This window comes from Periophthalmus magnuspinnatus, chromosome 8 (genome assembly GCF_009829125.3).
Source record: "Periophthalmus magnuspinnatus isolate fPerMag1 chromosome 8, fPerMag1.2.pri, whole genome shotgun sequence".
NCBI classification, from domain to species: domain Eukaryota; kingdom Metazoa; phylum Chordata; class Actinopteri; order Gobiiformes; family Gobiidae; genus Periophthalmus; species Periophthalmus magnuspinnatus.
In genome coordinates this window covers 15,898,964-15,959,235 of record NC_047133.1, presented here as the reverse complement: position 1 = coordinate 15,959,235, position 60,272 = coordinate 15,898,964, and the positions used below count along the sequence as shown (strand labels likewise).

The 60,272-nt window shown below is 43.5% G+C and overlaps 1 protein-coding gene across 1 annotated transcript; it reads left to right on the top strand.

Annotated features, from left to right (window-relative positions):
* Window positions 1-640: 640 nt before the first annotated feature.
* Window positions 641-59,944, top strand: vat1 (vesicle amine transport 1). The gene is made up of 6 exons (XM_033971458.2): window positions 641-1,265; window positions 15,470-15,677; window positions 37,789-37,959; window positions 42,143-42,232; window positions 46,811-47,052; window positions 53,745-59,944. Exons 1-6 carry the CDS (start codon window positions 840-842, stop codon window positions 54,012-54,014), a joined length of 1,407 nt encoding a protein of 468 aa, XP_033827349.1. The 5' UTR covers window positions 641-839; the 3' UTR covers window positions 54,015-59,944.
* The last annotated feature ends 328 nt before the right edge of the window (window positions 59,945-60,272 follow it).

Sequence of the window (60,272 nt, the reverse complement as noted above, 5' to 3'; positions counted from 1 at the left end):
TAGAGTCTTGTTCAGAGTCTGACAAGGTGGGATTGTACCAGAGTTTTTATACCACTAGAAGATTGGGGGTTAAACATTAGACAAGAAATTTCAAGCAAATCAAATAAGGTGAGTGTTTATAACCCTCCCAGAGTGAGGGTCTCGGAGTGAGGGTCACAGAGTGAGGGTCACACATTACTGAGATGAGAGGGGCTACAGATAACCAAACAGATAACCATGACCAGAACATAGCTGTTATTTTCCCTTATTGTTATATATGGCCACTGCTGCATGATGGGGAACAGAACGTTTTGCACCTTTGTAAGAAGTAAGCAATTTATTACATTTATACATTGTCCACAGTTCACTGCAAACTTGCTTTAAAATGCTTTCACTCTCATTTTTCTTTTTCTTGGCTCCTTTTGAAACTCCCCTCAGTCAGTTTGCTCTGGATCCAGGACCAAACTTAACCCAGAGCAAAACCCGGACTTTAATTAAACCCAAACTCAACAAAATTCGCTTTTTCATTTGATGCTTAAATAAATGAGTCTGCTGATGTTTTTGCAAATCACTGCAGAATCGATACTGGCTGAGGTCTGACCCTCCCTCTACAAAAACGCGCCATTCCGTGGATTTAAGGGCGCTCCTGTCCGGGTTTTGCGTCCAGTCCGTGTCTCGTCCCACTCAGCCTCGCGCACAGTTGACAGTGATCAGCCTCAGTGATCAGCCCACTCTGTCAGGCTCAGAGAAACACGCTCCCGCTCACAGTCCGCCTCACCGTCCACAGCAGCGCACTTTCAACTTTAAACCAGGAGAATCTCGTTTGTTTTTGAGTCTTTTGTCTCGACTCTCGCTGCACCATGTCCGGAGAAGACGCACCTGCCCAACAGCAGAACGCCGCGGACCAGAAACAGGAGACCAAACCCGCGGAGGAGCCAAAGTCCGAGTCTGAAGCCAAAACTGATGCCAAAACTGAAGCGGCCGAAGCAGCACCGACTCCTGCAGCCGCCCCCGACAAGGCCCCGGAGGAGGAGGCGTTCACCTACCGCGCGCTCGTGCTCACGGGGTACGGCGGCTATGATAAAGTCAAGCTGCAGGTGAAGAAGGGGAAACCCGCGCTCAAAGCTGGAGAGATCCAGGTGCGCGTCAAGACGTGCGGACTCAACTTTGCGGATCTCATGGCCAGACAGGGGCTGTACGACCGGATGCCCTCCCCGCCCGTCACCCCCGGGATGGAGTGCGCGGGGGTCGTGGAGGCGGTGGGAGAGGAGGTGACCGACAGAAAAGTAAGAACACAACCCCCTGTACACGAACACCTTGTACACCAAGCACTGAGCCCGTCTGTGAGGGAGGTGATGGAGGTGATGGAGGAGATGGTTCAGAGATGCTACAGTTGTTCATGTGGACATGGGCGTGTCACGCGCTCAGACAGAGCTCAGCGCTGTAAAAACAGGTTCATGGTTTGAAATGTGTTAATTATCTTTAATAATTCAGGCACAGAGATAGTCACAGGGGGTGAGATGATAAATGGTTTGTCTTGAGGTTTATCCCCGTGTCACAGAGGGACACTTGGACACTTGTTGTCGCACAGGGACACTTGGACACTTGTTGTCTCAGTGGAGCCTCATGGCACAGACCGTGGTGTGTTTAAGGACCATGTGGTTTGTCTGAAATGTATCCATCGTGCTGAAGGGTGTTCTTGGTTTGTTTAGTTGATCACAAAGGGAAACAGGCGTCGCCCTCTGCTCTGTTTTTACTGTGGCGCTTTTACGCACAGCGCGGAACAACTTGGATTAGTTCAGATGAAGAAGTTGCCAACGTAAAGTGTCTTTTCTGTTTGTGCGTAACGGAACAGCGTGTTGTAAGTTTGGATCTATAGAAGAAACGCATAAATATGTGGGATCCACCCTGAGCGTCTCAGAGCGCTGTTTGATGTGCGCTGCGTCAAGGCGCAGGGAGCGGTGCGCGAGGAGACCGGAAATCTAACCCCCGACCCTCAGAGTTAAAGCGTCAGGATCCAGTTTGAAACCATCTAAGACCGCGTTAGTCCGGATTAAACGGTGCTCTAAACGGCACTCACGGATGTCTCTTATGTAACTGTCTCCATGGAGACGCTGTGGATGAAACGCGCACAGATCAATGACTCCCGCCTTTGGGAAATGGCTCTGATCGAGTTTATTTTGAAGGTCCGCGCTCGGCGGCTCTGTGTCGGTGCGTGACGCTTCACTCCGGTGACAAAGCGGAGTTACCGTCGCCTTTTGTTACCGGGAGACAGCGCTGCTCGTGCGCAGGCGGAGGGCGAGGCGCGCGCTCTGACCGCGCTGAGGCGCGTCTTTGTGTCGGGTTTGGTCATGTTCATAAAATGTTGAAACAAAAGCCACAAGCTCTTTGGACAAAGTGAAACCAGTACAGACCATTAAACACCACACTGTTGGTTGACCAATGCTGTGGTCACTGCTGTGGTCACTCTGCTGTTTGTCCATCTCCTCCATGATGAGTCACGCACGAGGCGCTGTCTGATGGCGGCATCTCCATGACAACGCCTCTAATGGCACTAATGCTGCACATGACTCACGCTCGATCACTATGGTCACACTTTAATCTGTCTCTGGTCACCTCTGATCACGTGATCCGTCTGTGAGAGTGGCTCGTGCTGGGAGTGGCTCTCCTCTTTCCTTAGGTGATCAGATCTGATGAGTGATCAATACTCAGGGGTCGGTCAGCAGCAGACCCAGGGTCCTGCTCTTTGCTTTGGTGCTCGTTTCTATAAAGTGTCACTCTGCCAGTCCAGACTGTGTGGAGAGGTGAGGTCAGGCAGCACTCCGCTGTCACCAGCCGCTCTCCCACGTCGCCTCCAGACGAGCCATAAAACCCAGGGCCAATCTCCCTAATGGAGGCCGGTCGGAGATGTTTAATGGAGGCAGGTCTCAGATGTTTTGGCAGCAGTCTCAGAGCCGATGTGCTGACCTGATGGCAGAGGCTTTTCTCTCTATGCTGCCCGGCGCACATTCACATCAATAAGTCATGGGCGTGTCTAATGCCCGATACTCCGCTGCAGACGATGAGTGCCTCTTAATTAGAGAAAGTATAAGTATAAGAACATAAACAGCAGGAGCTCAGATCTGACTCATATTAATTTCATCAAACTGACGTCTCAATGAAGCTCCACTAATGGACTGGAGCGTGTGTGGACTCCTACAGAGAACAAAGAGTCTACGGTCAAAGGAAACTCTCAGCCAAAAGACGTCCATCATGTGTGGTCAGGCGCGTTATATGGAGAGAGTGACCAGTGTGTATGAGGAGTGTGGGGACGGGGTATTTATGCTGAAACAATAGTAATGTTGCATTTGATTAGTAAATGAGACAAAGTGAGACATTTGCTTTAGTCTGACACTTCCACTGGAGCCTGTGCCTTGGGGACAACCAGACTCCAGCGAAAAACAAGTGATTTTTGAGTTTAGGAGCAATCTGCAAGTCCTGTCCAAGGAACGAAACTCAAGCCGCTGCTGTTTGACCCAGTCCACTTGTTCTGCAGCTCTGACATAAGCACAGGGCCGTTTGTTATTGCATTTTCATTATGGGCAACTGCCAAAAACAGTGTTAGCTCTTCGCTCTTTGTAAATGAAACGGCTCATTATGTTGTTATGAAATACTGGAGTAAGCCCATGCTAACAGGTGATGTAATGGTTAGCGTCTGCTTAGTACTTCTTAAGCGTTTTAAGGTTTTACAATGACGACTTGTAAAAACTTGAAACTTTTTCTGTGAGGATTAGCATATATAAAGTCCCAAAATGCACTCTGCCTGCGTCTCGCCACTTTTCATCTGTCAAATCGAATTCTGGTCGTTTATTTATTACTTAAAACTCTGGCATCGTTTGTAGTTACATAATGAAACGGTTTTATTCAGGTCCAAGTCAAAATGTGGGGAGTCCATCATTTAAAAAGTTCCACTACTGTCTCCTGACCTCAAGTGACCTCTAGTGACCCCAGTGAACTCGGAGAGGAGGGGGCAGAGGGAGAGAAGAGAGGAGAGGGAAGAGAGGAGAGGGAGAGGAAAAGGAGGGAGGAGAGAAGGAGGACAGAGAGGGGAGGGGATGGAGGGGGGAGAAGGTGGAGAGAGAGAGGGAGAGGGAAAGGGAAGAGAGGGGGGGAGAGGGTAAGGAGGGAGAGGAGAGGAGAGGAGAGGAAAGGATGGAGGGAGGAGCAGGAGAGAGGGAGAGGGTGGATGGAGGGGGCAGAGGGAGAGAAGAGAGAAGGGGAAGGAGAGGGAGAGAAGAGAGGAGGGAATGGACGGGGTAGATGAGGAGGGAGCAGAGAGAGAAGGAGGGGGGAAGAAGAGAGGAGAGCGAGAAAAGGAAGATGCCAGGAGAGGAGCGAGGGGGAGGACAGGGAGAGAGTGAGTTAAAGTATGGAAGGTTAGAAGGAGGGATGGGTAGATAGATAAACAGATAGAGACAAGAAGGGGAGGATGGTGTGGGAGGAGAGATGGAGAGATCACAAATTGGGATGCTTGATCGTGCTTTTTCAGTTCCGATACTGATGTTGATACTTTGGGTTTAAGTATCGGCCGAGCCTCGATACCAGAGCAGAGAGTGAAAATATAATTAATTTTTTTTAAAACACAAACTGCATAAAAATGATCCAATGTGTTTTTTCATTCTCTTTTCTGGAGTCTCCCTCGCTCTCTTGTTTTTTTCTGGAGCCTGCAGTTTGAGTCCTTTCGTTCTCTTTTCCCCCACTTCTTATCTTTTCTAGAGTTTCCAGTTTGTATTCTTTCATTCTCTCTTTTTCTCTCTTCTCTCTCTCCTTGTCTTTTCTAGAGTCTACAGTTTACGTTCTTTCGTTCTCTTTTTCTCTCTTCTCTCTCTTGTCTTTTCTAGAGTTAACAGTTTGCATTCTTTCTTTCTCTCTCGTTTACCTCCCCGCGGCCCACATGGTCAGTCTGGTGTTTTGTTCTCTCTCTCTCTGTTCTAGAGTCTTTCTCTCTTCTCTCTCTCCTCTGTCTTCTTGTCTTTTCTGGAGTTTGCGTTCTGGATCAGCGTGACACAGATGTTTTGGTTTACCTCCCCTCGGCCCACATGGTCGGCCCACATGGTCAGTCTGGTATTTCCATTCTGCTGCTTCCTCTCTCTGTTCGCTCGTCATAAACTCAGAGCTCATTTATCAGGCAGTATTTTAAAATGGCTCGTTACAAGTTCCAAAATCTCCATTAAAATTCAAATGATGTCATTAAAGCAGATGTTTTACAAAAAGAGCTTTAATCTGCTCTAAACTACAAGCCCTGTTCTAGTACAAGTTTGTTTACTCAAACTTGTATATTGATCATAGATGTTTGAGTAAACCTTTTGCATTTTATTCCTGTTTCCACCTGCCCCTGTCCCCACCCTTGACCCTGTACTTCTGTATTCAAAGATTCAAACTCTGTTCAAACTCAAAGGTGTCACAGAGGGCAAAATAAATCTGTAACGGCTTTTCCCTTAATACTAAAACTTCACTTGATTCTAGCTTTGTCCATAAAATAAAAATATAGATCATAAAAGTCCTGTATTGTGTCATAACTGTGCCAACTGGGAATAAAATATATTCCAGGCCCGTCGGCAGAAATATGGGGGCCGGGGGACAAGAAGCCTCACATGGGCCCCCCTCTTGTATAAACAAATAGGATGAAGGTTCAATTCTGGGCCCTTAAAACCCCAGGCCCCGAGACAACAGACCCCTCTGTCCCCCCCGTCGACTCCCCTGGTTTATTCCATTGTTTGAATAAACGTGATTTAAATATATCATTTTGTTGACATAAGAGTTTGTTTATAACTGTATCATGAAGGCCACGCCCACTTCATCATCTCCAAAACTAGAACGAGGCTCATCAGATCGGAAGGAAGGAAGGATATGTGTTTATTAACAAAAAACAAAACACTCACTTAGAAGTTCTCTTGTGTTTGCACAGGTATAAATCATGCTAATGCTAATCCTGAAGCTAGTTCCTGCTGACCAGGGGACAAAATGGGTTATAATCCAGTTTAATATACATGTATAAAATGTCTTCCCGTTGCCGTGTTATTTTGTGATTTAAGTGATGTTTTGTTGCTGAAGGCCTCATTCTTGTTTTGGAGATGAGGAAGTGGGCGTGGCCTTCATGATACAGTTACACCTTCTTGTTGAAATTAGAGTTTGATTAAACATGACTTGAATATAAACAATAGAATAGACCAAGGGAGGCGATAGGGGGCGACAAAGGGGTCTTTCATCCAGGGGCCCAGGGTTTTAGGGGGACAGAATTGAACCTTCACCCTTTTCATTCATATAAGAGGGGGGCCCATGTGAGGCTTCTTGCCCCCAGGCCCTCAAACATCTGTCAACGGGCCTGGAATATATTTTATTCCCAGTTCGTACTGTTATGACACAATACAGGACTTTTATGATCTATATTTTTATTTTATGGACAAAGCTACAAAATATTACACTGGGGCCTGTTGTATCGTTAAAAATTCACTTGATTCCAGTACAAAGGAAAAAGAATCTTTTCTTGCATAACTGTGTATATATTTGCAGTGGTAGAAGAAGTACATGATTTTCTTAAGTAATAGTACAGATACTGGGGCAAAAGATACTCAAAAGTAAAAGTATCACATGAAAAATTGACTTAAGTTAAAGTATTAAAGTACCTGGTTAAAAATGTACTTAAAGAAACAACTGAATCGATCATTTTTTTGTTTTTATTTGTATATTTTTGTTTTGTTCAAATTCTGAACATGTTAAAAATAAACCCTCAGCCTTTTCATCAGGTCTCACACAATAATAAAAATACTTTTACTTTTCAGTCCAGTTCACTACATTTGAGAGCGGTATCTGTACTTTCTACTCCACTACATACTACAAGTAAAAAGTTTCCACTGTAAAGTACAAATACGTAAAATGCATGCTTAAATACAGTATTTTACTTTGTTTGCGTTCCTCCTCTGTGTACTTGTCTAAAAGTGGAGACTGGTTTATGGTTTTACTGTGCAGCTTTTCATTCTTTTGTGGTTCAAGTTTGTCTTTACCCATTTTACTTCACACTTACAAGAAACCAACATCACAAATATTATCCTTGTACTTTTGCTGAGTTCACCCAAATCCCGAAAACCACGAGGCGGCTGACTCGTGCGGCTCTTACTCCACAAATGAATCAGAGCCGTTGTGATGAGTCGATTCACTGAACTCTTACTCAGCACTGTGACATTGTGCTGCGTTCAGGGGCTTTAGGACAGATCAGGAAATGTGAGCGTCTCTCTCACACTGTAAAGATGTTGAAACTCTGTCACAAGGACGACCGTCTGGCCTTGATTTGTCCCTCCTCAGCTTCTGTAACCCTGACGCTAACTCACATGATAAATATACGGGCGCTTAGCAACACTGGAGAAAGAAGGCGCCTGATTTGTCTGTTATTAATGTTAATATCTTGATTGATGACACAATAGTGAAATAAAAACCCCAGGATCATGTAGAGCGGGTTAATACGAACATTTAAGACCAAAATGACGAGTCTGACAGCAGCAGTTACAGAGAGAGGGCACAGTTTTTCAATGGAAAGTGAATTGGAGCCAGAGTCGATGGAGCAGGAAGCGCGCCTATGATCACTTCCTGTTTGGCATGCGGCGGCTAGCAGGTTAGCTATGTCCATTTATATATCCATCTATGGTCTGGCCTTGGTTTGTCCCTCCTCAGCCTCTGTAGCCCTGATGCTAACTCACATGATAATCACAAACATAAAACCTTATGCACAAACAGCTGCATCTGAATGAGTCATTTTAGTGAGTGCTCAGCTAAATGCTGAACAGGTCGTATCTGGTTTAACCAAAGCAGAATCAGAATTTAAAACAAAGCATTTCAAACCAAATAAAGACAACAACTTCACACTATCACAGTTAAGTTTTCCTTGATGGTTGGTTTTCCTGATCCAAACACGCTTAAATAAGTGATGAGCTCAACCGAAACCAAATATATCTGTTTTGAAAAATTTCCATATGTTTTTTTATTTTCTTCTACAGATATTGGCAAAAGATAAAATCCTTTTTACATTATTGTCAAGATGGGATGGAGTCATGTTTGACAGCTGTAAAATACATTTAGCTTTTGAAAATATCACTATACTAAAAGTAAATTAAAAACCTCTGACTTTTTAAAAATGGAACTTCTGTTTTTGCAAATGAGCTCTTCAAGTTGTGTTTATTTTTTCAGATCAGACCATAGACTGTATATATAAATGGACATAGCTAACCTGCTAGCCGCCACATTCCAAATAGGAAGTGATCATAGGTGAACGTCCGGCTCCATGCGCTGTTGCTCATGCATGTAGATTCACTGAAATTCAACAGCAGTGGCCAAAATGCATTGTGGGAGCGACTTATTTCCTCTATTCTCCGATTTCTGTTTAAATGTTTCCTCATCACAAACAAACACATGTTTAACACACAAACTTTGCATATTTAGGCTCAGTTCTTCTCTCAAACTGAAAACACACTGTTCCACCCTGTGATGTCATCATGTGGTAATACAGGAAGTGCTCCACTGTGTTTGTAAACTCCATACACCTTCACTAGAAACATTTGGATCATTTCAGTTCTGGAGTAGCCAATCTCTACTGAAGTAAAGGTAAAAGGAGCTGTTAACTTGAAAACTACCACTTCATGACATCACAAGGTGGAACAGAGCATTCTGAGCTTTGGAGATGTAGACAGATTAATAATAAAGTGTTACTCAAACATGTGTGAATGAAACAAAACACAACTCCAGGTCTGTTTTTCAGGAGGGAACATCATTAGAACATGAATTAAAGATACAAGAGTCCATTTTGTGTATTGTAGGGCCTTTTAAGCCACTCTATCCCCAGTATCGTATGGCGTTGGTAATCGCTAAAGAACTTGGACTTAATGGATGAGAATGAGTCACTTGAGAAGCATTAGAGCGAGGACACGGCTCGTCTTTGGCTCAGGCGTTAGGATCTACAGGGACTTTGACGGGAGCAGAAACATGTCAGATTAAAAGATGGGCCTTTTGTTTCATGTCTCAGATGAAGGAGAGGGCATCTGGCACACTTCACACTCCACTAACAAAACAAGGAAGCGACGACGACGACGACATGGAGGACAAAACACAGAGTGAACAAGGAGGCATCAGACCATCTCCACATGATAAACATCAATACAAGTGTCTGTAGTTAAAGATGGATGGCCTGCGGTCTGCCTGTCTCCATGGAAATGTTACTGCTTTGCCTTGAATGTTCCACTGTATGACTTTAAACATGTCTATCTTGCATGTTGTTCTTATTTTTAGAGCAACATGCAAGGTAGACATGTTTAAACTCATACTAGTCATTTTAATGCAATTCTTTATTCAGTAAGAGTATCTTTATTGCATTACTGTAAACTCTCTGCAAACCTGACTTGTAACTCGGCCTGCTGGTGTAAATGGCTTATATTCATGGCAACAATAATATCTCCGTGGCAATAAGCAGGTGACAGACGCTTTCCAAACAGGAAGTGATCATGGGCGCACTTCCGGCTCCATCGACTCTGGCTCCAATTCACTTTCTCTACATGATCCCAAGGTTTTTATTTCACTAGTGTGTCTGTAAATTAAGATATGAACAACAAATCAGACACCTTCTTTCCCCAAGGTCGCTCTTGCTAGTGTTAGCGTGTTAGCGACAGGTTTAACTGACAGTGTTGCTAAGCGGAAGCCTTCAACAGCATGGTTCCCGATTGGCTCTTTCATTGCTATGATACTCGTGGTCAGAATTCCAAATATGGAATTCTGCTCCAAATCGGCCCCTATACCTGCTCTAGCCTCGATGAGCTTAATTTGGAGCCGACGCCGTGGATGACGTCACACTCACTTAATCCACTTCTTTACACAGTCTGTGATAAAGCCACAGTAAATATGTGACAGTTTCCTTTTCCTTTTTTCTTTGTAAAGTTCAGAGCACTGGGGCATCTGTCTTTGTCATGGTTTCTGCTGTTTTTCATCATTTTCACTTTCACTTTGCTCATATGTGGATGCAGAGGGCCATCAACAACTTCCTTTGAAAATGGCAAACTACAGCCTGTCAAAGGGGAGTGTTCTTCAGAGTTTTACACTTGCTCTGGTGCTGCCGCCTCTTATAAAAAAAACAGACTAGACGCCTCTGACACGGCAAAGCTCACACTAATGTCAAAGCTTCCTTTTCATTTCAAAAATCTTAATAAAAAACTGTGTACTGTCAGATGAAAGATTTCCTAATGGGCGTGGCATCCGTGAACGTTCCCTCTGGTTTTAAATCCAGACGCAGCACTGACACGGCAGAGGGGTTTGAAGACCTCCTCCTCACTGATTGTGGACAGTGTCATTGACAGGGGTGTAGCAGCAAATTCTGGGCCCTGGGTACAAATCATCTTGGGGGGCCCACACTACATCTAACGTCTAATGACAAATGCTCATTACAGACTGTGTAATGGGCCCCCCTCTGCACTGGGCCCTGGGTAAACAGTACCCTTTACCCCCCCAGTCTGACGCCCCTGCATATTAGTCCTTTTAGGAAGGCAGACGTTCTAAATATGTTTGGGGAAAAGCAGACAGGAAGTGAAAGAGAAAGAGGGGAAGAAGATTTAATGTTAACCTCCAGTTCCTTTTGTCCCAACGGCAGCACTGTGTCGGGATATGAGGGTATGCACTGGAACGGCAGAAGTCCTACCTCACTGCTGGACAGTTCTGTATTTGCATTGGGTCTTTTGAGTCTCTGCTGCCCCTCTCACGTGTGAAGTGTCCCAGTGTCTAAACTCTGATAAAACTAGATTTCTGTCATTAATAATGATCAGATTGGACTAACACAAGTCTTTATGGACTAATAATAATTTCACACATTTATGTCAACCTGGGTCGCGCACAAACGGACTGTATTTTTCAGCGTTTTGTCTGAGATGTGTTTATTTAAGAGTGTTTTATTCATAACCAGGATCAACAGTGTGATAAATCAACACGTCCATCTGCTCCATTCAGTCGTATTGTGTCCAGTTAAAGACCTGTCGCTGTCCACTGTTATTTTTACAACTTGCAGTGCATTGTGGTCTATATTGACAAGTCTAGTGACCAGCACTGGACACTACTTCGCAAGGTGCACATTTTGAGTGCTTTTTCACCAACTGGACATTTGGACACCACTAAAAATGGAGTGACCCACAGACTGTTTATATAAATGGACATAGCTAACGTGCTAGCCGCCGCGTTCCAAACAGGAAGTGATCGTGGGTGCTCTTCCGGCTCCATTGACTCTGACTCCAATTCACTTTCTGTGTAAAAACTGTGGCCCCTCTCTTTGTAACTGCTGCTGTCAGACTCATTTTCTAGTAAAATTCTTAAGGTTTACAGACTATTTCAGACTGTGTGGAGCTGAGCTGTCTGATGGTTTGAAAAGACGAGATGTAAGCCCCGCCTTTAAACACTCAGCAGAGAAAGTCGGCCTGTACTGCATTGTCTGTCAAGATGGAGTGACTTGAGGAAGGCAGACGTTCCAAATATGTTCGAGGAAAAGCAGACAGGAAGTGAAAGAGAAAGAGGGGAAGAAGAAGTGTGGAGAGGGGTCGCTGTTTGGGTAGTGACCTTTTGTTGAGAGGGTTCGGACAAGGCCGAGGAACAAAACAGGAACTAGATTATAATAATACTTTCGACTCTGATTCCTGTGTCCCTCGAATGGACGCTTCTGATTGGACGAGGCTGAACCAAAGGGAAGTGGACATCTGGACAGTGACAGTGGTGGATCACATTGGACTGAATCGAGAGGAAACGGGTCGGGACAAAAATGGTGGAAATTTGGTTCAAATGATTTTCCGTGATGTTGGTTTGAAAACATGGCTCCCGTCTAATGTGTGACATTTGGAGATGCAGCGACTCGTCTATACGTCTGTGAGGAATATTGACAAAAACTCAATTTCGATAGATTTTTTGGCGGGTTGTGTAACACGGGAGGGGCGTTGGTGTTAGTAGTCATGTGCAGTAGAGAAGTTGCAAGTTTGATTCTATGAAAATTCACAAAGAGGCAGAACTGGTCCACAACAGCTTAATTACATTTCCCTGGATCCAGAACAAGCTGAAATACTTTATGAAAATGTGAGTCTGGTCACCGGTGAACCTCCCCGTTAGAAATTTGGCATGATTGACAGGTGGATTAGCCAATTAGGGACAGGCATGGTCCGTTTATAACAGAAAAAAAATCTCACAGGGCTGAAAAACATGGCGAATTTCTGCGGAATCAGTGAGCGAAGCCTAAACTCTGTGAATCTGAGAGTGATTTTCTTTGTAAATCACAGGTGACCAATGAGCTCCTTCTTTTCACATGAGTCACTGGAATAAACAGATCCGACTGACCAGGGCTTGAGACGCAATGGACAAGGGACCAGACTGATATTAATCTGTATAAAACACAGAGAGAGATCAGTCTGGATTTAACAGGCAACAATTACATCGGACGATTGTTCCACCTCCGCCCTGGTGCAAACGGCTGAAGACTCAGGCTGAGACATAAATGAAATGATAATATTAGTTGTAGATATGAGGACGTCTCTATTGTGACACATTGAAAATCACTGAACAGTTTGGCCTTTCTCGTGAGTCGTCATTTCAGTATTGACTCGTCCGTGTTTAGTTACATGAGCCTTAAAGAACAGAACAAGCTCCAGACACTGTCACGATAATCATTATATCGACTTAGCGTTCAGTTTGAGACATGGGACCATCATTTTTGGAGTCAATATTTATCATGAGGACTTTTTATTTGTGCTACTGGGACGTTTTTTGGTTATTTTTCTGTTTTCGGTTGAATTCTGAACTTCTATGACTCGTTATAGCCACAAACTACTTAAGTGTTGCGGAAATGATCTGTAAAATAAAACCAAAACATGCAAGAACACTGTCTTTGTTGGTTTATTACAAGTTTCTGCTGCAGTTGCCCAGAGCGATGGAGAAACGCACTTAAACACTGAGGTCTGAGGTCCGAGCCCTTCCCCAAGTACAGTCCACATTTAGGTCAATCTGGCTGGACATTTGGCCTTCTTATCTCAGAGCGGTCACACCTTTACGTTAGTGTTTGAGCACAGGGAAGGACGATTAAACAAAAGACATGTGAAATAAAACAGCAGACATGTAAATGCAAACACAGAGTTACCTAAAGCCTTCTGTGAGACTAAAGGATTTGACAGAGACTAGTGAGTGTGGTTTTAACACTTCTCACAGTGTATCTTGGACAACGGAAAAACAACACGCAACACTAACATTTCTACCACATGTTGCATCTGCTGTTTATTTATTATAGCTCATGTTTTTTTTGGGTTTTTTTTTAACAATATGGCACATTTAGAATAGTTTTTGATGATAATTCTGCTTTGTTTTGGTCTTAATATTATTGCCATTAGCTGTGTCCATTTATATATATATATATATGTGTACAGTCTATGATCTTACTGTTATTACATAAACATGGAAAAAATCTCCTCATTATTACAGTAATTGTACCATTGAGGGCAAAAATGTAAAGTTTCAGCTTCATAAACTGAACAAAGTGATTAGGGTTTGGGTGGGTAATCAGTATAAACATGACTTTTCACTGTGTTTTTCCATTATTCCGTGTTCTTGGAGTGTCTTATATGTAAAGCGTTCGTGCTAGCTTGTTGTCACAGTTGTTTTGTGCTCTCCTGTAGTGTTCAGTGTTCGTTTGGGCCATAGTAGATGCTTGGTGAATTTGACCGTGTTATCCCTGACCTAATTCCTCAGTATTTTCTTTGAAACCAGTGCTGCTGCCGTGGTAACCGACCTCGCTCAGCTCAATTCAATGCTCTGTTTGTTTTGGGCTGTTCAGTTTGTTTATTTGTTTATTTATTGTGAGGACGTGGCTGCGTGTTTGCATGTCCACACGGTTGTAAGAGAGAAGCACAAACCTCTGATGTGTTCTTCCTGTGTTGCTGCACACGCTCGTCCTGCAGGGCTAAAACTGGACTCGGGCAGATGGGAGCTCACACTATGAAGCCACGAGGGAAACGGGAGCGCCAACGTCTTTAGTCATGAATACTGTCCAGCAAAACATTTCTATTTGCGATTTTTCTATTAAACTGGACTTTGCTTTGTTAAATGAGACGGAAATAATACTGTTTCTGTTTATTACATGTGCTGTACTCGTCTACTCGTTAGAAAGAGTGAGTGTGACATCACCCACGGCGTTCAGCTCCAAATGAAGCTCATCAACGCTAGCAGTTATAGCGGCTAATTTAGAGCCCAGTTACATATTTGGAATTCCGACCAGTATCATAGCAACCAAAGAGCCAATCCAGAGCGAGAACTGGGCAAGATATTGGCTTCATATTGGTTTAGTTGATATCCTGGTTGGACATTTAATCTAATATAATAAGACTATTCACTGGTCATATTTGGCCCAGAAAGTCTACGGATTTTTGAACTTTTATTTAGGCAAAGTTGTTCTGTTGTTACTTTAGAGATAATTAACAGCTGCATAACACATCTGGATAAGTTTTCAGTCTCTGGTATCGGTTGGTATCAGTTGGTATCGAGTATCGGCAGATGCTTAAGTTTGTGGTATCAGATTGAAAAAAATGACTCGGTGCCTCCTTGTGTTGGATGGAATCTGATTCTTGTGTTTGAAGCTTGAAATGTGATTTTCTTGTTTTTTATGACATTATTACATTTTGGTTTCAATATTTAAGATTTTAAAGTTCCCTGACCCCTCTCATGCAGTGACCCCTCTCATGCAGTGACCCCTCTGATATCAAACCGTATGAAGCTGTATCTCGTAGATTAACACCTTCAGGGCGACATGTCCAAAACCTGTTTTCATTTACATCTATTCAAAGCAGAGGACAATCAGGAACTGAGGAAAATTACTTCATTTTACAGATCCATATAAAGATTATTCAAAAAGAAATGCTTGCTTACATGTAATTCAAATACATAAATTTACCTAAACTGGGACGACAGTGGCTGAGTTGGTGGAGTGGTTGTCCTCTGATCCAAATGTTGGTGGTGCAATTCCAGCTCCCACAGATGCTGTCATTGTGTCTTTGGGCAAGACTCGCCCCAGTGTCTGTGTACACTGGTGTATCAATGTGTGTGTGAATGTGTGAGTGGTTCTTGATGTAAGATGCTTTGATCCTTGACCTTGAACTTTTTATCGTAGACTTGGCCTGATAAATCCCTCATTAAACATGGAGGAGGCTGCACCCACATCCAAAAGAAACATTTCTGTTTGCTGGTTTTGAATTACATTTGTGAATGTTTTTAGAGAATATGGCTCCTCTTCACTCCTCTGTGCTGTGGTAGAAGGTGGAGTTGAGGTGATGGTGCTGTATACCAGCCCTGCATAAATGTGTCCATCTCCTTCCAAAATGTTAGCTTTTTATTATTCAACAAACACGCCTGAGTTTCAATTTGTCGTTTCCTCGTCCTCACCCCCGTCTGTCCTGTGCCGCAGGTCGGGGATAAGGTGATGGTGCTGAGTCGGTTTGGGCTGTGGCAGGAGGTGGTGGTGGCTCCAGTGAATCACACCTTCTTGATCCCAGACAACATGAGCTTTGAGGAGGCCGCGGCGTTCCCCGTCAACTACATCACGGCCTACATGATGCTGTTTGACTTCGGACACCTGAGGCCCAACCAGAGCGTGCTCATCCACTCCGCCGCAGGTAAGAACGAGGGACACGACCAGGGGAGGGTGATCTCTGCTTAAATATAAGTAGAACTATTTTCTTGGACTCAGAGATGATGATTTGAATTTTAATCACAAGTCATGACACTGAGGATCTTTCATCTTGAAGAGTTTATGACTAAAATCTGCCTTTTAAGTTTTTACATTTAACTGAAGTGAAATATTGAGCCAGCTAAGTTTAAAAAAATGTCAAAATGTACAAAACTGTCCATCAGAATCCTGAGGTTAACGGTCTGATATTTACCGTCTGCGGTGTCACTTTAATGGCACTTTCGCTGTGGCTTTACAGAGTCTTTATCTAAAACGCCGTCATTCCGAACTGCCCCCATTCTGTCGTCATGGAGACCTGTAATCCAGACGAATTAAAGCGCTCTGACGATGCAAGGGCCAAATCACGCCTTTTTAATTACTTAAGACGCTCTGTGGTGTAAAAGAAACAAAACACATCAGGCTGGGGAAAAAAAACTCCAAACAGTGCCCCCTACTGTTTCTAAGGTGGAAAGAAACATTTGTAAAAGTGGAAAAGGCCTTAGTACGGCGCCCCACAGATGATGGAAAGGAGAAGATAAAAAATATATATTATCTTGAGGGAACATAATCATTTCTATATCTATATTTTCATGAGAGTGCGAGATACTGAACTTTAAAAAAAAACCAACAACAACAAAAACATCTCGTTCCCTCAAGATAATATCATGTGGCAACCTGATATTATCTCATGACCACGCATTAATATTATATTTTGCAAATGTCCTTGGCTGGGCTCCGTACAATTGTGTTTTTGTGTTTTATTGCAACAGCTGTTTTTATCTTTACCTTTATAAATACTAAAGATGTGTGTATATATATATATATATATATATATATATATATATCTTTAGAGACTAGTCTTGCTATTTGAAAAGTGGAGGGTTTGCTTCTGTTGTCTCAATGGAGATGCTGTTGCTTTGCCTTTCATGTTACACAGTATGGCATTAAACATATATATCTTACATTTAACCTTTTAATGAAACTCTGAATGAGCCGATAGTCACACAGTTCACCAGCTCCATGAGAATTCAGAATCTCAGAATGTTCCATTTTTCCTTGTGACAGATGTGACCCGTCTGCGCCTCCTGTTTACGCTCCTCGTCCTTTACACTCCTCGTCTTTTACGCTCCTCGTTCTTTACGCTCCTCGTTCTTTACGCTCCTCGTTCTTTACGCTCCTCGTCCGGGTAGAGGTTCTGAATGTTGGACAGGAGCACATTTATTCCATTGTGCGACTTATAGTTGTGCGTTTTCTCTGTGGACTGCGCTGTTGCACCTGACACCTGCTCTAAAAGGTCAAAGGTCGTGCTGAGTGGGAGTGAGAGAGGGGAGTGAGGACTTTAGGGAGTCAGTGCACCTGTTTTAGGGAGAGGAACCTGGACGTGCTGCACATGAGTCTGAGCCAGAAGTAATTGTTTCCATTTTAGTTTTAGACAAAGATCTCGTCCTCGGGGAACAATATGGAAGAAGAGGAGGAAATCATGGAATACAGAACATGGCTGAGGAATTCCAGTCGGGAACATGCTAATATTGAGGTTAATGTAGCTAATGGTGGTGTATGAAATAGAGATGCACAATATGATACTGGTTTTGGATATCGGCTCTGTCGATATAGGTCCAGTCTATCTCATTTTGGTCGATAAACTGGTACAATAAGACGATTTAAACACAAACAGCTTAAGGTAAAACATGACCAAATGTGTTTTTACAAGCACATGGTCAAGGAAATAAATGATATTTTCAGTCTCTGGTTTTAAGTATCTGTTGTTCCTTGATATCAATCCAGACCAAAGTATCGGCATTGGTATTGAGACAGAAAAACTTGGATTGGTCTAGTCATGGTTTTGTCTCATTCAAGTCCCGATCTCGTCCTGGTTTAGTCCCGGTTTCTTCCTGTGTATTCCTGGTTTAGTCCTGGTTTAGTCCTGGTTTAGTCCTGGTTTAGTCCTGGTTTAGTCCTGGGTTAGTCCTGGGTTAGTCCTGGGTTAGTCCTGGGTTAGTCCTGGGTTAGTCCTGGGTTAGTCCTGGTTTAGTCCTGGGTTAGTCCTTGGTTTAGTCTTTGGTTTCATGCTCATTAAGTAGTCATTGGTTAGTCTGTTGTGTGTGTGATCCTTTTTCAATTTGATTTGGTCCTGGTTTAGACTTAGTTTAATCCTCGCTCCAGTCTTGCTCCAGTATTGGACTAAAGACTGGCCTCAGATTAGTCCTAGTCCGGTCCGGTCTCGGCCTAGTTCAGATAAAATCCTTCTTGAGTCTTCTTTTGAGCTTGGTTGTCCAGTTTTAGTAGATCGAGTACTTCATAAATATTCCTTCTTACTTAAACCTCATTAAAACCTGGTTTAGTTCTGCTTTAACCCTGAGCTTGTCCATATTACATGACCTGGAGCTGTGAACATCTGTCACTGTCTGGAAGCCTGGGCTCAGTGGATCCCCCGGTGTTTGACAGTGGTATAACGGTCCCACCCATTGACTCCAAATCTGGGATCAAAGTCGTCCGCTGTGACGGATGAGAGGCTGCACTTGTGACTGTGTTTTCAGAATCATTTTAATGGTACAGAAATTAGGGAGGCACCGATCCAATACTTGAATCGGATATCGGCTTCTAAATATCGGTTCAGTCGATACCCTGGATGGACATATACATTGATATGAGACTTTATGGACCAAAGTTGTTCTGTCGTTACTTGAAGAATAAAAATACAGCTCCCTAAACACCTGGATCAGCTTTTTCTTATTTTATTTTTGTTTGAAGTAAATAAACGCTGACCACCAGAGCAGATACTTAACACTGTAGTATCGGCGGAATCGATATTGCACTTAAACAGGTGTATATACTTATCGATATTAAAGCTGTTCATGGAGATGCAAACTGCTCAGTGCAATAAACACAACCAAAATGAACAAAAACATGCTTTTGTTTTGGTCTATGTTTTTGCTAAAAAAGTTGCAAACTGTGGCTTTAAAAACGTGTCCGATATGTCCCATTCTCCTACATGACCCTGAACAAGCAGACGTCTCACACCTTGACCCGTGAGCCTTCACCGCACAATCCCCGAGTTCACTGTGTCCTTCTGGAGATGTTTCTTGGAGATTATTTCTTATTTAATTTCTTTGATTCTGTTGAGTCTTTTATCCTGACGTGACTCTGTCGTTCTTCTGGAGCAGACGCGTCGCACTGGGCTGTGCTCCGCCTTCATTTCATCAATTAAAATTCTCTGAACGTCTCCATGAAACTGATTCTGATCTCAGTCTGTTAAATACTCAGTGTATGCAGTACTTTGTGTACTTCTGTACTTCTTATGACATGTCCATTGTGGGTGTGGCTGTATGTGCTTTATGTGTTTAGAGTAAAATCAGATACTGATGCGATACCCCTATTGGTCCCATACCAGATGGTAGTACTCATATTTGTACTCGTGCTCCAATACCGAGAGCCGATACCACTATAACTATGGTGCGTCTTAATCTGACTCTCACAGTGGCCTCAGAGCGGCTCCGACAGCTCCACCAGAGCCGTATTCTGTTTACATGAAGAATCTCCCACATCTTTAGGGTTATTTCTAGATCCTCCATGTGGCTCCTGCTGTGGCTCACTTCAGGCTCACTTCAGACTCACGGCTCACTTCAGACTCACCTCAGACTCGCGGCTCACTTCAGACTCACAACTCATGACTCACTTCAGACTCACGACTCATTTCAGACTCACTTCAGACTCACGGCTCACTTCCGGCTCACTTCAGACTCACGGCTCACTTCCGGCTCACTTCAGACTCACGACTCATTTCATACTCACTTCAGACTCGCGGCTCACCTCGGACTCACGGCTCATTTCAGATTCACGGCTCACTTCGGACTCACCTCAGACTCACGGCTCACCTTGGACTCGCGGCTCATTTCAGACTCACTTAAGACTCGCGGCTCACTTCGGACTCATGGCTCACTTCAGACTCACTTCAGATTCACGGCTCACTTCAGACTCGCGGCTCATTTCAGACTCACTTCAGATTCACGGCTCACTTCAGATTCACGGCTCACTTCAGACTCATGGCTCACTTCAGACTCACTTCAGATTCACGGCTCACCTCGGACATGCGGCTCAGAACCTGTAGAAATCCTGAGCTCCCAGAACGACAGAACAAACTTGTTTCACTTTTATTCTTTGTCTAGTTTCAAACTGTGTCATTCTCACCACATCCAGCTGACCCCTCCATCCCTCCTGACCTCTGTCTGCTGACCACCCCCCCTCCCCTCTCCTCTCCTCCCTCTCTTCCTCTAACCCCCAACCCCCTCCTCTCTTCCCTTTCTCCACTTTCCCCCTCCCTTTCTGTCTCTCATTCTCTCCCCTTCTCTACACTTCCTCCCCTCTCTCCCCCCTCTCATGTCCCCCCCCCCTCTCTTCTCCCCCTCTTCTCCCCTTTCCCTCTCTCCTCCCTCTCTCCCTGTGCTCAGTCTGGCTTGGCTCCTGTTTTGTCCTCAGCTGACTCTCTCGTGAGCCTGTTCTACTCTCCCTCTCTCATCTCTTTATCTCCTCCCCGTCTCCTCTCTCTCCTCCCTCTCTTCTCCCTCTCTTCCCTCTCTCCCCTCTTCTCCACCCCTCTCTCTCCTCCCTCTCGTGGACCCGTTGTTCCCTCGTTCTAAACAATGGCATGTTGTATTTCCTGTGTGCCCTCCTGCTCTCCCACATCTGCATCCTCCTCCTTTTCTCCTCTCCTCCCTTTCTCCTCTCTCTCCTCTCCTCTCCTCTCCTCTCCCTCTCCTCCTTCTCCTCTCTCTCCTCTCCTCTCCCTCTCCTCCTTATCCTCTCCTCTCTCTCCTGTTCTCTCCCCTCCTCTCTCTCCTCTCCGCTCTCTCCTCTCCCCTCTCTCTCCTCTCTCTGCTCTCCTCTCCTCTCCCTCTCTTCTTCTGCTCTGTTGTACTTCCTGTGTGCCCTCCTGTCCTCACACATCTGCTTCCTCCTCCCTCTCTCCTTTCTCCTCTCTCTCCTCTCCCTCCCCTCATCTCCTCTCCTCCTTCTCCTCGCCTCTCTCTTCTCTCCCCTCTCTGCTCTCTCTCCTCTCTCCTCTCCCCTCCCTCTCTTCTGGTCTGTTGTACTTCCTATGTGCCCTCCTGCTCTCACACATCTGCTTCCTCTTCCCTCTCTCCTCTCCTCTCTTTTTCTCATCCCTCGCTTCACAGATATTTTGAATGTCGTTTCAGGTCAGGTAAATTTTTTATCTTCTGCTTTGGCAAAAAATTTGGCAATAAACTCCTTTTTTATCAGGACAGAGATAAACAAAACCAGTGACTCATTCCATAAGAAGTTGATAAAAACTATTTAAATCTAAACATAAAAGCTGCACAATGTAACTTTTTTTTATTACTGCTTTGGGAAGGGCATCTGGTATAAAAAGGCCAAATTACTGCAGTCACATCACACAAAACGTAACTCAATTTGTTCGCAGTTGCACTTAGACAATATCTCCACAAACGTGTTCTTGCTTTGTCTGGAATTTTCCGCAGTATGGCATTAAACTTGTCTATATCCATGACAACAAGCCACGCCAGCACAATATAATTTTTTTCTGTGCAGAACTAGCTTTTGTTTTTAGACTAATTTCAAGTGAATAAAAGTATTTAAATGTAAACTTCTTGTTTCTGCTATTCCTGAAATGTTCCACCGTAGAACTTTAAACTCAGTCTTACATTTACTGAGTAAATCAGTGCAGTGTATTGGGTGTAGGTGGGCTCACCTCTCCACAGATCTAACCTGTAGCTCAGCCTGCTTGTCTCCATGGAGATAAAAATTCCAGACAGTGGGACAGGAAGTGATGTCTCCATGGAGGTGAGAAGAGAAATGTAGAAAAGTTACATACTGAAGCTTTACTGAAGGTTAAATTCAACAATTCTCCAAAGGAATATACTGAAGTGAAAACAGTTTTCTTTTGGTCCTCCTCTCCTCCTCCATCTCCCAATCTCTCCTCCTCTTCCTCCCCCTCCTCCTCCGTTTCCTCTCTCCTCCGCCTCCTTCCCATCCCTCCTTCTCAGTCTCCTCTCCTCCTTCTTCCTCTCCTCTATCTCCTCCTCTTTTCCTCCTCTTCCTCTTCTCCTCCTCCTCCTCCTCAGTCACTCCTCCTCTTCCTCTTCTCTTCCTCTTCGCCTCCTCCTCAGTCTCTCCTCCTCTTCTCCTCCTCCTCTTCTTCTCCTCCTCTTTCTCTTCTCTTCCTCTTCTTATCCACCTCCTTTCTCTTCTCTTCCTCTTCTCCTCCTCCTCCTCCCCAGTCTCTCCTCCTCCCCAGTCTCTCCTCTTCCTCTTCTCCTCCTCCTCCCCAGTCTCTCCTCTTCCTCTTCTCCTCCTCCTCAGTCTCTCCTCTTCCTCTTCTCCTCCTCCCCAGTCTCTTCTCTTCCTCTTCTCCTCCTCCCCAGTCTCTTCTCTTCCTCTCCTCCTCCTCCTCCTCCTCAGTCTCTCCTCCTCCTCTTCCTCTTCTCCTCCTCCTCCCCAGTCTCTTCTCTTCCTCTTCTCCTCCTCCTCCTCCTCCTCCTCGTGTTCTGTTGTGTTTGGTCAGAGTGGTTCTGGTCAGATCCTGTGAGCGGTCGGTGCCAGCTGCTTTTCCTCTGACCTCTCCATGACCTGACCTTTCCCTGACCTCTTCCTGACCTGACCGCTGGTGTGTGCCCATGACCGCTCCCTCTTACACATTCCTGCACAGATCTGGGCATTGTGGGGACGGGAGAGTCGAGTCTTTGTGGAGCGAGTTCTGTTTGGTTCCAGTGAGTCATGACTGAAACACAAACAGATATAAAGCCAATAAATAAATAATACCACAGAACCAGCTCCACCACATTTAAACAGGTCAGAGATTGAGCAGAGCACTGAAAGAACTCCAGGAACCAGAAGGTTGCCAGTTCAATTCCCATACAAGCACATGGTTGTATTTTGGTCTTGGGTTAGACCATAGACTGTTTATATAAACCGACATAGCTAACCTGCTAGCCGCCGCGTTCCAAACAGGAAGTGATCATGGTTGCACTTCCTGCTCCATCGACTCTGGCTCCAATTCACTTTCTGTGTAAAAACTGTGTCCCCTCTCTCTGTAACTGCTGCTGTCAGACTCGTCATTTTGGTCTTAAATGTCCGTATTAACCCGCTCTACATGATCCTGGGTTTTTTATTTCACTATTGACAACAAGGAAGTGACACCACCAATCCAAGTTACAGGTCCGATCAGCGGAGAGGCGAGCCTGCAGTGTCACGCCTGCAGGTTTAATCAGATGTAGGTCGGTCAGAAAAGCTCATAATGTTTGAACTTTTCTTCATCCAGATCTGTTCAGTCTGACATGAAACATTTACATAACGACTGGATCTGTGGAACAAGAGAAGTGTTTAAGAGAATCAGCGCCGTTCTCCATCTCTGCTCTGGGATCATCGGTCATCAGTATCGGCAGATGCTTAAAGTCACAGCATCGATATCGGTATTTGAACTGAATAAGCTGGATCGGTGCATCCCTGAACATAAATGCCTCGTCCTCTTCTCGTTTTCCTCCTCTTCTCTTCCTCTGTCTCATCTTCCTCCTCTTCTCGTCCTCTCCTCCACTTCTTCCTCTTCCTTCTCTCCTCTTCCTCCTCCTTGTCCTCTCCTCCTCTTCCTCCTCTTCTCTTCCCCGTTTTCTCTTCCTCTGTCTCCTCTTCCTTCTCTCCTCTTCCTCCGTCTCCTCGTTCTCCTCTTCCTCCTCTTCTCTTCCCCCGTTTTCTCTTCCTCTGTCTCCTCTTCCTCCGTCTCCTCGTTCTCCTCTACTCCTCCTCTCCCTCCTCTTCTCTTCCTCCTCCTTCTCTCCTCCTCTTTCTCTTCCTCCTCTCCTCATCCTCTTCCTCTTCTCTTAAAAAGCTAAACTGATATTTCCTTACCTGTTTAATGACACAACCATCTCCTCGTCCTCCTCATTTTTCCTCTGTATAAAGTTTTGCTCTGAGAGACGTTTCAGATCTTGTTGTTCTCTCAGTCACTTCAGTCGTATGAGTTGTTTCCGTGGCGACAGTGTTGTGGCTATAGTAACACTGTGGTAACAGCTCCTGTGCTGTTGTCGGCTCAAGGGCCAGTGTCTGAGTGAAATCAGAGACGTGTGGAGGGATGAGAGCGGCGAGGCATCTGGTTTAATCTCAGGGATAAACGTACCGCTGTTTCTGGAGCTGAAAAAACTAACGCAGTAAAGTTTTAAAAAGCAGATATTTTAACTCACAAGATTGGCATTTTTCTTAGGCTGGAAACACACTGATAAATAAATGGGATAAAATGACAAAAATTTGTTTTTTACGAAAAATATTCTCACTCAGAAATCCTCAAGTCTGAGTTATTTTGTTTTTAAACTCAAAAATTCAATATAAAATTGTTGCAAAATCACATATTTCAAACATTAAACAGAAATGGCGTCTTTAGTTTGGCCTTTGTATTTTGATGTTTGTTTTATTTCTCTAGCACATGTGTGCACCTCAGATGCCCTGTATAGTGTCGCAGGTGTGTGCGTCTCTTGGGCTCTTGTGAACGAGTGCTACTTCCTGGTGTTGAACGTAGAGTCTCCGTTGGCGCTGGAGGTGAGCCCCGCGGTGCTGGCGTCCTGAGCACAGCTGAACACAGTGGTTCAGTCAAATGGAGGAAGATGCTATAAAACAGTCTGGAGGGACTGATCGGGACTAGAACCAGGAAGTATTTTACATGTGCGCCTCTGCACTGGCTCCTGTGGCTCAGAGAATTGACTTTAATAGACCAGCACCAAAGAACAACTCCCACATGTTAGAACCACATGAACCATCTCACACTCTGAGGACTTCAGGGACCCACCTCCTTAGGTAGACCTGGTTTAGTCCAATTCACTTGGACTGTCTGTAACTGCTGCTGTCAGACTCGACATTTTGGTCTTAAATTTTCGTATTAACCTGCTTTACATGATCCTGGGGTTTTTATTTCACTATTGTGTCTGTAAATGAATATATGAACATTAATAACAGAAAATCAGGCGCCTTCTTTCCCCTGAGGTCATTTCAGTTAGCATTAGCAACAGGTTTGATTGACAGCATTGCTAAGCGTCGGCCCCCTACTAAACCAGTGGTGTGGACTGGAAGGAGCGTTACCTTCAACAGCCTTGCTCTGGATTGGCTCTTTGGTTGCTATGATACTCGTGGGCTCTATATTGGCCCCTATAACTGCTCTAGCCTCGATGAGCTTCATTTGGAGCTGAACGCTGTGGGTGACGTCAGACACTTACAGTCTGTGGTTTGAAAATACATTTTACTGCAGTATTCAGTGTTGGGTAACTAAATCTATTTTTAAAGTATTCTTCCATCACTTATTTTTCAGTATTTTTTTATGATTTTGCAGGAACCACAGACCTCGTCTTTAAAATCTCAAAGCAGGTGCAGTTTTCTGTAGCCTCCCCTGATCTCCTCCATCTAAACGCTAATCCAGTCTGACCAATGGAGCAGGGCCGAGAGGCGAGGGGCGAGGGGCGGGGCCTAAACCTCTTTGTGTTCCCGCGGCCTGGCATCGCCCACGGCAACATCAGCTGCACAGAAACCAGGGCAACCAGGGCAACCCCCGACCCCATCTACCAATCCGAGCGCTCCGTTTGCATGTCTTCACTTTAACCGTTGACACATAACCCCGAGAACCACAACCACAGCAGAGAGGCAGGTGCAGCGCAAAGGCTCCTGGGTAACGTAGTGTTAGTCCCTCATCTGCCGTGATGCATTGTGGTATTTAAGGGAAAACGTCGGTTCTTGTAATTAGACTTTCAAATCTTTTCTGGGATCTGAATCTGCTGGATCTGCTGTTCCTTTCATTTAAATTTAAAATACTCATTTATATTTATGTGTTTGACAAACGTTGGCCCCAGAACACTTTTATTCAGGAGCTAATCAGGCGGAGAAACGGCCAAGGCTACAGCCATTTTGATTAAAATGACTCAAACTGAAAATGCATTTACCCCTTGAAATTATGAGTCTATAATTCAAACTTTGTGCTGGAATGAAAATGGCGGACTCAGGGGTCACAGGAGTCAAACGCGTCAGGTATTTTAAAACTTAAATGAAATGAGACGATGAGAAGAACAGGAAGTCAATGGACCAGTTTGTACGCCATTTTAGACCAATACTGTGGTTTACAATGAACAAAATGGTGGATTATGATGATGAAACTCCCCAAAAATGATAAAAAGGGGATTTTTTTTAAGCAAATGGGATTTTATTATTGGTTAATTTTACTTTAAAGGTGAGTTTGTAGCTTTAATCCATGTTCTAATCCTGTTCCCTCCTCCAAAACAGACCGGGAGTTGTGTTTTGTTTCATTCACACATGTTTGAGTTACACTTTATTATCAGTCTGTCTACATCTCCAAAGCTCAAAATGCTCTGTTCCACTTTGTGAGGTCATCAATTGGTAGTTTTCAAGTCAACAGCTCCTTTTGCCTTTAGTTCAGTAGAGATTGGCAACTCCAAGTCTGAAATGATTCTAGTGAAGGTGTGTGGAGTTTAAAAACACAGTGGAGCACTTCCTTTATTACCACATGATGACATCACAAGGTGGAACAGAGTGTTTTCAGTGTGAGAGAAGAACTCAGCCTAAATATGCAGAGTTTGTGTGTTAAACGTGTGAATGAAACAAAACACAACTCCAGGTCTGTTTGTGATGAGGAAACAACATTAGAACAGATCAGAGAATAGAGGAATATGGGCCCTTTAAGGTAATGTGGGCCCTTTAAGCTCTTAACTGACTGGGCCTAAATCTGTTCTTCTTCCTCTAAACTTATAAAAAGAAAACTGTCTTCACTTTCCAAACCACAGTCCTCAGTTACATAACACGTCGTAATGCCTCAGAGTCCTAGAGCCGGTCTCACTCTCACACGGCTGGATCTGAGCTGCAGGAGACAATAAAACGCTCATTTATTTAGACTGGCCCTTTTCTTGTTGTAACAGAACCAGAGTGAAGAGGAGACGCTTTAGCCACCAACGCCACGAGCTCATCCCAGGTCTGGAGCAGCAGAATGTCTGAGCCTCTGAACTTGTATTTGGGGTGATTCATGTTTAAGTAGTCTTTAAGCAGCTATTTTCAAGACGATATTTTGACGATCTACCGTCATTTAACCTCCGCCGGTACACGCCCACTTTGCCACGCCCACTGTGACACGCCCACTGTGACGTATGCACTTCCTTCTTCAGTTGTATTTTCTTAATCGGTGATACTCATAGGATTTGGCTGCTCTAGTGTGATGTGCAGGTGTCCATAGGGGGCGCCGACGCTTTGTTGTGATGACGTTTATGGTGACGTCAGCTCCCATTGGACACCACAGTTTTCTAAGAGACACACAAGCACTATGTATCTGTCTTGTGTGTGTGTGTGGGGTGTGGGTGTGTGTGTGTGTGTTACATTATCATTAACGTTATTCTGCACAGCTGCACTTCCAAACCTTTTAGTCTCGAGTTCCTGCAAACACTGCCTCACTCCACCCTCTATATCTTGTACACGTGTTTTTCATAACTGTAAATGTGTTTTCTATATACAGCCAATCATAGTTCTAGTTATTGATCATGTAGAACAGGGATGTCAAACACATTTTCACCGAGGGCCACATCAGTAAAATGGCAACCCTCAAAGGACCAAATAACATTTTAATTAAATATAACAACTTTTTTTAACTTGTTAATGAACTGTTTCTGTATTTATTACAAATTCAAGTTACAAATATTGCATATGCTTTTCCATAGATGTAAAAAATATGGCTGTGTAACTGCATCTCCCGACATTTTAAGACAGTCAGACCTTTTGATTTACCTTGAGTGGGCGGGGCTTGAGTTTGACACATGTGATGTAGAGGGTTGCAAATCTCTTTTGGTTAAACCTCAGCGTAGTCTCACTGTTGTGCCATTTTGAAACTTGTTTTTTGAGAAAGGACCACGTCACAACACTGGTTTAACAATGAAGATATTGGAGGCCGAGAGACTGAGGACGGTCTGAGGTCCCCCCCCCTCTGTAGATCAGGGGTGGGCAAACTTTTTGACGCACAGGCCACAGTGGGTTCTAAAATTTGACATAGGGGCTGGACCAGGATATATATATGTATTTATTACATTAGAGATTTGGCTATATCTTCGTTAATCAGTTCCACACGGCGAGTCACAGTTCTGCGTGACAAACTGATTTTTTTAAACTTGCCTTGGCTCTCTGGACACAAGACTACCATGCATTCTTTTAAAAACTCTCCTTCAGAGAAAGGCTTGCTAGCTTTTGCTAATTTGAATGCCAACAAAAAACTTGCCGGTGAAAAAAATGTTGCTGAGTCTGTAAATTGGCTGCCAACCTCTGAGCCATAGCCGCCCGTTCCGGCGTTGACTGCTTGCTAGCGTAGTTGGCATGCTTCATAGTGGCTGATATTGTACTCTTTGAAACCCGTTGTCCACTCTGAATTAAACACTCGGCGTTCACTATCCACTTTTCTTTTGTTTGATATTCTCTTATCAGCCGTTCTGCAAAAATGAGCTTAAGACGACATGCAAACAAGGTTGATGTAGCTGAAGTGCGCCGTCTTTTGGGGAAATGTTGGCATTACAGGGGAAAGGTAAATTGAACAAGGTTTGCCCTTACTTCTTAATATAATTTGTCCAAATAAGTCCAAAGGGCCGTGTGTGGCTCCCGGGCCGTAGTTTGCCCATGTCTGCTGTAGATGGTGACGTCTTTAGGCTGAAACATGAACGAGAGACACATGGGGGAGGAACGGGTCGAGACAGTGATGCCGGGATATGATTGTATAAATAGAGCTTCTGGATAATTCGAGGTGTGGTTGAGGTGAGCTGTGGTTTGCTGGAGAGGAGCAGAAGGAGGTGTAGGCGTGGTCCTGCTCCTGAGTCTGTCAATCATATTAACTCCATATAAAAACGTCCTGGGATCATGTTTGTCCAGAGGTGTGGTCACATAAACACTGTTGGAGGGTTTGAAAATAGTTTGGTTTTGCTAAATATTCCATTTTTCATTTGAAGGAAAAATGAATGTGGAGCACACCAGGCTGCCCATTGTAAACCTAAAAACTATAATCTTATATTGTCCAGCTGGGCCTGTGGAACGAGGGCGTGGGCCGCTCACACTGACCCCAGTGTAAGCCTGGATTCCTCTGTGTTTTGGGGAGAATTCCTCCTCACTCCAAACAGTCGCATTATTTCAGCCAAGTCCCGATCGGTGCCAAACTCCAAGTATCCAAGTATGTGCGGATCTACGCGAAGACAAGGCGGCTCTGTGTGCGTCTGCAGCCTGAAAACAAAAGGCACAAGGTGAATTCTTTTGGAATAATAAGCGTAAACAACTCAATGGGTTTTTGTGCACAACAAATGAAATTAAAGGGAAGTATTTGCTTAAGTCGCTGGTTAAGTGTCTGTGGATAGGCTGTGCTGACTCAGGGATTTTCAGAATTTTTACAGCGTTGAAGGTTTAAAAAAAAAAAAAATTACCCAGATACAAGATCTTAAAAGTAGCACTGGGACCAAATACTTGTGTGAACAAGAATCGGTACCAAAAAACATAATTTATATTGGTCAAAACTGGACCATTGTATATTTAAACTTTTAGACCACACTGTAACAAGACTAGTCCTGGTTTAGACCTGGTTTAGTCCTGGTTTAGTCCTGATTTAGACCTCATGTACAACAGAGTGGGTTTAGCATTGCTTTAGTTCTGTGTTTTAAGCCTGTGTTAACCTAAATAGTGTAACATGGACCTTTAAACGGGTCTGAGTTCTTCTCTCAAACTGAAAGCACTCTGTTCCACCTTGTGATGTCATCATGTGGTAATACAGGAAGTGCTCCACTGTGTTTTTAAACTCCATACACCTTCACTAGAATCATTTGGATCATTTCAGACCTGGAATTGTCAATCTACTGAACTAAAGGTAACAGCTGTTAATTTGAAAACTACCACTTCATGACAATATAATATAATATATAACAAAGACACAAAACCTACTGTCGACCCAGGCACTTCCCGTGTTATCTAAAGTCTAGAGGATGTGCAGAGATTAGCAGAAGTGTATGAAGTGTAGAACCTGATGAGATGTGAGGAGGGGTCTTGGCTCAGAGCCTCAGTCTCATGATGCAGGGTCACGAGGGGTTTCTGACTTTTGGCTATGCTCACACATGTCCTGGTCCAGTCCTGAGGTAGACCTGGTTTAGCCCTGGTCTAGATCTTGTTTAGTCCTGGTTGAGTCCCCATTTCAGTGTGGTGTGAATTAAAGGGGCGTCAAGACGATTTTGTTGATTTATGATTATTTAGGTCATAATATCATCATAAGAACCACAAAATGATTACAGTACGATCTGTTTCCCCAAAAAGTCTAAGTGTAAATGTAGACAGATTTTTTTTCATTTTTACAATTTAGAAAACTGTGGTGCCCAATGGAAGCTGATGTCACTGGATAGCTGCACATCACACTAGAGCAGCACTTTTTCTTTTTTCATTTGTACCAAAATGACTACACAATACTGCCAAATCCTACAAGTATCACCGATTAAGAAAATAAAACTGGAGAAGGAAGTGTATACATCACAGTGGGTGGGTACTGGCGGAGGTTTAACGGGGGAAGATCGACAAAATGGCGTCTTGAAAATAGTCGATTAAAGATTACTCAAACATGAATCACTGCAAATACAACTTCAGAGGCTCAATGAGAAGAAACGACTAGAACATGGATAAGAGATAGAACATAGATCTGAAAAGAACAGCTTAAAGAACAGGGCGGATTTAACAATTCTTCACATTGAAATTTGATATTTTGAATCTCTAGACGACAGATACTCCCAGACATTGTCCTCCTGCTAAATATATCTGACACAGCAGCACACATCAGAATCCAGGTTTCTTAAAATGCAGCTAAAACTCTCCAGCAGAACGTCAGATGGAGGCAGCCGGGACAGATACAGAAACTACAAAAAAAAAACAGTTTTCTTCTACAGAATACATTTAACTGTACTGTTCTGAATTAATGAGCAGCTCCACCGTCGCTCTGTTTAGCCTCTGTGCTCTCTGTGAGATTTGTTCTTACAAGTCTGTTCTAGATAAGTTTTTGCGCAGCTGCTATTACTTTACAATTACACATTTATTTAACTTCAGACTCGATCGATAAGGCTGTAATCAGTACTGGGAAGTAACCACAGTCTGTGTAAAGACGTGGAGTAAGTCAGTGAGATCACCAAATGAAGCTCATCAAGGCTAGTAGTTATAGGGGCCAATCTGGAGCCGGCTGTAAGTATCATAGCAACCAAAGAGCCAATCAGGAGCCAGGCTGTTGAAGGTAACGGCTCTTGTGGTGAGGCAGGTGAGATTTTTCCTTCTCCAACTGGTCATAAGTAAATGCAGCATCAACAGTGAAACAAACATAAAGCTGTTTTTTACTCTAATTTAAAGGCCCTATATCAAACAAACTGACTCTTGTAGCTTTAAGCCGTGTTATAATGCTGTTACTTCCTCAAAAACAGACCTAGAGTTGCAAGTTGCAGATGATCTAGCTCCTCCTCTCAGTGACCGCCCTTCATTCTACTGTATAAAGCGGCTTATTCTCTAGTTTTTTACCGAAAATAAATTGAACTAAACAGAGACTATAGGTACAAATGAGCGTTTATGCTACAGCCTGGACCAGCCTCCCTCCTTCGACTTTTGGCTTTGGTTCATGCTCTGCCCCTGGACAAATAAAACACTAAAACATCCAGACTTTCATCCTGGCTTTAAACATTAATTTTGTTCCCAATAATTTCCTGATTGTTCCTCGGCTGTAGCTGTGTCTTGTGTTGTTTTTCTCTCAGATTCTCAGCCTTGTGTTTTTAAAGCAGGGCTCTGTGAACTGAATCCTGATCTGAGACTAAATGTCAGATCTAATCTCATGCAACACTTGTCAGACAAATTGAACTGCTCCAATAATGCATAATTACCACTTCCTGTTGATGGGATATTTGGAGGACTTTGCATCGCTATGGCAACAACATTATTACACAGAAACTCTCTCCAAACCTGTGCGTCCATGTTTTGTATTTGCATTTCAAAAAGCTCCCTGTTCTCCTGCTGCTGTTGAAATGACCACACAAAGCTACACTATGGAACTTTTCTGGTGAGCTGTCCACTACCTGCTGGTCTCCATGGAGATTATTATAGCTTTGCCTAGAATTTTTCACAGTATGAACTTGTTTATCTTCTTAAAGCAAGCAAGTGGCTGCAGGTTTACAGATAAGATCTATGGAGAAGTGATTTATTTCTAAACATCTAAATAAATAAATGCTGGATAGTTGTTTTTAATGCCATACTGTGGAACATTCCAGGCAAACCAATTGCTTCTGTGTAGAGAAGAGCGGGTGGCAGACCCTCCCCAAAAAAGTTACACAGTGTGCCTTTAAGTGCCTTGTGATTACCATCTCCTCACATTTGCCCAAAGCAAAGAGCAGTCAATGAAGCAAAATGGCTGCCGTTGCTCAGTAATCGCTGGTGCTTTGGCCCATGTTTCCGTGGCAACACAAAGTTGGTGTCTGAGATGGGAGCGCGACAGAACAACAGACTGGCGTTTGGTTCTGTTTGCAGCTCTCACTGTCGCTCTCGGCCCCAGACGCTTCCAACGGAAAAACACTCCATCACATCACCATGAAAACTGCTGTTTGAAACTGCGAAAAGCCACTGAAGCGGCTTAAGCCCAAGTCCACAGGCTCCCTCTGCCAGTGTCCCGTTTCACTCCTGTAAAGTCCACAGGCTCACTCTGCCAGTGTCCCGTTTCACTCCTGTAAAGTCCACAGGCTCACTCTGCCAGTGTCCCGTTTCACTGCTGTAAAGTCCACAGGCTCCCTCTGCCAGTGTCCCGTTTCACTGCTGTAAAGTCCACAGGCTCACTCTGCCAGTGTCCCGTTTCACTGCTGTAAAGTCCACAGGCTCCCTCTGCCAGTGTCCCGTTTCACTCCTGTAAAGTCCACATGTTCCCTCTGCCAGTGTCCCGTGTCACTCCACATGCTCCCTAGGCCAGTGTCCCGTTTCACTGCTGTAAAGTAAACATTTTCCCTCAGCCAGTGTACCGTTTCACTCCACACGCTCCCTTTGCCAGTGTTCCCTTTCACTGCTGTAAAGCCCACACGCTTCTCATATCAGTGTCCTGTTTCACTGCTGTAAAATCCACAGGCTCCCTCTGCTGTGTCCCGTTTCACTCCTGTAAAGTCCACAGGCTCCCTCTGCTGTGTCCCGTTTCACTCCTGTAAAGTCCACATGATCCCTCGGCCAGTGTCCCGTTTCACTCATATTAAAACTAGTATTGGAACTAGATACTCACAAACTCTTTAGGAAAGGTCTAATATTTCAAACTTTTTAAATTTGATTTAGGCCAATATTAACTATTACATTACTGTGTTATTTTGTATTCAAATAAAAATTTGATATCATGACAATACCAGTTAGACACACACACTGTTTATATAAATGGACATAACTAACATGCTAGCCATCGCGTTCCAAACAGGAAGTGATCATGAGTGCACTTCTGGCTCTGTGTCCCCTCTCTCTAACGCTAGCGGGAGTGACCTCAGGGAAAGAAGACGTCATTTGTCATTTTGGTCTTAAATGTTCGTATTAACCCGCTCTACATGATCCTTTTAATTCACTATTGTGTCTGTAAATCAAGATATGAACATTAATAACAGACAAATCAGACGCCTTCTTTCCCTGAGGTCACTCCCTCTAGCGTTAGCAACAGGTTTGATTGACAGTGTTGCTAAGCTCTCGCTCTCTGCTAAACCAGCGGTGTGGGTGAGAAGGGGCGTTACCTTCATCAGCTTTGCTCTGGATTGGCTCTTTGGTTGCTATGATACTCGTGGTCGGAATTTCAAATATGGACCAAATTGGCTCCTATAACTGTTAGCCTTGATGAGCTGGATGCTGTGGGTGACATCACACTCACTCAGTCACTTCTTTTTACAAACTCTGATAAATAATGTTTCTTAAAGGGCAGTGTCTTCTGAATCCAAAGTGTCTCTAGTGTGATTTTGTCTTTTTTCCCTTGTCGGACATGATCGTGGTTCCTTCTTTCCTTACGTGGTTGTTCCTGGTCAGACGTGATTGTTCCTGGCCACATGTGATTGGGGAGTGGGCTGCGTTCACTTTGTTGGTTTATTGTTTTATCCATCACACCTAAGTCTCTGTGTCACTCTCGTTTCTGCACTGAAGCGGCTCTGTTTCATGTTGCTGCGTTTCAACGTGAAGTATAATGCAATAAATGGATTTGTTTAGATCCATGAGCTTTGTTCATCATGCACTTCTGGTTCAGCGTTTGATTCCCAGGTTGGATGGGGGTTTGGGTCTTTCCAGTGCGCCCCCTGTCTGTGGGAGAGTGTGAGTGTGGTTGTTGGTTGAGTATATTTGACATTTTTGCATTAGTCGGGGCAGCTGTGGCCACAAACTGCTGACCAAGTGTCAAGTCTTATGTGATTATCACATTTAGGAAAACTGGGGAATTTACTCAGGATGCACCGATACGATCCTGATATTTTGATGGATCAGATATCGTCCCCCCCCCAAGATATCGACCCCTATATAAACAGTCTACAGCCGTATCTCACATTGTTCGTCTTAACCGTATTTACTCTTTTCGCACGTTTATGGATCAGTCATATTAATGGATTTCATCTTTTTGTTATACAGTATTCAATGTTTTGAGGATTTTTTTTCTTTGTTCAAAAGATACAATATTTTCCTTTTAAACCTTTAATCACTATGGTAACCAGTGGATGCTCTCTGTATGACCCTGTGTTCCAGTGTCTGTTGCGAGTGCTCTGTTTGGCTCATGCTTGAGTTGCTGGTGTTATTTGCCAGTGTAACTCTCCATGATGTAATCTATGAACACACTGCCATGTATCCGTTTGTGCGCCTCCTCTGGGGATGTGGGTGTACTACAAATATTGTGTTTTCAGACCTTTCTCTCTCTGCATTTCCTTGTGTTTCCTTGTATGAGATAAGCCTCTGTTTATTTGGTCAGGCGTGAGTGACCTTTATGGAATCTGCCATTTTAAGTCCTCGAGTAAAACCCGAGTTTCAAACAAGCCACTGCTGCTTATCAGTCACCTATTACTGCTGCTGCCTCTGCAAACACAACACAGCTATGTACATAGCACCAAAATGGCCGCCGCCTCAAACGCACTCACCGCAAACATCTACTGAAGCGCACAGACCCATATTACCTGAAAGGGCCCATATTCCTCTATTCTCTGATCTGTTCTATTCTTGTTTCTTCATCACAAACAGACCTGGAGTTGTGTTTTGTTTCATTCACACATGTTTAACACACAAACCTGCATATTTAGGCTGAGTTCTTCTCTCAAACTGAAAACACTCTGTTCCACCTTGTGATGTCATCATGTGGTGATACAGGAAGTGCTCCACTGTGTTTTTAAACTCCACACACCTTCACTAGAATCATTTGGATCATTTCAGCCCTGGAATAGCTTTGGAGATGTAGACAGACTAATAATAAAGTGTTACTCAAACATGTGTGAATGAAACAAAACACAACTCCAGGTCTGTTTGGGGCAGGTAACAGCATTAGAACAAGTTATTCAAAAGTTATCAAACGTTATCCAGTTTATGTTGATACTTCAACATAATCAGTTTGTGTGCAGAGAAGCCGCAAAATTCCATTGGAGTTTTTGCAATTCTCGAACGTCAAAATTTGCTCCCATACGAAGTCAAACTGGGCTGAAATTTGAATCAGTTGTAAAACCTTCTTGCCTAAAGTTTGTATTTTGGATGGTGTTGCCATGGCGATGGCTCAAAAACCCCCATTTTATTCCATTTTAATGCATCAACACTTCCAATGTCTTTTGACTTGGTTTGTGAAAAGTACAGCCCAAAGCCGCAATAAAATGGAGAGAAGTGGCACGTTAGCTCCACCCATAGGGAGTACTAGGTCCGCCGAGCGAAGCGCGGACTGTGCGAGCCATTCGATGCTTCGATGCAGCTTGAATTTTTCTTAAGTTTTCAAACTATCTTAAAAGCTTTTTGCAGTTTTTGCTAATGTATGCATTGTTTCAACATGGAGACTGCTGAACATTCTGCCACAAATATAAATGTAGAACACCCTCACCTTTCTCTTATAATAATCAGCTGATCTTGAAAAACACATACACATTGCTGGCTCGTGGTTCACACAATAGCCCTGTTTCCATGCTCCTAATGCTCGTGTATGTTTTTGTGTGTTGTTCTTGTATGTTGTTCTTGTGTATGTTACGTGTTCTTATGTATGTTCTTGTGTGTTTGGCCGGGGTAGGTATGAGGCTAATGTGATTGTGTCCCTCTGTTATGAATGGCATCTTGGATAACATTTGATTATGTAAACCTCATTTAGACTCATATACCTGCACAGAGGGGACGTGTAGGACCAGAGTCTCAGCTTCAGCACAACACAGAAACTGGATTATCACATGTCACGTCTGGAACGGCTGTTTTTCACACTGAAACATGTCCAGCATGTGTCTTGAGGTGGAAGAAGTGCTTGATTCTGTTACTCAAGGAAAAGTACACATACTGGAGTAAAAAATGCTCAAGTAGAAGTATCACATGAAAAAATCTACTTAATTATTAAAGTACCTGTTTAAAAATGTACTTACAGAGTAAAAAGTAAAAAGTATTTCACACAGATTTTGAGGACTAAGCTTCAAATGTGGTGATTTTAGATATCTGTACTTTAAGTACAGTACTTTACTACATCGATACGTTTCACTGCTGCATGTCTCCTGCATGGCGGCCATTTTTCTTTTTTATTAAGTTTTGCCACTTTACAGAATCATACTCAGTAGAAATAGAAAATAATTCACACGGTCACAGTCCTGGACACAGCTCTGCACCTGATAAGGAGCAACTGAATAACTGATTTAACAAATTTATAATATGAAACTAGCAGGGATGGACTGTTCCCCTTTTTCAGTTCTGACACCGATATCGATACTTTGACTTTATGTATCGGTTGATACCTGGTATTAACCAATACCAGTGTAAGGCTGAAGAATGGCTCTTATTTCCTTAAAACACAGTTCACTTATTCCACACAGATCGTCGTTTTATGTAACTTTTTCTCCTTCACATCAGACTGAGCAGCTCTGGACGCTTTCAGTTCAGGTCTGATCCACAGTAAAAGAAAAATTAATTTCTGTCACTGGAGAAAAGTTTTAGAGTGAAGACGTTTGGCTGCTCATCCAAGCGGTTTCTTCAGTTCTGGTCAGATTACTGCAGGACACTGTCTTATATGTGTCTGAAGGGAGGGGCTAACTACACTGAAGCTAACACACCTGTTTGTTTATAGTTTCTGTTTGTTGGCTCAGTCTAATGAGCTACACTCAGTGTGATCTGAGCCTGAGTCACACATTTTTTGCTCTGACAGATTTGTGTGACGAAAAAAATATATATTATGAAACTTCTCGACCAAAATCAGCCTGTAAATCGTCTTATTACATCCAATTAAAGCCCAACCAGGATATCGGCTTAATCAACATTGAATCAATTGGACCTTTAACCAATACCTGATCCAGCAAATATTTCAGTGTCAGTGCCAATATTTGATACCAGTCTTGGCATCGGTACATCCGTAGAAATTACACAAAGTACTGCAATGTAAACTCTTTATTGGACTGTGATCAGAGCATACTGCCCCCTACTGGTCACCACACACATTACAGACTGTGTACGGTGACATTTTTATTTTAAATTCAGAGGTCAGAGGTTTTTATCAGTGTATATTAATGTGAACATTTATTATTAGCCATAGCTGCTACACTCGACACACTTTGGCATCACGTGTCAAAATGTTAAAGTCGTCTGATTGAAACTGAGGGAAGCCATTTTGAAAAGCCTCATCAAACCACACATTACATATCATTGTAATGTTTTCTGACTTATACTGTTTTCTCAGTCTACAAATAATAATCTGCCTCAATTTACGCTGGAATACTCCACCAAACCTCCCAGCTCTCTGTAAACTGTATAACTATAACTTTAAACTATAAAGTGTGTATTAAGCTCCTCCCCCTCTCTCTCCACAGGTGGCGTGGGCACGGCCGCCACACAGCTGTGTAAAACAGTGAGTGATGTCACCGTGTTTGGGACGGCGTCGGCTTCTAAACACGAGGCGCTCGCCGAGGCCGGAGTCACGCACGCCATCGACTACCGCACCAAGGACTATGTGGAGGAGGTGCGCAAAATCAGCCCCAAAGGTATGTCAGGGCATCTGGGCTTTTCTATAGTTGGGTAAGATTCAAGTAACAAGGAAATGACCTTTAGACATGGTTATATAAATGGACGGAGCTAAGCTGCTAGCCGCCACGTTCCAAGCCGGAAGTGATCTTAGGCGCACTTCCGGCTCTATCGACTCCAGTTCACTTTCTACGTAAAAACTGTGGCTCCTATTGTCATTTTGGTCTTAAATGTTTGTATTAACCCGCTCTACACGATTCTGGGGTTTTTATTTCACTACTGTGTCTGTAAATCAAGATATGAACATTAACAGACAAATCAGACATTAAACAGTGGGCGTGGCTTTAGTGCAGACAGGACTCATGCAGGTCGTGTTTGTAGTAGTTTTAGTATTCAGAACACGTTTTCTCGGCACATGTTCAAGTACTTCCTGCTTGTTCAAGGTGACCTTTATTTTGACCTTTGACTAATGTTCAACTCAATTTACCAAGTGACCCACGAAGTGAGCTGTGTTTTTGCTCTGCTTAATAAAATAACCCAGTCGATCTATGAACGTCCACACTCTCCCTACAGGGGGCACTGTTCAGGGGTCTCAGTAGTCACTTGGTGAAAAAGTATTGCACTCAAAATTTCTCACCATGCACCTTGAAAAAAAGTGTACAGCACTGGTCAGTAAAGAGGTCAATGCAGATCACAAAGAATCAGAAAAAAACATTAGTGGACAGATGCAGGTCTTTAACTGGACACAATACGACTGAATGAAGGAGAAACTCTGGTTTATGTCAGACTGAGTTTGACATAAAGTTGTCTGATTATTATTAGTCCACAAAGACTTGATCCAGTCCAGTCTGAGAAAACTCCATTTCTGACATAGTGAGCAGAGTTTAGACTTTTTTTTCGCCCAGACCCAGAGTCACATGACCTCAGTGTAGTGATCTGTGTCTGAATCTCTGTGACTGAGGCTCTGTAGAGTCTGATGAAGAGTGAGGGGCTGTGGAGTGAGCCAGGGGTCAGGGGCTGTGGGTCAAGGGTCAGGGGATGTGGAGTGAGCCAGGGGTCAGGGGCTGTGGAGTGAGCCAGGGGTCAGGGGCTGTGGAGTGAGCCAGGGGATGTGGGTCAAGGGTCAGGGGCTGTGAAGTGAATGAAGGGTTAGGGACTGGGGGACATTTGGACACAGCCTCAGACTCACATCTTCATCTTCGTCCTCATCTTCACACTCATCCTCCTCATCCTCATATTTGTTCTCATCTTCTCCTTCATCCTCCTCATCCTCACCTTCGTTCTCATCTTCACCCTCATCCTCATCGTCGTCCTCATCTTTGTCCACATCTTTGTCCACATCCTCCTGATCTTCACCCTCATCATCTTCACACTTCTCCTCTTCCTCATCTTGGCTGACTTGCAGTTTTGTTGGTCTGGACACAGTTCTTATCGTGTGTCTGGCGGGGTCAGGCCGGTCAGTGTCTAGTTGAGTCGCTGCCCAAAGACGCTCACACTCTCCGCAGCCTCTTCATCCCTATTAATGAAGTCTAACTGACGTCTTCTATAGATGAAGCTCTTTCCACAGCAGAATGACCTGTCCATTTCCTGTTTTGCCCAATGCTGACCCGTCATGAAAGAAAGGCGCTCTGTTATACCCGAAGGTCAGTGTTCTAAGCGAGATACGAGGGAAGCTGGAAGGAGGGAGGAAGAGGGAGGAAGCGGATGGAGGAGGAGGGAGGGAGGAAGCGAGAGGAGGAGAGAGAGGAGGAGAGAGAGGAGGAAGCGAGAGGGGGAGAGAGAGGGGGGGAGAGAGAGGGGGGGAGAGAGGGGGGGAGGAGGACAGAGGAGGAGGGAGGAGAGTATTATTCAGAATGTCTGGCACAAATGTGGTCCATAATGAAATGAAGTGGCATTCTTGAATCAAAAGGAAAGAACGCAGTTTTCCATGAGTCCTGTTTGAGATAAAATATTCAAATCTCTGTAGTTTTGATGATACATTTTGTTATAAAATGATTGAAACTAAAGGTCATCTTTTTCCCCTGAGCTACTCTTTTAAATCCTGCTAAACCTTTGCCCTTTTTACTACATGAGCCAAACGTATGTTAAATTTATGCATCAAAAGAAAAATTTTACCTTTGATACTTTTTGACCCAGGACTAGACCCAGGACTAGACCCAGGACTAGACCCAGGACTAGACCCAGGACTAGACCCAGGACTAGACCCAGGACTAGACCCAGGACTAGACCCAGGACTAGACCCAGGACTAGACCCAGGACCAGTGTGAATGCATCTTAAAACTGGTATCCACCTGTGATTATTTAACTTGTGATTAAATGTATTTTTATTCTTAAAGTTTATGTGACATCATCTCCAGCACAAACACTGCCCAAAGTTTGGAAAAACTCATGAAAAGTTGAGTGACAAACTGATCTTAAGATAAGTCCTTTTTTTTTTTTTTTTTTTTTTTCTCTCAGAAGTCTCCCTGAGGTGACCTGTAGAGTCACGTCTGCAGATGAGGCCTGTAGATGAGGCCTGTAGAGTCACGTCTGCAGATGAGGCCTGTAGATGAGGCCTGTAGAGTCACGTCTGCAGATGAGGCCTGTGGCTCTGGTGTCGTCTTTGGCTCTTTGTTTTTTCTTCTTTCCATTTCAGGCCTGTGGAAACATTTGGAAAAGGATTTTATCCCTCAGGTTTTATCAGTGACACGAGCAAAACATAAAACAAGTGGCGCCTCATTCCCTTCGCTCTCTTCTCACAAACAACACACTGGAATGAGAGTTTTGAAATGAGTCCAAGTTCACAATATATTTGTTTAAAGGCCCCATGTTTCCTCTTGTGCTGTACGTTTTCTAATATTCTAATATTATTAACTGTCTAGAGATTTTTTATTTTAAAAACCTGAAAAACACAGCTGCTGCAGTTGCTTCTTAATGGTTTGCAGTGGTCAAACTGTGATGACAAGGAGTTTATTAGCGCGAGTTTTGTCGTCACGGTAATGCTAACCACAGTTAGCATGCTAACCGCACACTTCCTGATTATTGGATGCAAATCCTTTTTAATTAGATGCAGACAGTACACAGCTGACTTATTTTTGGCTCAAGAGCTGCTTATGTAATACACTGGGGACACTCGCAGCACTGGGGCAAGACTCATTCTGCTCAAATATAAAAAATAGGATACAGGCAGTTTAAGTTAAACTGAACCTGAACAAACCTCCCGTCAAACCCGTGTGATCTCACGAGCAGAGCGGTCAAGACTTGGATGTGAGAACACTGAGAATACCATGTGCCACAGGGGGGCGCCAGTGGGAGAAACTGTCATCACTCATCGAGGCGAGGAGTTATAGAGGTGAATTTGGAGTTGAATTTGGAATTGACCGCAAGAATCATAGCAACCAAAGAGACAATCCAAGGCTGTTGAAGGTAACGTCGGTTCCCACTTAGCAACGTTGTCAATCAGATCTGTTTCTAACGCTAGTGGGAGCGACCTCGGGTGATTTTGTCTGTTACTAACCTTTTGATTTACAGACACAAAGGTGAAATAAAAACCCCAAGATCATGTAGAGTGGGTTAATACGAACATTTAAGACCAAAATAATGAGTCTGACAGCAGCAGTTACAGAGAGAGGAGCACAGTTTTTACACAGAAAGTGAATTGGAGCCGATGGAGCTGGAAGTACACCCCTGATCACTTCCTGTTTAGAACGTGGCAGCTAGCAGGTTAACTATGTCCATTTATTTATATATATATATATATATATATATATATATATATATATATATATATATATATATATATATATATATATATATATATATATATATATAGAGATAGATAGATAGATAGATAGATAGATAGATAGATAGATAGATAGATAGATAGATAGATAGATAGATAGATAGATAGATAGATAGATAGATAGATAGATAGATAGATAGATAGATAGATAGATAGATAGATAGATAGATAGATAGATAGATAGATAGATAGATAGATATGGATATGTAGTCTATGGTTTGCAAATAACAGGGAAAAGATCACAGGTGCAGAGCAGCGTAGAGAATGGCATCATCATGTGATTGAACGATGGTTTGGAGGAGGGGTTAGCATTAGCGTTCAGGTCAGCGTTAGCATTAGCGTTGGGGTCAGGGGATGGACATGGCTGCTCTCCTCTTGTTGGATAAAAATGATGATAATAATAACGTGCGCTTGTGTTTCAGGGTGTGATATCGTCCTGGATCCACTGGGAGGATCAGACACTCACAAGGGCTACAACCTGCTCAAGCCAATGGGCAAACTCGTCACCTACGGTAAGAGTTCTGCTTCTGATACTTTTCACGCTGGGGGGGGTTCTACGTGTATCTCTATGGCGGAATGTTCAGTAGTTCCCGTGGTGGCACAAAACACACATAAGCAAGACAAGAAAAAATACAAAATGGGTTTAAATGGCACATGTTCATGCTCCCGTTTAGGAGTTTGATTTTACACAAAAAGGTGAGTGACAAATTCAAAAACTGTTGGCTAATGCTAATGCTAGCTAGCTTGTGACTGCAATGTTATTTGAGTGGGAATTGTTTAACAGCACAAATCAGCTCACCTGTTGGAGTTCAGACAAGTCAGTTTTTTCTGGTCAGATTGTGTTAAAACAAAGCTCAGATTAAAGTCTAACTTGCGTAACAGAGCTTCAGACAGAGCAGTCCCTACAGTTAGCATCAAACCCCTGGGGAATGTTGATGACATCAGCTGCAAAGTATGAACCGTGTGTTTTTCAGATTACAGAATGTAATGATCTCATACATACTCCCCGATGGAGGCGAGATCCAACTTTTCCTTTTGATTTCACCGTTTCCTCTGAAATATCCAAACGGCTGATTTCTCTTCGTGAACAGGTCCCAGTCGTCTCCATGGAAACATAAAAATCTGAGTTTTGACAGTATTCCTTTTGTCTGTCCTCTTCTGTGTTCTGTATAACTGGCCTGTAGAGTGTTGTATATATTACATAGAAGTGGTGCCATTTGAAACCCAGCAGTACTTCTGTTACATCATACAGTTTATCCACAGGAGCGAGGGGAGCAGTGTGCTGCTCATGGACACAACAACATTATGACACTGGGCAAGATTTCAACCACTGGTCACTCACAGCGTCAAATATAATGTCATGATAATATGATAATGATATATTCACACTAATGAGATATAAGGAATGTTACATAAATGGAAACTTTTTATTATTTTTATTTATTTAAAAGGACCGTGTACAGTTAGAACACACATAGACACACAAACGCGCATACACACACACAAACACACAAACACACACACAAACACCCCTACACACATACAAACACACATACACAGACACAAACACAAACACACACACGCACACGCACAGACATACACAGACACACACAAACATGCACATACACACACACAAACACGTGCATACACGCGCATACACACACACAAACACACCCCGACACACACACACGCGCACACACACACCCCGACATACAGAGAGACACACACAGACACACACAAACACATGCAGAAACACACACAGATATACACCCACACACACACAGACACACACATGCACACAGACACACACACACACAGACACAAACACAGAAAGACACACACAGACACACACACCCCCACACACACAGACAAAAACAAATACATAGACACACGCAGAAGCACACACGCAGACACACACATTCATTCATACATACAAAGACACACATTCACATACTCACACACACACACCCCCTCACATACTCACACGCACACTCCCACACACTCGCACACACACCCCCACACACTCTCACACACACCCACTCACCCCCTCACACACGCTCGCACACTCACACACACACACAGAGCCGTAGGAGTGTAGAATCTACAGAGTTGAGTGTTTTGTGTTGGTGCTTTTTTATTTCAATCTTCAAACCTCTGACTGTGATGAGTCCAGTCCTGTTACCATCAGCATCCTCATTTTTAAAGCCACACTGTGTCACCTTTCCTGTAGATATTCTATCTAAAGAGACGATCATTTTTTAAATTTTAAGGTTTCTTCTCCGTGTTGGGTCTACAAAATGACACCCAAGCCTCCGTCGTCATGGGGCTGTGGTCAGACAAAACCTCTGGACTTTTCTCTGAATCCCATAAACTTCAAACTGTCACTGAAGCTATTCCCAAGCCGGCTCCGATCTGGAAATTCTTTTGAAATCTCCTCAGGCCTTTTTCAAACTTCTCCAAACACATTTTCCAGAGTTGTTTGGCTAATGGCTCCACTCTGGCCACACGCAGATGGACAAAGCAGTACTGCGGAACATTTTAAAGACATAGCAATAGATTTTTACCTCTTTACGTTTCCTTCTGCCTGAGAAAACGTTTGACTCCTTTGTGTTTCTATTCCCACTGTGAGTGACAAAAGCTTTATGTTGAGTGACAGGGGCGACAGTGGCTCAGTTAGTTGAGTTTTTGGCTCTTGGATACAATTTTTGCCTCAGTTTTTGGCACTTGGATGCAGTTTTTTGGCTCCTCTGCCCATCTCTGATAGACTGGATGAGTTTCTTGGTGGTTTTGGTGACCTCAGACGGCTCTCTGTCTGTGGGGAGCCGTTTGGACCACTCTCGTTGCCGTGACAACCTCAGAGGAGTGCACACGCCACAGCGGACACTCCCAGCATCCATCAGAAGGGGAGTACAGAGGGGAGTACAACGCCTGTACTCCCCTCCACCCTCTTCACCCCTCTGCCCCTCCACTCAGCCCCCCCCCCCACTGCCCCTCCTCTCTCTCTTTCTCTTTCCCCCCCTCTTCCTCTCTTCCTCTCTTCCTTCTTCCTCTCATCTCTCTCTCTCCTCTAGTTTATCATCGGTACACTTGTGGAACAATGTGAGTTCTATGAGGCAGTGGCAGGAATGTGCCTGTGTGTCCTGTGTGTGTCTTGTGTGTGTTCTGTGTGTGTCTTGTGTGTGTTCTGTGTGTGTTCTGTGTGTGGTGAGGCAGAGTTCAGACCGAGGCCCTGTGTCCTCTTTTACCCCCAGTGAGGTGGAGGATGGAGGGGGGGGGGGGTTGGGGCAGATGCACCAGCTGTAAGGCAAGTGTATTTGTACAGCACAACTGGTCCACAGAGTAATTCAAAGAGCTTTACAGAATAAGAAAAACATTAAAACCACAATGCAACAAAGCTAAACATAAATAATCACCATAAAACAAGCAGAATAAACCCCTTTCAGACATATGCACAACTAAACAGGACTGCTCAAACAGAGCTGGATCAGAACACTTGTTTAATCTGAATATGCACATACATGTTCAAAGTACTCTCCCATCTCTGTTTATGATATTACACTGCTATATGTTTATTGTGAAGTTGTACAAATACACAGCTTCGATTCCCTCAGCTGCAACTGGAATTAGTAATGTTAGTTATGGACTGTAGTACAAGTAGTATTGCAGTAGCAGCAGCAATGGTAGCAGTAGTAATGGTAGCTGTAGCATGTTATGAGTAGTGCTGGTAGTAGTAGTGATAGCAGTAGCATGTTACAGGTGGTGGTAGTTGTCGTATTGTAGTAGAAGTAACAGTAGTAGTATTAGGTTTAGGGTAATAGTAGTAGTTTTAGTTTTCTGAGTATGATGGTTGATGCAGGGGCTGTGGGTGCAGGGTTCGCAGAAGCGGAGGCAGAGTGGTGACAGGTGGAGCAGAGGTGAGAAACAGGGTTTTGGTGTGAACTGGAGGTGAGAGTCAGATGCACAAATATAACCCTGAATGGAGAGACTTGCGTAACATTCAAATGTGGGCGGAGACTCGGCCCAGATAAAAAATACTTGATGAAATGCTCCCTGTGTAAACACTGAGCCTCACTGCATCACACAGTGTGACGTTTACATTCAGACGGGGAACGCACAGGGTTTAGGCGTTAAAATGAAAGTAATGCTATGACACATTTTCAAGGCTTTACTGATGAGCAAAACATTAAACATGGAACATTTTTAAAGCAGAGCCTTTGTTGCATTAAAGCTCGTCTCGTTTACAAAGTTTTTGTGGAAAGTCTCTGCGTATAAGTGATGACCATTTCTCACAGATGAAAGTGAGCTCAACGTAGAGTCTAAACACTAAACGTGAACTATGGTCTGATTAAAAAAACAGCATCTTTTAAGTCTAATTCATTGGAGACAAAATGAGGCCTCTATGGATCATTATCAAAGAAACAGGTTTATCTTTTTTAAACATTTACTTTGTGACCACCCATCCAGATGAAAGGAACGTAGACGTTTATTTGTGAGCTTTCACGTGATGACCTTAAACTTAGACGTGACCAGGTCTACATATAGCTCACGATGTGGGAATGGGTCCTGACTGGTGCATTTGACCCGTCCCCATGTCGCTGGGGCAGAGGATCCATTTTCGTTTGAGCATGTTTAAGCAGACCTTAAAGTGACCGCATGTGTCACATCTGTCACCTGTGTCCACCAGGAAGTCAAATTATAAACTAAAAATTGAAATAAAAGACTTTTATTAAAATGTTAAAGTGCTACTGACAGGTTTGGCTGCTCATTTCACTAAAACACAGGTGGCATTATTTTTAAAATTTAAATCTAAAAAAAAAATTTCTCCAATTTGGCCATTTTTTAGGTTTAAAATTTTACTTCCTGGTTGTAAATGATGACATCACACTCGGGAATTCCATAACTGTTACCTAGCAACCATGTGGCACACTTATTATATTTGTATTTTCTAAATATTAATCTCAAACATCTTTATTTTCTTGAAATCATGTTTAAAGTGTTAGAAAAAAGGTTTATTACATGTAAAGCCTAACTGTGTTGTAGTAAAATGCGACTTCTGACCTCTCAAACGCTGTCTGTCTCCGACTCTGCAGGTGCGGCCAACATGTTGGCGGGGCAGAAGAAGAACCTCATCGCCGTGGCGAAGAACTGGTACCATCAGTTCTCCATCCACACGCTGAGTCTGATCCAGGGGAACAAGTCCGTGTGCGGCTACCACCTGGGCTACCTGGACGGAGAGACGGAGCTCATCACTCAGACCATGAGCAACCTCCTGGACCTGTACAAGCAGGGCAAGATCAAGCCCCGCATCGACTCCACCTGGCACCTGGAGCAGGTAACACACCAACTCCACCCGCATCCACTCCACCCGCATCCACTCCACCCGCATCCACTCCACCCGCATCCACTCCACCCGCATCCACTCCACCCGCATCCACTCCACTCGCATCCACTCCACCCGCATCCACTCCACCTGAATCCACTCCACCTGGCACCTCCCACAGGTAACACACAGATCTACGTCACTCAAGGGGGTTCTGTACATATCTCTATGGCGGAATGTTCAGCAGTTACTGTGGTGGCACAGTGCACACATTAGCACGTTAGCAAACACTGCCAAAAACGTTTTAAGATCATCTTGACGCTCAAGAAAAAATACAAAATGGATTTAAACCTATGATCAATATGAGCAGTTGTACTGCACCGCTGGTTTAGCAGGGAGCGGGCGCAGAATCAGCATTTTTATACATGTATATTTTTTATTACTTTTTATACATATAATATTTATATATAGTATATTTTTCCAAGGTTTTATATATTTTTATTCCATGCACACAGGTTTGTTTCATAGACTTTGAGTTGTCCATGAGGTGTTTTTATTTCAGTGGGTTTAATCTCTATGGCAGCTCACATTACACAGTGACCTGCTCCGCTCTGCTTTGTTGTTATGGAAAAGTTCATCCTCGTTGAAAAACAACCCGGCCCCAGAAGCCCGTTTGCAGGTTGGCGTTGGCAGAAGCCCGTCTGCAGGTTGGCGTTGGCAGAAGCCCGTCTGCAGGTCGGCGTTGCGTAGAAAGGATGAGGCAAGAACATGGAAGGAAAAAGTCCAAACATGTGGAGACGCACATGGACCTTGATGTTTTATGAAATGGGTGGGTCTGTTTAAAGTGAATGAGCCATACGTTTGGTTTAATGTTTCTGTGGCTCTGAACCTGATTTTTGTAGATAAGAAAAACTGGACTATTGCAAACTGTTTAAAATGAACTAGTTCTGAGTTATTCCTCACTTACCTTATGCATTCTGGATATGGTCTGTGTAAAGAAGTGGACTGAGGGAGTGTGACGTCACCCACAGCGTCCGGCTCAAAATGACGAATCTGACAGCTGCAGTTACAGACAGAGGGGCCACAGTTTTTCAATATAAAGTGAAATGGAGCCATTCCAGCTTTAATCAGATTAAATCGAGATAGATTCATAAAAAGTGAAAATTATAAAGATGATCTTGGTTTGGTTTTGATGGGCCATTTTCTGGGTCTCACTCTTCAGCTGAACCAAAGAGCTTCACATAAAAGTCAACAACAAACAAACACACAGAAACACAATAAAACACCTGTATGTCCTGTGTAGTTAAATACCAGGGAGAAGAGGTGGGTTTTTCAGTCTAGTCTTAAACTGTTTTAAAGACAGAGGATCTGACAGGAATAGGGTGCTGTTCCAAGCAGGAAGTGATCATGGGCATCTGATCTTGCGGCAAACCTGAACCTCGAGACATTTTCAGACACACTGGAGCACATTTTGGATGGATAGTTGAAATATATATGTTTTATATATTGTCTTTGGGGATTATGAAAATGAGATTCATTTTCTGTGAATATCGCCGACGCCTTGGAGCATCTGCCTGACGCCACACAGCTGGAGCCCGACTTTAAAGCTGTACATTAGAGTAAGGTCTGCACACTTCAGCACTTTTATGTTTCTGGGTGAGTCATTTCTCATGGGTGCGTTTGTTTCATACATCTGCGTCTCCCCAAATCCAAATGAATACCAGGCGCTCGTACAGTATGTGCTCAAACGGGGTGTGGTCGTAGCGAGTCTATGGGAAACACTCAAACCAGAAATCTGATCATAATCTGATTTCTGGAGTTATTAGATTATTGAAATGCCAACAGGTTTACACTTTCTTTTATTTAATCTCCTCATGAAGATGCTGCCTCACTGTTCAGAGCATAGACTGTTTATATAAATGGACATAGCTAACCTGTTAGCGCCGCATTCCAAACAGGAAGTGATCATGGGCGCACTTCTGGCTCCATCGACTCTGGCTCCAATCCACTTTCTGTGTAAAAACTGTGGCCCCTCTCTCTGTAACTGCTGCTGTCAGCCTCGTCATTTTGGTCTTAAATGTTCATATTAACCCGCTCTACATGATCCTGGGGTTTTTATTTCACTATTTTGTCTGTAAATCAAGATATGAACATTAATAACAGACAAATCATCTGCCTTCTTTCCCCGAGGTCACTCCTGCTAGTGTTAGCAAAAGGCTTGATTGACAGTGTTGCCTAGCGCCCACTCCCTGCTAAACCAGTGGTGCGGGCGGGAAGGGGCGTTACCTTCAATAGTCACTCTCCGGGTTGGTTCTTTGGTTGCTATGATACCTGTGGTCAGAATTCCAAATATGGATCTCTCCTCCACATTGGCCCCTATAACTGCTTTAGCCTCGATGAGCTTCATTTGGAGCTGAACTCTGTGGGTGACGTCACTCGGTCACTTCTTTATACAGACTGTGTTTCATATCCTGTCTCACTGGTCAGAGTCTGTCTGTGGGGTCGGTGTCTGTCTGTGGGGTCGGTGTCTGTCTGTGGGGTCGGTGTCTGTCTGTGGGTTCGGTGTCTGTCTGTGGGGTCGGTGTCTGTCTGTGGGGTCGGTGTCTGTCTGTGGGGTCGGTGTCTGTCTGTGGGGTCGGTGTCTGTCTGTGGGGTCGGTGTCTGTCTGTGGGGTCGGTGTCTGTCTGTGGGGTCAGAGTGGACACGCCCCTGATGTTTGACCAGTCGAAGGATCTGTGATTCATATTTATACTGACTGTTCCACATCTTAAAGCTCAGACTCTTATCTTCAGTCTGTAGAAGGTCAGTGTAATTAGACTGACCCCAAACACCTTTAATCTGTGTGTGTGTCACATACTCTGGCCCATGTGATGTGACAGACACCACAGCAAAAAAATACTCAAGTAAAAGTGTCACATGAAAAAATCAGCTTCAGTAAAAGTATTACCTGTTTAAAAATGTACTTAAAGAATAAAAAGTAAAAGTATTTCTCACAGATTTTGGGTCTTATAAAGCTTCAAATTTAGAGATTTTGATAAAGATTTGAGCTGAATTGTGTTCAGCAGAAACAATTGAATCGATTGGGGTTTTTTTTCAGTTTTTATTTGTATATTTTTGTTTTGTTCAAATTCTGAATGTGTTAAAAATAAACCCTCAGCCTTTTCAGCAGGTCTCAAACAATAATAAAAATACTTTTACTTTTCAATCCAGTTCAAAAATGTAGTGGAGTAGAAAGTACAGATACTGCTGTCTAATGTAGTGAAGTAAAAGTAAAAAGTGCACACTGTAATATGTTAAGTAAAGTACAGATACTTCAAGTGTCTGCAGTACTTACCTGGTTCCGTTCCTGTGTCTCATCGGCTCGTGTGACTCATAAATCTCTGATCTTTATAACACACAACAACGCACAAACTCGTGTCTCAAAGTGAGTGAGGTTTGTCCAGCCCCAGAGCCATGATGGGGGGCACAGGCCTCGCTCCACCTTTGACCACGAGGCCTGTGCTGACTGTCTCCACCTCCACCTCCTCTGCCTCCGCATTCGAGTTAAGAGGACCACCTAACAACCAACGCCACGGCAACAGGGCCATCTCCTAGCAACGCCAAGCCTGGAAACACGGCCCTGACGACTTTGGTACACAGCGAGGAGAGGGAGAGAAAGAAGAGAGGGAGGAGAAAGAGAGAGAGAGAAGAGGGAGGCACAGACGGAGGAGAGGGAGGACAAAGAAAGGGAGGAAGGAGAGGAGGGGGAGGACAGAGAGGAGGAGGAGGAAGAGAGGGGAGGGAGAAGCAGATGAGAGGAGAGAGTGGAGAGGTGATGAAAAAGAAGCAGGGGGGAGAAAGAGAGAAAGAGAAGGAGAGCGGAGGTAACAGAGCAACAAGTGGAACTGCAGGACAGGCCTCCTCCACAGTGACCCCTCACACTCCTCCTGCAGGACGGGCCTCCTCCACAGTGACCCCTCACACTCCTCGACAAAGATCTAAATATTCTCGATTAATTTGAACTAAATCTTTCAGATGATGGTTCAGATCTAGAAACTGGAGAATCGTCTTTATGAATTACTTTGACGTCACTGCCCATAACTCCTCTCAGTTACACAACACAGGACTAAAGCCTTGGTGGGTGATGGAGCTGCTTAAAGGTGCACTATGGGACTTTTCTGATTGAGTGCATGCAACCTTCTTTTCTCTATGGAAACATTTACACTTTACCAGGAGCTAAGCTTCTGTCTCTTTAAACTTGTATCACATCTATAATTGCAAACGTTTTTATTGTCCATAAATACCTTGAAAAACATTCTTGCTGTGAGTGGGCTTGCCTCTCCACAGATCAGACCTGTAACACCAGACCATAGCTGCTTTTTGGACTCTTGTGTGTGTGTTTGCGTGTGTGTGTGTTTGTGTTGATGTTCTTGTTTTGCGTGTTAAGGCTTTTGTTCATGTTCACTGTTGTCGACCTTGAGTCTCATGAAAGACGCCTCATAAATACAACACATTATCCGCTCGTGTCCATGGAAACAGATGAGTTTATTAAGCACAAACCTCTCCATGTAGATGAACAGGTGGTGGAATATTCGCCAGAAAAGTTACATAGAGCTTCTTTAAATACTTTATTTCTTTGGATAATTTCATGTTAGCAGCAGAAAGATGAGGCATTTGTCTAGTTTAACATTTACCTCACAGTGGGCGTGTCGCAGTGGAGGTTAAACGGGGGTAGACCAACAAAATGGCGTCTTGAAAATATTCAATTAAAGATTACTCAAACATAAACCACTCCAAATACAACTTCAGAGGCTCAATGAGAAGAAACGACTAGAACATGGTTAAAGATCTGAACAGTTTGTAGAGTGGAGTGTACGAGCCTGTGGAGCTGCTGGGTGGACACTGTGGCCTTTGCCGGACGCTGTTGTGATGAATGGGGTCAGGGCGGGGCATCAGACGCATTTATCAGGCTCCATTACTCCTTATGGCTGCTCTGCTCTCACATTTACAACAGCACATGCTCTTTGTCGTATGCTACTATCACAATTAATATTCCACATCATAAAATGTCTCTCATGTCGTCCTTAACAACAGGCCCCTCCCACAGACAGACGCATGCACCGACCATAGCACGTCTCCATAGAAACAAGACGGGAAGAAAAAATGCATTGTGAGGATTGAAATGAGAGGAAGTGGATATAGGCTTCAAAATAATATAGAAAAATCAAAGAGAATGGAGATGTACTGAAGTATTTGATGTCATATTTAGTCAGTTTTCAATAAGTAACAGTTAAAGGGCCCACATTACCTTAAAGGGCCCATATGACTTTATTCTCTGATCTGTTCTAATGTTGTTTTCTCATCACAAACAGACCTGGAGTTGTGTTTTGTTTCATTCACACATGTTTAACACACAAACTGCATATTTAGGCTGAGTTCTTCTCTCAAACTGAAAACACTCTGTTCCACCTTGTGATGTCATCATGTGGTAATACAGGAAGTGCTCCACTGTGTTTTTAAACTCAGTGGAGCACATTGTGGCACAATGCTATTCTTTCGTTCACATTTACACCTTTTTTCCAAACTGCATTAGTAATTCATGAAATGTTTCCAAAACATGTCCTTACAATCCCATTTCTATCAACTGTGAGCTCATTTTATAGTGAGGGGATGCCATAAATATGCAGGACTGGACTTTAAAGTTGTTCTGAGAGTGTATCTGTCTTATTGATGCTAACAGAGTCCAAGGCCACTGCAGTGTCTAAGGATAATTTAGCACACAATGACAAAAGGTTTGTAGAACTGTTGCCTTGTATTGTACAACAGTGAACTGAGTATAAATAAAGGTGCACTATGGAACTTTCGAGGAGTGTCCGTGACCTGTTTGTCCCCATGAAGATTAAAGATTGACTGATAAAGTTTTTTTTTTTCCATGGCCAATGCTGATACCAACTGTTTAGAATCCAGATAAACTGAAGGCCGATAACCTCTACGATATTAGTGCTGTAGTGATGTGGTAGTGATGGTGTAGGGACAGTAGGCAGCATAAGCTTCCCTTATTTTCTGGAAAATGTAAAGCAGTCTACAAGACACACACCGTCACTACACCATCACTACACGTCACTAAAGCATCACTGCACCATCACTAAAGCATCACTACACCGTCACTAAAGCATCACTACACCGTCACTAAAGCATCACTACACCGTCACTACAGCATCACTACACCGTCACTAAAGCATCACTACACCGTCACTAAAGCATCACTACACCGTCACTAAAGCATCATTACACCGTCACTACAGCGTCACTACAGCGCCACTACATCGTCACTACAGTATCACTACACCACCATTACACCGTCACTACACCACCATTACACCATCACTACACCATCACTACAGCGTCACTACATGTTACTACACCATCACTACACTGTCACTACAACATCACTACACCGTCACTACAGCATCACTACATGTCACTACAGCATCACTACAGCATCACTACATGTCACTAGGGCATCACTACAGTATCACTACACCACCACTACGCCATCACGTGACGCTTAAAGTTACAGGATGTAACTGAAACGTGTAAATCAGGACCAGAAGAGTGACCAGAAGAGTGGCTAACTCTAAATACAAATCCCTCCTTGTTTTTCTGTTAAAGCCTCTGATCAGTTCCTTATTTTCTAACCCAGATTCCTGCATTTGTGTTTCCAGGTCGGCGATGCCATGAGGAAGATGCAGGAACGGAACAACATCGGCAAAGTCATCCTCACCACGGAGCCAATGCCCGAAGAGGAAAAACGAGAGGAGGCCAAGAAAGAGGAGAAGAAAGACGAGAAGAAGAAGGATGACAAGAAGAAGGATGACAAGAAGAAGGACGATGGCAAGAAGAAGGAGGAGAAGAAGGAAGAGAAGAAAGAGGAGAAGAAAGATGAGAAGAAAGAGGAGAAGAAGGAGGAGGAGCCTAAGAAGGAGGAGAAGTGAAGGACTGTGGGTAATAGAGTTTGTCTTGGGAATGGGGGGCATGGTCTGGTGTGGTGTAGGAGGCAGTGTTGGGAAGGAACTAAATACATGTACTCAAAATACTCAATAATTTTAGAGTAACTGTATTCTGGGAGTTACTCTTTCGTTTGGAGGTATTTTGGCTTTGATCCACACGATATTAGAGAGAAAAATGTACTTTTACATAGAAAATGCCACAATGCAACTCTAAGTTTTCAGAACACAGTACTCTGATTGGCCCATATATCAGAATGTTACATAATACTTTTTACTTTTTAATGCTGTATTCAGTATTTTGTGACTAAATATATTTTCAAAGTTTCCTTCCCAACAGTGAGGAGGCCGGTGCGTTTGAATGGAGGTTATGTAAGAAGTGTGTTACGATTCACTGTTACCGAAAATGTCATTAAGCCCATAAAGGTGGAATAATTTTATTTTAAGATTATCATTTTGAAGGTAGATTTTGTCCTCTGCTTTTGCTTGTTCTACCAGCTGACAGCGACTCCATTTTGATTTCATAATCTCGTTTGACACATCTGTAATTAGCTGTGTTTTGACAAGCCTTAATTACACACTACAGTAACAAAGGCTTGTCAACTTTAACTTTTATTAATTTGAAGTTAAAATGAGATTATTCCAACTATAGGCACAAACGTGTATGTCACATCACCACTGTCCACCTCTGTCATATTAAAGTGAACGCCACTATTATACAATATAGCCCCTTTTACATAGCAACAAACGTATTCTCATTTGTGTCCTATTCGAAATGCGGAAATATGACTTTAACAACTGTAAAAGGCTCATCTTGTGCATTTATTCCTATCAGAGCCAAGACAAAAATCACTAATTTTGGGGTTAAATAAAATACAAATAATGCTTTTTAACTTGCTTTACCCAATCGTATAAGATTATACAAGTTCAGTATCAAGGGGCTACATGAGGACTGGACGAGACTAGGATGAGGACTGGATGAGACCGGGGACGAGACCGGGACGAGACGAGGACGAGACGAGGACGAGGACGAGACCGGGACGAGACCAGGACCAAAAATTTGAATTCTGAACACGGCTTAAGAGAGTCTCATTGGACCACTTGAATTCTATTGTTTACCATATGTACCTGAATATACAAGTCACTACCACTGCCACTGTGGACTTTTTTTTTTGTAGATCTTGATTTCCTCATCTGCTTTTCTCTCTCAGTCTTTAACACTAAAACAGGATTTGAAAACACTCATTTCCTTATAAACTGTGAGTTCTATGTAAAAGGGGCTGCATGCTCCTGTGGCCCGGCCCCTGTCACTCATATTCTGGCGTGCACAGTCACATTAACTGGCATTTACAAATTAAATCAAATATATTTCGATTTTTCCTGACGCAGGTGTGGCAGTTTAAATATGCAACACAACCAGGGCTTTTGCACCCGATTTCTGAGTTCCATGTATGCAAAATCTATATGCAAGCCATGTATGTAGACACAGTGTAGACACGAGGCCTTACTGGTTGTAACCACAGACTGTTTATATAAATGGACATAGCTAACCTGCTAGCCACCGCGTTTCAAACAGGAAGTGATCATGTGCGCACTTCCGGCTCCATCAACTTGGCTCCAATTCACTTTCTGTGTAAAAAACTGTGTCTCCTCATTGCTATGCGCCTGCTCCCTGCTAAACCAGAGGTGAAGGGGCGTTACCTTCAACAACCTCGCTCTTGATTGGCTCTTTGGTTGCTATGATACTTGTAATCGGAATCCCTGCTCCAAACTCTGCTCCAAATGTCCCCTATAACAGCTTTAGCCTCCATGAGCTTCATTTGGAGCTGAACTCTGTGGGTGACGTCTCACTCACTCAGTCACTTCTTTACAGTCTGTGGTTATAACAGGACCCAAACTTGCGCTATGGCAATCTAACATGTGACTTTTAACTGTACCAAATTAAACTCTGATTTTTACAAACCTCGACAATGAGAAGAGCAGATGTTGAAGCCAAAACGTCACAGAACTCGTCAGAAAAATGAGTTTAAAATATAAGATTATCATCAAACATCTATATTTGCAAATGGCAGTTAATACTGTGCATGTGAAACAGATTGTATTTATGAAAATGTGGAAGAATTTAAGACTCTGGCCTTAAAACATCTGACTCTACCGATTTCCTTAACAACACCAATCCATGTCCACCCCTTAGCCCCGCCCATTTACCTCCGAGGCCCCTCCCCCTCTGCACTTCGAGTCCTACTGTGCGAAATGGGTTTGCACCTGTCACTCACCCCCTCCCCTTACTCCACCTCTCACTCCCCTCTCACTCCTCACCCCCTCCCCCAATCACCCCCTCCCCTCTGCTTCACCCTCATTTGCCCCATCTTCTTAATACCCCTCATGACCAATATTCCCCTTCTATTGTACCGGACGCATAGACAAGAAAGAAAACCGGCAATCTGACCCGATTTAAAGCTGCACTGTGTCACTTTCTTGCTCGTTTCCATGGAGATGTAATTGCTTTTTCCTGGAATGTTCCCCAGTAAAAAGAAAAAAACATATTTATCTTGCATTTATTCAGTCCCAGGTGTTTGTAAAAGATGTCTTCTTACTGGGAGCTGGGTGGCCACTCTATGGAGATCATGCGTTTAAAGCCATACTGTGAAACTTTCCTGACATCTCCATAAAAACAAGCGCATAAAGTTACACAGTGCACCTTTAAATATAATAATAATGCATTGGATTTAGTCAGTGCTTTTTAGAGACTTACAGAGCACTATTCAGTCACTCCACACTGTAGTGTAGCCACAGTTGACCTGGGGCAGGCTGATGGAAGTGTGGCTGCCAATCTGCACCATCTGCCCCTCCAACCACCACCGACACTCACATTCATACCAGTGTGTGTGGAGTGTCTTGCCTAAGGGCACAGCGACTCTCATTGAATCTGTTGTGTCCAGGTGTGAGTCTGTCCAAACACTTGTGTAAAACTCAGACAGATGCAGTGTGTGAGACGTGTGGAAAAGTCTCTGGACGTCACAGAGCCACAGTGTTGCTCTTGAATATGAATTCTAATGAGTGTTTCTGTGCAGATCTGAAAGGACAGACAGAAATGATTCGCGGCTCCGTCCCATAGATACAGCGTCCCCCATAGATACAACAACCAACTGTGGGCCACAAGCCACAGACTCCCAGTGAAAGAGTCTGTGTGAATGGGGCTTTGTGAAGCAGAGGCAGCCAAAATCTGGCTTAATTTTGGCCTCGAATAATGTATAAATGATGCTTTGAGACTGGCTTTAGCCAGTCGAATCAGATTATCCAAGTTTAGTATCAAGGCCGAGACTAGACCAGGACTAAACCAGGACCAGGACTAAAGCAGGACCAAAAGTTACCATTCTGAACACAGACTAGAGCCATATTGGGCCACTTGAATTGTATTGTTTACTATATGTACCAGAATATACAAGTCTGTACCACTGGCATCATGGTGTTACTTAAAGCCAGATGCTCTCATCGCTCTCCCTCCCTCTTTGCTCTCTCTGTATCTCTCACTCCCTCCCCCGTCCCTCTCTTGTTCCTCCCTCCCTTTCTCTGTATCTCTCTCTCTCCCCCTCCCTCTCTCGTTCCTCTATTTCCACACTCCCTCACTCTCTCTATCACTCCCTCGTTCCTCTCTCTCTCGTTCCCCTCTCCCTCTCTCATTCCTCCCTCCCTCTCTCATTCCTCCCTCTCTCGTTCCTCTCTCCCTCTCTCGTTCCTCCCTCGTTCCTCTCTTCATTTAGCTGGCGGTGGTCGGCATAGCAACAGGCGTCAGAGATGGCACTGTGCTGTTTTCTCTCCCTCCTCTCTCTTCCTGTGTTCAGTGATTATTAGTATAAGAAACAGTTTATACATTTTTCAGAATTAAAACTATTTTTAAAAAGTCCACGATTTTTAGAACGACATTGTTTCGAGTGTTTGGCCGAGGCGTGGTCATTCAACCGGGACACTGCTTTTTCCCTCAGATCTAGCAACAATGAGATCCCGAGAGCTGCCTCTGATCTCAACCTCTCTATTCACTTGAGACGAGGGATGAACCGATCTAGCTTTTTCGATACCGATACAAACTGATGCCAAGCGATACCAGAGCAGAGACTGAAAAGAGCATTTATTTCATTTAAACCAAAACCGACTATGACCAGTAAAAAGTCTTATTACATCAGTTTAAATGTCTAAACAGGATATGGACTGAACGATATTTGGAAGCCGATATCTAACACCAGTATCGGATCGGCGCGTCCCTGCTTGAGACTGGCCAGGATTTCATTCCTAAAACATTGTAGTAACCTCTATGAATCATTTATTTGTAGTTAAATGGAATGATCCAAAAAAGTCTAAATTTAAACGGCCGAAGGACCAAACCTCCTGCGTCCTCCCCCTCAGCTGGTGCAATCGAGCACTCGTGCACTCGTGTACTCATGTACTTCTTGTCTCTGAGTCCGGGGTCTCAGATGGTGACTAGTGACTTTGTAAAAAACTAAAATAACAAAAAAAAAGTCTTAAAAAATGGTCAAAAAGTTGTGGTGTTAGCATGAGAGGCTCCTCCTGTGCCGTGTGTGTGCCGTCGTGCGTGTGTGTGTCCTCAGGTCCTTAAAGGGGTTTCAAAAGCACCTATCCGTGGGTTTCTGACTCTCCTATTAACACCGTTGCCATGACAATTAACAATTCCAAACAAAACATTGAATTATTGTTTTGGTCCCACGTTATGACAACTTAATATCTTAATTAAACCAGGATTAACGCATGTGTGCTTTACTAAGGCCGTTAAAAGGTCTAGTGATTATAAAGTCTTTTTGAGTGGTCCTCAAAATGGCACCACAAAACAGGAAGTTGAAACCCATGAATATCCCGCCTTCCTTTTCTCCTCTATCACTTCTTCTTCTCACACTTTTTCACTCCGCTACAGAACGCCGTAGCATTTACTCCCTGATCCCTGTATCTTCTGTCACTTCCCCTGTTCTGACTCGAGGCCTGTGTAAAGAGGACAGTTGGTATTAGTATTTTTGCACTCTGCTCGCTGATATAATGAACTTACAAACATGGCGCCCGCACTCTGGTCCCTCTACAACAATCCACTACCAGAGTCTTGTTTCCTCACCACAGAATATCATTTCAAAACAGCAGAAATTACACCAGTTCTGAATTTTAATCTGCGTTTTTTAAATTTTAACTATACATATACTCATGCTTTTTTGTGACTTTTCTAAGACATTTCATTCTCGTTTCCAGCAAAATGATGAGATGAGCCAGTGAAGTGGAAAAATTTATTTCAAGTGCCATTGTCTCACTTCACTGGCACTGGACATTTTGTTGGAAAAATAGAAAAATCATGTTGCCTAGAAATAAGTCACATGGTCTGGGTAAACGTATATTCACCTGGGTCAATCAAACCCACTCAGATCAGTATTATCTGAATTGGAAGCAGACACTCCTTGCTGCTGTGTTCTTGGGTGGCAGCTCGGCTCTAACAGCGCCTCCTCGTGAGTGGGATGGAAACCCTGGACTGGAGTGTGTTCGGGATCGGAGCGCCTGTGCCAGACTGTGGGGAGTGACTGTGTCGTGTCAGCTGATGGTTAGTGTTGTTCTAATCTGCTGGACTCCCTCTGTGAACCTGTGGATGGTGCCATTGCTTCAAAAGATTAAAAAAAGTAATGTTATGTTTTAAAAATGTTATGTTTTAATTTACATTTATATTATGTTTTTGTTTGTTTTTGTTATCCGAGGGTTTCGAAGTTCAAAGGTCATGAAATGTCCAGGGACCTGTTGAAATGTGCACTCCTCTTTTCTTGAAATGTGGTTCTGTTGGTCCAAAAATTGTGTGCCAAATTGTATGTATGTACTTTCTCCTCTGTCGAAGCTTTGGATATTAACACTGCATAAAAATATTAAGACAATTATGTTTTTGGTTGGATTTTCCGTGTCTCAAGTGTGTCCCAAATCAAGGTGTGTCCTAAAAACATGTGTATCCTAAAAAACAGGTGTGTCCCAAATCAAAAACCAGTGTCCCAAAGTCCAGGTGTGTCCAAAAAACAGATGTGTCCCAAAATCCAGATGCCACCCAAAAAACAGGTGTGTCCCAAAAACAGATGTGTAATAAATCAAAATCCAGGTGTGTCCCCAAATCCAGGTGTGTCCCCAAATCCAGGTGTGTCCCCAAATCCAGGTGTGTCCCCAAATCCAGGTGTGTCCCAAAACCCAGGTGTGTCCCAAATAAAAGGTGTGTCC

Coding starts and splice junctions, on each gene's coding strand:
- vat1 (XM_033971458.2), top strand. CDS start 840: ATGTCCGGAGAAGACGCACCTGCCCAACAGCAGAACGCCGCGGACCAG. Junction 15,678..37,788: donor GCTCATCCACTCCGCCGCAG/GTAAGAACGAGG, acceptor CTCTCTCCACAG/GTGGCGTGGGCACGGCCGCC. Junction 47,053..53,744: donor CCACCTGGCACCTGGAGCAG/GTAACACACCAA, acceptor TTGTGTTTCCAG/GTCGGCGATGCCATGAGGAA.